Source organism: Podarcis filfolensis (assembly GCF_964270895.1).
Source record: "Podarcis filfolensis genome assembly, chromosome: 11".
Lineage (NCBI taxonomy): Eukaryota > Metazoa > Chordata > Lepidosauria > Squamata > Lacertidae > Podarcis > Podarcis filfolensis.
The window spans coordinates 51,916,845-51,978,547 of NC_139613.1; the positions used below are offsets into that span (position 1 = coordinate 51,916,845).

General features: G+C 42.8%; 2 protein-coding genes across 5 annotated transcripts; both read right to left on the bottom strand.

Annotated features, from left to right (window-relative positions):
- Window positions 1–1,813: 1,813 nt before the first annotated feature.
- Window positions 1,814–20,095, bottom strand: NXNL2 (nucleoredoxin like 2). The gene is made up of 3 exons (XM_083577232.1): window positions 19,882–20,095; window positions 10,512–11,511; window positions 1,814–2,535 (listed from the first exon to the last, which is right to left on the bottom strand). Exons 2-3 carry the CDS (start codon window positions 10,811–10,813, stop codon window positions 2,367–2,369), a joined length of 471 nt encoding a protein of 156 aa, XP_083433358.1. The 5' UTR covers window positions 10,814–11,511; window positions 19,882–20,095; the 3' UTR covers window positions 1,814–2,366.
- A 2,593-nt stretch (window positions 20,096–22,688) lies between these two features.
- On the bottom strand, window positions 22,689–55,479 carry SPIN1 (spindlin 1). 4 transcript variants are annotated; one of them, XM_083577159.1, is made up of 7 exons: window positions 55,109–55,479; window positions 37,981–38,196; window positions 35,511–35,610; window positions 31,917–31,965; window positions 28,785–29,038; window positions 27,477–27,710; window positions 22,689–26,242 (listed from the first exon to the last, which is right to left on the bottom strand). In XM_083577159.1, the coding sequence occupies exons 4-7, from the start codon at window positions 31,937–31,939 to the stop codon at window positions 26,043–26,045; spliced, it is 711 nt and encodes a 236-aa protein (XP_083433285.1). In that variant the 5' UTR covers window positions 31,940–31,965; window positions 35,511–35,610; window positions 37,981–38,196; window positions 55,109–55,479; the 3' UTR covers window positions 22,689–26,042. The 4 variants fall into 4 exon arrangements, with proteins under 4 accessions (XP_083433285.1, XP_083433282.1, XP_083433283.1 ...); XM_083577156.1 differs by lacking the exon at window positions 35,511–35,610 and having other exon boundaries at window positions 55,109–55,478; XM_083577157.1 differs by lacking the exons at window positions 35,511–35,610; window positions 55,109–55,479 and adding an exon at window positions 54,004–54,936.
- Window positions 55,480–61,703: the final 6,224 nt, after the last annotated feature.

Sequence of the window (61,703 nt, forward strand, 5' to 3'; positions counted from 1 at the left end):
TAAATTAAAACCATTTGAACAAATTAAAGATAAAGTGAATTGGTTGCAATATTATCAAATTAACGAATTATATAAGATGGATAAGAGAAATGGTTTTGCAACAGAAAAAACCAAATTGGAAACGGAGTTGTTAGATACTAATGATAAGAATATGTCTAAAATGTACAGTTTGTTGTTGGAGTGGCATACAAAGGATGAACAAGTTAAATCGGTCATGATTGATTGGGCAAGGGATGTGGGACATAATATAATGATGGAGGACTGGGAGAGGCTATGGAGGAAAGGGGTTAAGTTCACTGCATGTACGATGTTAAAGGAAAATATTATGAAGATGATGTATAGATGGTACTTGACCCCTGTGAAATTAGCAAAGATTTATCACAAAAGTGATAATCTTTGTTGGAAATGTAAAGAAAAAGAAGGTACTTTTTCCATATGTGGTGGACTTGTCCCAAGGTGAAAGACTTCTGGGAGAAGATTTATAATGAACTGAAAAAAATGTTGAAATATACATTTATTAAGAAACCAGAGGCCTTTCTCCTTGGAATAACAGGTTTAGAATTGCCCAAGAATGATGTTAAATTATTTTTGTATGCCACAACGGCCGCTCGAATATTACTTGCTAAAAATTGGAAAATACAAGAACTACCAAGAGTGGAAGATTGGCAGATGAAGATGATGGACTTTTCGGAGCTAGCTGACCTGACTGGAAGAATCCGCGACCAGAAAGAAGTGGAGTTTCAAGAGGACTGGAGGAAATTCAAGGACTATTTGAACAAATATTGTAATATAAAAAAGTTAGAAATTACTTGAAAGAAACAAATAGGCCTAGGACAAATTAAGTTATAATTAAATAAATGGGATTCAGAATGTCAAGAAAAGTGAATAAGATGACTATAACTGGAAATTGTTTTAGTTTAATAATGATATTGGAAAGCTGTTACTTTTAAATTACAAGGAAACTCAGAAGGGAGGGATTTGATGAAGTCAATCAAGATGTTTAAAAAGTTGGATTTGTGAAGAATTAAGTTTGTTATTATTGTTTATTTGTTTATTGTTCCCCCCCTTTCCCCCCTCCCTAACCCCCTTTTTTCTTTTTCTTTTTTTTTCTTTCTTCTTCTTTTTTTCCTTTCTATTTCTGTGTGGCTTTGTGGCTTTGTTATTATGGTGGAAAAAATTAATAAAAATTTATTTTTTTAAAAAAATGAAAGGCACCAAGTTGGATAACCCTGCCCTAGACCATCAGCCATGGACCATAATGAGTGCCTCTTCCCTATTCATCTCCCTGATCTCTTAGCTTGGCCAAAGTGACTCTCTCTCTTGTCCTCAGTGGATGTGAAGACTTTACAACAGGCTTCCTCAACCTCAACCCTCCAGATGTTTTTGGCCTACAACTCCCATGATCCCTAACTAGCAGGACCAGTGGTCAAGGATGATGGGAATTGTAGTCTCCAAACACCTGGAGGGCTGAGGTTGAGGAAGCCTGCTCTACAAGCACAGAGGTTGCATCTTCTTCTCTTGACAGCGTCCACACAACTGAGCAAAAATAGAGAGGTTTATTAAGCTCATGACAGGCTGCCATCCATGACTGGTGGGCTGTGATTGGCTCATTGATTCACAAGTTGTATAGCATTTGCAAGGCCAACACCTGTTAGCAGTGAAGAGACCAGGGTGGAATAAGAAGCAACCCAAAAAACTCCGGAGGGAAATATATTACTAGAGAGAAGAAAGCATGAACTAATAGCAAGAGAAGTATTAGATAACAGGCCATCGAGTTTTCGTTTTCAATTTGGTACGCAGTAAAGGAGTCAAGTAAGCTATAAATGGATTTATTAAAGCAAATGCTCTCTTATTTTAGTAATATAAATTATAAACCAATACTCCAAAAAAGTCTTCTTGCCAAGAAATATAGTTTTCCCTGTAGAGTTTTTACCTTTGTAAAAATAACAGGCTTGCATAGATTGAGGAGGGCACTCTTTCTAACTGCCAAAATCCTCTTTCCTAGATAATGCTAGCCTTTACCAAATTCTTCAGCTTTGGTTATATTCTATGTAATAAAAGCATAAATAATACAAAACAGATGGAAGAGTACATTGGACCCAGCTATGCTTAATTCTTCCAATCACACAGAATTTTAAATAAAGTTGGGTATCCAACTAAGTTGTACTCAGAGTAGAACCATTGAAAGCAATGGACCACAGTTAGTTGCGTCCATTCATTTCAATGGGTCTGCCCTGGGTATGACTTGGTTAGATACCATCCGAAGAAAAAGCCATTTCTCTGCTTGGCTTAGTTGTGAAGGTGGGAATTCCGATTACACAAAGGATTTAGCTAAGCTATCTTTGTCTGAAATTCCCACCACTGGTTCAGCTGCAGAAATTCTGAAAGATGTCTGCCCCTTCCAGCCAGTTTCGGAAGCAGTTGAGTCCCCGTTCCCTTATCTGTTTCCTTCCTTTATCGGTGATGACTTCTCCAGTTTGTTTAACAATCACAAGTTTAGGAATGGCTGTGATGTTGTATCTCTTCTTCAGCTCACTGCAAAGAAAAAGAGGGGGCAGGAAAAGAGGAACACACTGGTGTAAAGTGCAAGAGAAAATAGAGTGGATTAAGCATGATTGAATATCTATTTTTACTTAAAGTTGGTTAAAAGAATTGTAATAGGGTTGTTATTTAAAAAACAACCACACAATTTATTGTAAGTCTCTTTAAAAAGTCACCTGGTTTAAAGTGCTAATTCAAATAGCAGAAGCGCTTTCTATAACACACACAGACAATATTCTGAAAAATTTCAAGCACTCTTCAAACCAGAACGAGATGTTACATTAATAACACACTCCCATGAATACTTACTCACTTCCACTACATTTGGCAGAGCTTGTTGCCAGGTGCATAGCACTGAAACCAAAATGACTGCAGAAGCCTTAACTAAAAATTTCCATGTTTTTTGGAGCATGATCGAGCTTGTATGAGTGAGCTTGTAAGAGCATAATTTTTTTCCTTCAATTAGGGGCATTTTGGGTGTTGGGTTTTCAAGCTTAGAATAATTTAGATTCCACCCGTGCAGTTTTCCAACCCAATTACAGGAGTATGGAGTGTGAGAAATGATTTACGCATTATTGTTTTGAAAACAGCCAGACTCCTCCTCTGGGTAAACATGCGCTGCGTCATGCAAGGTCAGTCAGTAAAGTCATCTCATTGAGACTTTGGCACGTTCAAAGTGATTGGGTGGTGCAAAACAATGGACTGCATCCATCAGAGATAATGTTGCATGCTGTTTACATGCTCATTTATCTCAAGACAAAGAGTCAGACCAAAGAAGAGAGAGAGAGAGAGAGAGAGAGAGAGAGAGAGAGAGAGAGAGAATACTGCAGCGCTTATCCCGATGCTGTGGATTTGTTTAAATCTCAGGATGGACTCTGGATTATACAGACAAATTGGGGGATGAAACAAGTTCAGGAATTCTTTAATTTATTCGTTTATAAAAGTACTTATGGGACCTGGGTGGCGCTGTGGGTTAAAACACAGAGCCTAGGACCCTTCCGATCGAAAGGTCGGCGGTTCAAATCTCCGTGGCAGGGTCAGCTCCCATTGTTCGGTCTCAGCTCCTGCCTACCTAGCAGTTCGAAAGCACCCCTAAGTGCAAGTAGATAAATAGGGACCGCTTTATAGCGGGAAGGTAAACGGCGTTTCCGTGTGCTGCACTGGTGCCGGCTCGCCAGAGCAGCTTCGTCACGCTGGCCACATGACCCGGAAGTGTCTCCGGACAGTGCTGGCTCCCGGCCTCTTGAGCAAGATGAGCGCGCAACCCTAGAGTCAGACACGACTGGCCCTGATGGGCAGGCGTACCTTTACCTTTAAAAGTACTTATACACCTCTCTCCCCAAGGATGCCTGCTGAATCTCTGCTGGAAGATTGTTTCAGTGACACCAAACGCCCAATTTGTAGTTGGGACCAGTCAGATCTCTGCAACATGTAACATGAGGGCAGTGTTGGAAACCCAGATATATAAACTAGGCACCAAATGGCTCCTTAAACCAAGGTTGCAGTCACCAAAATTGAATGTCTAGCTGCCATTTTGGGGGAAGACAGCTCTAAAGTCTGAGTTTTCAAATGATTGATTCTGTGGTTGATTCTCAGTTGAACATCTGGCTAGTTCAGATGACAACCTTGAGCTAGGTTAAGAGCTGTGAGAAGTTATAGCAGAAAAGCAGAAAAGTTAGAGAAGAAAAGAAAAGAAGAAATGGACAGCCCACACATACATTCTATTCCAGCCTCTTTTTCTTAATGATGACTGCTCCTGCTCAGGCTGCAAAAAAAAGCGTTTTTGGTTCCTGAAATCTGTTCCAATCATATAGATAAAATATAGCTGATAGAATTAGTGATTGAAAACAGTCCAGATCCAATTATCCCCAGATGTATAGAATGAGAGTCAAAACATGCTGGAAATGCAAAGAATCAGACAGAGACTTTTATCATATGTGGTGGACGTGTGATAAAGTAAAAACATTTCATGAATTGATCTATAATGAACTAAAAAGATGTTTAGATATACCTTTCTCAAAAAAAACCAAACTGGAAGCAATTTTGCTAGGTTTGATGGGAGAGGAAATTGCGAAGATAGATCAAAGACTATTTATGTACGCCGCAGCAGCAGTAAGAACTTTAATGGCCCAAAAGTGGAAGTTAAAGGAAGTACCTACAATTGCAGAGTAGAAGGCGAAGATGATGGACTTTACAGAATTGGCCAGACTGACCTGTAGGTTTCGGGACTAGGACGATCAAAAATTTCAAAGGGACTGGAGTAAATTTATTGTATATTTGAATCTAATGGCAAAATCTGAAGACACGAGCAGGACTGAAATAAATCCTACAGCGTGGATAATAGAAGTGAAAGAACAAAAATGTGAGACAGGACTTGAAAGTGGAAAACCTGCTGAAGGGAAGGAGGGAAGTCGCATGCTGTGCAGAGCAGAAAGCTTAATGTTTGTTATTGCATTGTTGAAAATATTGTTTAAGGAAAAAATAATAAAAATATATTTTTTTTTTAAAAAAGAAAACAGTCCAGATCCAATTATCCCCAGATGGTGGAGATGCCAAGTACCATTGAAGACTGTATGAGGAACAACTAACATGCCTCTGTCAGATGATATCAGTGATTGAGCTGGGATATAATGGCTCCTTAAGGTATCATGGACCCAAGTTGTTTTGGGCTTTGTATATCAACACAAGAGCCTTGTGTGGCATTTGGGCAGCCAATGCCAATGTTTTAGCAGAGGTATCACATGCCATTGGCCGTCTGACCCAGTCAGGAGTCTACCTGCTGGTGCTACAGGACAAGACAACCGGCATAAAGTGTGTTGCAATTATCAGTTTTGAGGTTCCTAATCCATGGAATACAGCGGCTGGGTTATCCCCATCCAGATACGGACGTGGCTGATGTACCAGATGAAGCTGGAAAAAAGCACTCCTAACCACCAAGGTCACTTGGGTTTATAATGCACCAGGGGTATCCAGGTAAGGTAAAGGTAAAGGACCCCTGGCCAGTTAAGACCAGTCAAAGGCGACTATGGGGTTGTGGTGCTCATCTCGCTTTCAGGCCAAGGGAGCTGGTGTTTGTCCACAGACAGCTTTCTGGGTTATGTGGCCAAAATTGACTAAACTGCTTCAGATGGAAACCAGAACACGTTTACCTTCCCACCGCAGCGGTACCTATTTATCTACTTGCACTGGTGTGCTTTCAAACTGCTAGGTTGGCAGGAGCTGGGACAGAGCAACAGAAGCTCACCTTGTTGTGCGGATTCGAACCACCAACCTTCTTACTGGGAAGCCCGAAAGGCTTGGTGGTTTAGACCACAGCGCCACCTGCTTCCTGAATAAACAAGCACACAATCACTGATAGGTCCACCCACCATTGTGAGGCTCAAAGCAATGAAGATGATGCCTCCCCAGCTGTTGCCATTGGCTGTGGGTTTCTTGTGATGTCACAAAGCCCTTGGCAGCTGAGTGGATATAAAGGCAGGCCAAGGGGAAAGCCCTTTTCTATTTCCAGCAGGACACACCTGGCAATGGATGTGACATTCAGCACTGCCCAGGTTTCTGCCGCTTGGAGGAGGCAAAGTGGTGAATGGAAGGAGGCAATCCTCTGGCAGTGGGATGCTAGGGAGTGAGAATAAGGCAAGTTTGCTTGCTTGAAGGCTGCTGGTATCTGTGGTTGGAAGCTGGCGGACGTCTCATGATGGACCTAAGAGAAGCTGGCAGATGCTGGTGGATGGAAGTCAGTGGCATTTGGATTTGGAAGTTGGTGGAGGCTGCAAGGCTAAAGCAGACTGATGTTTGTGGATATCGGGTGATGGAAGTTCACCTTTGGAAGACAGTCAACAGAAGCCAGTGGATATTTGTGGATTGAAACCAGGGCACAAACGTGAAGGGATGTCATGTTTTTGGATGTCAGTGTGACGTTAACATGAGAGTGCTGGAGGTGAAACAGTTAAACAGGTTACCCAATCAGGATCCAGGGGGGTGGAGTCAGAGGGACTATAAAACCAGCTCTGGGGGGAGTTCGTTGGAGGAGTTCGTTGGGAGGTTGGTTGGAGTGGGAGTGAATTGGGCTAGAGTTGTGGGTAGGTTGAGTTAGTGTAGCGAAATAGGCTGCGTCAGGAACAGTTAGACCTTCAGGGTCCCTTCTAACTCTAAGATTCTATGATTCACCTGAAAGCAGTTTCTCTTAAAATACTTCAAGGGACTGTTGTGACAGTAAAAGGAAACAGCCCCTTGTATGCTGCTACTTCGAGGAAGGATGGCTTCAGGTGTTGCAGGGAAGCAGGCAAACCTTCTTAGACCAAATTGTGAATTCAAAATGGGAGATTTCAAAAAAGAGCAAGTTTACACACAGAGATTCAATATCTGATGACCAAGTCCAGCAAAGAGACTTCCTGGCACAGGGTAAAAGAACTGTGGCAGCTCAAAATATATCCAAGGTTAGCAGGGCATCTCATCTGGGTTACTGGGCAGTAGATCTCCAAGGTCTCAGGTGAGGATCCTCTGCAGCCCTTCTACTTGCAAATATTGTTCTTTACCAAAGTACCTTCCCTCCCCTCTATTCCAACTCAGTCCCTGCTAGTGTGGCCAGGGATGATGGGAGTTGCAGTCAAGATGAATGTATTGCCAAAAATGTTATTTTTGTTTCAATCTTTGCAAATTTTGGACAAGATGGACTGTTTCAAGAAGTGGCAGAGAGACATTTCTAGATTTGTCTGACAGGGCAAGAAGCCCAGAATAAAATTTAAAATACTAACTGACGCAAAAGAAAGAGGTGGATTTGCCCTGCCAGACCTTAAACTTTATTATGAATCGGCCGCATTCTGCTGGCTGAAAGAATGGCTGCTTCTTGAGAACACAGACATTTTGGATTTAGAAGGTTTTAATAATGTTTTTGGGTGGCATGCATATTTGTGGTATGACAAGGTTAAAGTTCATAAAGCATTCAAAAACCATATTGTCAGGAAAGCATTGTTTAATGTTTGGATAAGATACAAAGACTTACTGGAGAATAAAACCCCAAGGTGGTTGTCACCAATGGAAGCAAAGGCACTGAAAAAGTCCAATATGGAGGCCAAATGGCCGAAATATTGGGAAATATTGGAACAAGAAGGAGACAAACTGAAATTGCAGAGTTTCGAGAAATTAAAAGACAAGGTGCGAGATTGGCTTCATTATTTTCAAATAAGAGAGGCCTATAATTCGGATAAAAAAATTGGCTTCCAGGTGGAAAAATCAAAATTGGAAACTGAATTGTTAGAACCCAAATCTAAAACACTTTCAAGAATGTATAACTTGCTGCTAAAATGGAACACGCAGGATGAAACAGTTAAATCTGCTATGATTAAATGGGCACAAGATGTCGGTCATAACATTATGTTTGCTGACTGGGAACAGTTGTGGACCACAGGTATGAAATTTACGGCATGTAATGCCCTAAGAGAGAATATTATGAAAATGATATACAGGTGGTACATGACACCAGTCAAACTTGCAAAAATATATCATTTGCCCGATAATAAATGTTGGAAGTGTAAAGAAAATGAAGGTACATTCTTTCACCTCTGGTGGACGTGCCCAAAGATTAAGGCTTTCTGGGAGATGATATATAATGAAATGAAAAAGGTATTTAAATATACATTCCTTAAGAAGCCAGAGGCCTTTCTCTTGGGCATAGTCGGCGAATTGGTACCAAAGAAGGATAGAATTTTCTTTATGTACGCAACAACAGCAGCAAGAATACTTATCACAAAGTATTGGAAGACACAAGAGCTACCCACCCTGGAAGAGTGGCAGATGAAGCTGATGGACTATATGGAATTGGCGGAAATGACTGGCAGAATCCGAGACCTGGGAGAAGAGTTGGTGGAAGAAGACTGGAAGAAATTTAAAGACTATCTTCAGAAATACTGTAAAATTAATGAATGTTAAAATTATGTTTGGATTGGCAATAAGTGGTAATTAGCAACAAAAGTTAACAAGAATATGTAAAAAAATGTATTGATAAATGGATGAAAATATTGAGTTATAATATGTTATGATATAAAGTTAAGATAATTGAAAAAGGGTAAGAATTTGCTGAACTGATTATGTAAATGGGAGTACAAAGGGGGGAGGTGTGAGGAGGTCAAGGAAACAAGCATATGAACTTAAAGATATAAAAAAAAGGATTTGTTTTTTTAACTTCTTCTCTAACTATTTGTTTTTCGTATGAATTCTTGTATTTTTTGTGTTTTCTTTTTTCATTGTTTATCTTTTTTTGTGGTTTTTTTTCATTCTGTAAATCTTTACTTTTTCTGTAAAACCCCAATAAATATTTATTTAAAAAAAGGGATGATGGGAGTTGCAGTCCAGCAACATCTGGAGGGCCACAGACTTGTCCCCTCCCCATGACTGTCTCAAACCAACAGGTGCAAGTTGTTAAAAACCCTGACAAATGGGCAGAACTGATAGAAAGGCCACAGGGCACCCCTTCAAATTTGTAAGGACTTAATATTTCATTGTGGCAGCACTTAAACTTTGGAACTCCCTGCCTATTGACGCGAAAATTTTTACACATCACTTGGGAAGACAAACGAACTAATGCCAGTGTACTGGAAGAAGCAAAGATCACCAGTGTCCAAGCAATGATTCTTCAACATCAACTTCATTGGACTGGTCATGCTGTGTGGATGCCTGATGATCGTCTTCCAAAGCAACTACTCTATTCCAAACTTAAAAATGGAAAGCATCATGCTGGTGGTCAACAAAAGAGGTTCAAAGAATGTCTAAAGGCAAATCTAAAAAAAAAGTAGTATAAACACCAACAATTGGGAAACACTGGCCTGTGAACGCTCCAGTTGGAGAACAGCCTTTACCAAAGGTGTCATGGGCTTTGAAGACGCTCGAACTCAGGACAAAAGGGGAAAAACGAGCTAAGAGGAAGGCACACTTGGCAAACCCTCACCATGATCAACTCCCACCCGGAAACCTATGTCTCCACTGTGGAAGGACGTGTGGATCCAGAATTGGCCTCCACAGTCACTTGTGGACTCACTGTTAAGACAGTGTTCATGGAAGACAATCTTACTTGGATATGAGTCACCACCAAAGAAGTAGAAGAAGCCTTTGCTGTCCTCTTTTCCGCACCTGTTAAAAACATTTTTGTTCTTACAGGCCTCCCCAGATATTTAGAAAGTTGATACAATCCGTTTTTCATTTATTGCTATTTTAACTTTTTGAACGTCTTATTGTTCTTGTTAATTTTATTGTTGTAGCGTTTTGTGTGTGAGTGTGTGTGTGTGTGTAGTTTTTGCTTTCTTTTACAATAAAGCAGTGTACAAGTTTTATGACATAAAACCAGTAAAGGACCGTAGCTAAAGGGACCCCTGACCGTTAGGTCCAGTCGTGGACGACTTTGGGGTTGCAGCGCTCATCTCGATTTATTGGCCGAGGGAGCCGGCGTACAGCTTCCGGGTCATGTGGCCAGCATGACTAAGCCGCTTCTGGCGAACCAGAGCAGCACATGGAAATGCCGTTTACCTTCCCACCACAGTGGTAGCTATTTACATACTTGCACTTTGACGTGCCTTCAAACTGCTAGGTTGGCAGGAGCAGGGACCGCGGTAGCAACGGGAGCTCACCCAGTCGCTGGGATTCGAACCGCCGACCTTCTGATTGACAAGCCCTAGGCTCTGTGATAATTTTAGACCACAGCGCCACCTGACTTATAGAGGACCATTGGCACATCTATAAATGCTAAACAGAGCTTTGCCCCTACCTGGCAGCACCAGAGGATGCCCTCCCCAATTCCTGCACACACCTGGAATTAGGAGTCGGGGTTTAACCACGGAGTGGTTGGAGGGGAAGCAGATCTATACACGCGGGGGAGGGAGGGAGGTCTTCCTCTGCCTCCCACTCCTCTGCGTGGGCTTCTGCATTCCCACACACGTGTTCCACCCCCACCCCCCACGTCGCTCCCTTCTCCTACTCACTGCTTAAAGGTGTCTTGAAAAGGCACCGCCAACCATTCCCCGTGCATGTTCTGCATGTAATCCACCATCTCTTCGCGGCTGCGGTCCGACGAGACGAACACGATCTCGAAGGGCGCCGGCGAGGGCGCGTCCTCCACCAACTCGCTGTAGAAGTCGCACAGGATCGGCGTGAAATCCCGGCACAGGGAGCACCAGGCGGCCGAGAAGTACAAGCCCACGATCTTGTTCTGCAGCGCTTGCTCGGGATCCACGGCTTGGCCGTCCCGGTTCACCAGGAAATGCCCAGTGAAAATGTCCACCATTTTTTCTCACCGGCGCGACGGGGATCCAGGAGTGGTGGTTGGTTGGGGATCCTTTTTTCCCGGTTGCCGATCTCCGAAATTGAGGGGCCCCCCGGGGGGAGGGAAGCCACGTGCTAGCGGGGATCTGGATTTCTAATACGATCCGCCGCGCGCACCGTCTCTAAAGTTTGGATGGAGCGAATGTTTCTGCTTCAGAGGGAAATCAGCAGCGAGGAACCAAATGGAGAGGGGGTGGCATATACCCTACTTTCCTGAGCTCCCGAATGGGCTTTTTTTCCTCCAGAAAGCCGAAGATCCTAAGGAGGAGGAAGCGGGATGAAGGCGCAACGCGTGCTGGATCCGTCCGCTACCCCAGATGTCCGGGAGAGAAACGATTTTGCGCGTGGCTTTGGAGAGGCAGCGGCCGGCGAGAGGAGGGAGAGCTGCAGGGGGTCGGGGTAATCCAAGCCGTGGAGCGTCTTAAGGTCGATGCCTTTGTTTGCCGCGGATATAAATGGAATGAGCTCGCTAAAAATAGCCCTCCCGAGCCCGGCGAGGTTGGAAAGCTCCTGCTCTGAGCATCCCGAGATCCGATTGCGCAAGGGGGCGGGTTTCTTCGCGCAGGAGGCGAAGCAACAGGTCTGCTCAGCTGGTCCTCGCGCAGGTCGGAGAAGCGTCAAGCCGGCAGACGAGAGAAAGGAACGATCGCTCGCAGAGTCCTGCAAAAAGAAAAAGAAAAAGGAGGGGATTTGGGGAAGGAGTTATAAAATCCTGCTCTGCGGTTTACACCGACAAGCAACAGTTGCGCAATAACGCAGAGAGTCGTGGACAAGTTGTCGAGTTCATGAGAATTCTTCTTCAGGCTAGACGTTAAGCCAAAGGATGCGTTTACCTGTAAAGCACATTGAAAGTGCCTTCTTTTCTTCAAAGAAGTCTGGGCACTGTAGTTTGTGAAGGGTTAATGGGAGGGTGAGCTGCAGTGCCCAGAATCATTTTAATTCCCATTTTTGAAAGCAGTTCAAATGATTGAAGCTTACAGATGCTTTTATTTTGGTTCTCTTTAGCACAGTGCAACCTACATGATTGATAGCCAAAGGACCTACCTCAATCAGAAACTTCCAATAACCCATTTCTTTATTTCCAACCAATATTCTCTATTCTCTCCTCACTATTCAAAGCCACGGGTAACGTCCAGTGGGAATCCCAGATTGGCTGTGGTTCTGCCCTATCATTTCCGTATCCAGGTGAGCTACGGTGACACACAGGGCTGACCCATGAGGCAGACTGAGGCAGCTGTCTCAGGTGGCACAATCTAAGGGCTGCCTCCACTCAAAGGCCTCACACAACCTTCCTGAGACCCCAGTAAGTGAGACAGCACCTTCCCATTTCGCCTCAGGCAATAACACCGGATCCAAAACTCTGCTCCAGCACACTGGCTGCTACTGAAACATGAACATGTTAGAAATCAATATTTTTCAGTGTGCCTGGTCAGTTTTAGACAAACTAAATTTTGGAATCAGCGTTTGAAACTGGTTCAGATCCAGATAAAAACGGAGTCCTGGTTAACATTAACAATGACAGTCCTCGTACAATCCATTACCATAGGCACAGGCAAACTCTGGCCCTCCAGATGTTTGGGACTACAATTCCCATCATCCCTAGCTAACAGGACAGGGATCAGGGATGGTGGGAATTGTAGTCCCAAACATCTGGAAGGCCAGAGTTTGCCTATGCCTGCTTTACCTCTTTGAGGCCAGTAAGGGAAATCTAACCTCAAGAGAGGAGCTTGGGAATCCCTGGGGCCTCATGACAAATCCTGGAAGGTTAATGCAGAAGCAAATGCACAGTGTTAGATGTTTAACTCAGAATTAAGTTCTACTGTGTTCAATGAGGTTTACTCCTTTGTGAGTGTGCTTAGAATTACAGCTTCAGTTCCTAGCTGTTGGGGATTGTAGGGTCTGTACTTAATCTTAATAGTGGTAGTATTTATATGGTTTTTAATTGGTTGTTAAGCCACCTCGGGAGCCTATTAGGCTGAGAACGTTATCTTTACTTAATTACCTACTACCTGATATGCTGAAGATGTTTAATAAAAAATAACTTGTTTGGGTGGAGTAACAGATAAAGAAGGTATGTTACGAAAAAGGAGCAATGCTGCTGAGTGCTCCAGATGGCTGGAAAGCCAAACAGGATGTTGATGTTTTGGGACTGTACCGTGGGAACAAGGGACAGTCTATTATGTGCACTGAGCACCGGATGTTAGCTCAGAGTGGCACATGACCCTGTACCAGAAGTACATGGGTGGAGTTATTCGCTCTCTGCTGCTGATGTGAGAGAGTGCAGACACGTTTCTCTGCACTGCTGGAAAGACAGAAATAAAGGCATGTAAATACATTTCTGTCTGTCTCTCTCCCCTCCCTGGGGATGGGGGAGGAAAGGTGTGTTCTTCTCACGTTGGAGGAGAATCGCCGGGATCTCGCCTTGTCTTGCCGGGAGTCGCTGACGGGGAGGTCAACAAGGAATCCAAGCCGGGCACCTGGAGAGTGGCCAGATTCCTCTGATAAGGCTTGTAGATTCCAACAAGGTATTGTTTGGGAAATAACCTTGCAAATTTGCATCCTGAAGCACTGATGTATTTCAGGTGTGGAGCTCTAATGTGAAGCTCAAAGCTACAAGAGCTTCTCCCATCGACTGACTTGGAGAAGCAGATCTCCACTCATTCCTTTTGTGCAGTTGGAGCTATACCTTGGAATGAAAGGACAGCTTGCCCCCTCAAGAGCTCTGGGCATATATTGGTGTTCACATAGCCTTCTGGGTGGAGTGTAAACCTGAATGGCGTTTTACATAAGGCCATCATTACCACAGCACTTCAACTTTGAGGCATCTCTAGTCTTTGACCATCTTTCCTGTCGACACACAATGCTTTTTGGTCTCAATCAGCTTTGCAGTCAAACTTTCAAAGCAGTATCCTATATGCTAAAAAGAAGTCCGCATTACATGCGTAGTCAAAACAGCACCATCTGAATGCAAGACGGAGCAAGCTCAGAGGAACGCCAAGGTTTGCAGAAGTACAGAAGCATATTGGGGGGCGGAAACTCAGCTCAGTGAACACTGAGCATGCTCAGTAGACACGGAATGCTGGATGGCTAGCGGTGCTGAATGGAATGGCGTCTTCTGAACAGGAGCAAGACTCCATTTTGCAACTTTTTGTTTCAGATCTTCGTTCTAAATCATTATATGGCTTTTCAAACCCAGTTAAGGCTTTTCCATTAAGGACACAGTACAGTGGTACCTCAGGTTAAGTACTTAATTCATTCCGGAGGTCCGTACTTAACCTGAAACTGTTCTTAACCTGAAGCACCACTTTAGCTAATGGGGCCTCCCACTGCCGCCGCGCTGCCGGAGCACGATGGTTGTTCTCATCCTGAAACAAAGTTCTTAATCTGAAGCACTATTTCTGGGTTAGCGGAGTCTGTAACCTGAAGCGTATGTAACCTGAAGCGTATGTAACCCGAGGTACCACTGTATGGGTTTACCACTTGATGATTTTACCACAGTGCGTACTTCCTGGGATGGTAATGTGTAACAGCTACATCCAAGTTATACTTGATAAATGTTATGGCACTTCACTGTGATATAAGCAAATGCAGTGGTACCTTGGGTTGCAAACACCTTGGGTTACAAACACTTTGGGTTACAAACTCCGCTAACCCAGAAGTAGTACCTCAGGTTAAAAACTTTGTTTCAGGATGAGAACAGAAATCGTGTGACAGCGGCGCGGCGGCAGTAGGAGGCCCCATTAGCTAAAGTGGTACCGCAGGTTAAGAACGGTTTCAGGTTAAGAACAGACCTCTGAAACGAATTAAGTTTGTAACCTGAGGTACCACTGTACCAACTTTAGTGGTGCAGATTTTTGAGCAGGGGTGATGGAAGCTATAGTTCACAAATGGGCATTGCAGTAACAGAGAGAAGGCCGTATAAATGTACATTTGTAGTCAGCATTTTGCAAACTTCCCAATAGCACACTAGCTGCAGTGAAAACCTCTCTTTCTGTTGCCAGTGTTGGACCTCTGCGACTCGACCAGAAACCATGCACAATTCATAGAGAACTGCATGTGTAAACAGTTATTAAAGAGTTCATTGAGAAAATGTCAAAGAGGTTGCTACATTTTGGAGATACATCTCTTTTGGTCACAGCAACATAGCCTATGTGCATTTACTTCTTCAGATGTATTTATTTACTTGTCTGTAAGGTGCTCTGAGGTTTGTCGCCATGCCTCTATTTATACAGAGCCCCTGATCTTCTGTCAAGGGAGCAAATTAGCTTTAACTTGACACCAAGATGGCACTGTGTATTAGACAACTGATAAACATGTCTTGGCCACTACCAACCAGCAGCCTTTTCAGGCAATGAAAACACTCTCCATCTATTTATAGTGTGATTAGAGAATACCTGTGTGTCTTTCTTTGTATTTTCAACAGCGGTTGCAATCCTAGGAAAGACATTTTGCAATCCTAGGAAAGACATTAACTTGCCCATGAAGGATAAAGGAAGAGTACAGTTTTCAATAGGCATATTGTACCAAGTCAACCACTGGTCTGCCTAGCTCAGTATTGTCCGCACCAGGAATGGAGAATCTGTGCAGTTCATTCCCTACTCACACAACTATTTGTAGTTAACTTTCCGTACCTATTGGGACATGGGTGGCGCTGTGGTCTAAACCACAGAGCCTAGGGCTTGCCAATCAGAAGGTTGGTGGTTCGAATCTCCGTGACGGGGTGAGCTCCCAGTGCTCGGTCCCTGCTCCTGCCAACCTAGCAGTTCGAAAGCATGTCCAAGTGCAAGTAGATAAATAGGTACCACTCTGGCGGGAAGGTAAACGGCGTTTCCGTGCGCTGCTCTGGTTCGCCAGAAGCGGCTTAGTTATGCTGGCCACATGACCCGGAAGCTGTACGCCAGCTCCCTCATCCAGTAAAGCGAGATGAGTGCCACAACCCCAGAGTTGTTCGCGACTGGACCTAATGGTCAAGGGTCCCTTTACCTTTACCTTTCCATACCTAACATGCAAAGCAGCCACTTCCCTATGTTTGCTGCGAAAAAAGCTAACAAAAGATAGTATCAAGGTTTCTGGAAAGCTATTCCTTTCCCAGTTGCAGCAAGAGCAGAGATAACAACGTTAAGTCCTTTTTAATAGGTTTTATTCAATCTTAATAGCGAGAGACAAAAGAACGTATCCAGCCTTAACAATGGCGTTGCTCCCACCTCCCACATTCCTAACAGCAACATCTCCCAAGTGTCTGCTTGGGGCCAAAAGTCTCTGATCCCGTTATTCTTGTACCCTTAATGAACGTCGAGTTCTGGGGGAAGGGGTTGGGTCTGAAATACTCTCCAGTGACAACATGTCAACTGGCTGCCCTGTCGCAATTTCCCCCCTTCTAAAACTGCCCAACTATTTTGTTCATCCATCTCTTGAGTCGTAACCTTCCTCCACCCCCTCAGCTCCCTGCTGTAAATCAATGCTACGTTCCTCTTCTCCTGCAACATCAGAAGAAGGGGGGGGGTGTGATCACCACTCCTCCTCCGTCTCGTCCTCTTGAGTCCAATCCCTGACAGAGAGCTACTCAAACCAGATTCCCTACCCTGTCTGTTCCCACTGATCCCTTGATCTCGAGTCTCTGCAGGTAATCAAAGTGTGTAACCCCAGAACATGGTGTTGGGAGGGCGTATCATATATCTGCCTTTGCTGTGAATTTCACGAGTTCAAATCCTGCCATTTAATTCCATTTATACAGTCTCTTCTTACACCATTGGGGTATCCTGGCAAACAAGCCCTAATACCCAGACCATACCTTCCAAGAGCTGGAATGTGGCCAGGCTGCACCTCAATGTATCTGCTTATCTTTCATTAGGTCTTCTAATGAAGGCAGCCCTATACAGGGATGTTTTTAATTTTTGAGGTTTTTGAGGTTATTATTACAGTGGTATTTTGGGTTAAGTACTTAATTTGTTCCAGAGGTCCGTACTTAACCTGAAACTGTTCTTAACCTGAAGCACCACTTTAGCTAATGGGGCCTCCCGCTGCCGCCGAGCCGCCGGAGCACAATTTCTGTTCTCATCCTGAAGCAAAGTTCTTAAACTGAAGTACTATTTCTGGGTTGGTGGAGTCTGTAACCTGAAGCGTATGTAACCCGAGGTAGCACTGTACTTCCCTGTATGATCTTAGGAATAACTTCGAACGACTAATAAAATACATTTTTCATAGCACAGTTCTTTTTCGTTTCTTTTCCCTCTAAGCTTTCAGCAGTAGACCCACTTCAAGAGTTAATCCAGCAAACATTAGCTGGTTATGGCATCTGCTGCCGATAATTCAAGAAATGGTCTGTTTTGTATATATGGAATATATACTCTTGTTTTGCCTTTCCATTCTCTCAGTGACATAATCCAAAATGTTGGAGCTGCAACGTATTAACTAAGAGAAAAACTAGCTAGGGTACAACAGAATAACCCAGTTACTATGGAACTGAATTTTTATATTTATTAAATCAGCTTCCCCTTCAACATTTTCAAAATCACCCATTCCTAGCAGCATTAACGGGGCACGACATGAAAGACATTTCCAGGCTGAAGTCTGCTTTTCTGTAGATACGTGACTCTAGGGTGGAACTGGGACAGAGCAACGGGAGCTCACGATTCGAACCACCGACCTTCTGATCAGCAAGCCCAAGAGGTTCAGTGGTGTAGACTACAGAGTCACCCACATCCCTGACTCACTGAAATGCAGCACATTTGATGTTCACAGGCCAGGGAATTCATATACCATTTCTGGAAACCTGCTTTTCCCCACTGCTATTGAGGGGGGAAAGTTAGAATACCAATAGGGGACATGCAACCTGTGTTTACTTTCTACTACCGAGTGAGCATCCTCTACGAAAAGTAGCTGTACAAGTCTTGCTGTACAACTCCGGTAGGAATTGGATTCCTTCTGTATGAATATGTCGTGCATTAATGGCTCGTTTGCGCTATCATGCTTTTGTGAACCATTGTACGTTTTTTATTATGCAACACTGAGGCCTTTCCAAATTGAAAATGGCTTTAATTGCAGCTGAAAATGGCAGTAATTGTAAATTCAGTGCCAACGGCCACATATTTCCTTTGGGGAGTCCTTTAGAAAAAATGTGTCCATTGTTGACCAGGTAAGAGCAGCAATTTCAGAACATGCAATTAACATGAGGCACAATTCATCAGCCTCTTCAAAAGGGGGAGTTACATATTTCCTTTGATGGAAGAAAATAACATTTTTGTTTTTCAAAAGGCTCACACAATGTAAAGTGTGATTTTGTTAACATCCTTTGATCCCCACCTATGGGGATTTCCCTCCAGTGACATGGTACAGAAACGTCTTAGCATCCCAGGCTAGACAAAAAAAGGAAATAAATTGCAAAGAGATTCAAATGGCTGACAAAATCCATTAAATGACCAACAGCACAATCCCAGGCCTTTCTACTCAAAAGTAAGTTAGTAGAACTAATAGCATGTCCTCTAATAGCATTTACTCCCAGGTTACAGGACTACACCCGAATATATTCTTCCCAGAACCCAGAGTTCTGACTCCAAATTGTAAACTGAACTGTGATCTTTGGATGAAGGGTGGGATAGATATTTAATAAATAAAAACAAAACAAAACTTCTCTGTTTTGAGAAACTTAACTTCTATGAAGTATTCTATCAGATATACTAAATAATAACAATGTACAATTGGATCTAATATACATGCTATATGTGTAACAAAATGTTTTGGGGCAATTTGCTAGGGGAAGCTTCATAAATGCTGGATGTATAGGAAAGCATTGCCAGAAAGAAATTAAGTTTTCCTGTTGTGGTGACAACAAAAGCTCAAGGCACAATTTACTCTGGAGAATAACTTAAGCTTTAAACAGGAACACTCATACTGTACAGCAGTGCAAAACTTGTTTTTGTAAACTACTGAGAATTTTTACAAGTGATGTGATCTTTTTTATATAGCAATTACTATTTTGACTTAAGAATTGGCATACTGTTGAAATTTTTATTTAGGGTATTTTGCATTTAGTATTTAATTACCGCAAACTACACTGAGTAATATTTTTGGGAGTCAGAATATAACAGTAGCAAGTTGTGTAACAGGGCTGCCATACGTCTGGAATTTTCTAGGCATAGCTGAAATATGGCTGTCGGAAATAAGGTGTCTGGGCGAAAATCGCTAAAATGTCCAGGGAAATCTCGATGTATGGCAACCCATGTTGGAAGTCTAGATTTTGGCAAATTTCCTTAAAAATATCTCAAAAACACACAAAAAATCCCCCCTCTTAACAACTTTGCATCCCGCCCCCAAAAAGGTCTTTTTGTGTCCAGATTTTGAAATATGGCAACCCTATACCCTATGTATATGTTGCACAGGGTCTTCTATAATTGCTATTTACAAAATCTTGAAGAAAGAAAGAGTTGCATCTAATGACAATGTGACTTAAAGGCTGTTGATTTTCCTAATGGCCATTTTCATTGTTTTGAGCCAGATTTCTTTCAAAGGCCAGAACCAATACAAAAGAAGGGAGGGGAGGGCAAAGGGAAATTCTCCTTTTAGGGGGCAAGTTGAAAGCAATCAATGCAATCAACAATTCCTCTCTTGCCATTTATTTAAATGTCAGTGACTCACTGAGCTCCATAACAACATAAAGGTAAAGGGACCCCTGACCGTTAAGTCCAGTCGCGGATGACTCTGGGGTTGTGGCGCTCATCTCGCTTTACTGGCTGAGGGAGCCGGCATTTGTCCGCAGACAGTTTTTCCAGGTCATGTGGCCAGCAGGACTAAGCCGCTTCTGGCGAACCAGAGCAGCGCACGGAAATGCCGTTTACCTTCTCGGCGGAGTGGTACCTATTTATCTACTTACACTTGACGTGCTTTTGAACTGCTAGGTGGGCAGGAGCTGGGACCGAACAACGGGAGCTCACCCCGTCGTAGGGATTCGAACCGCCGACCTTCTGATCGGCAAGCCCAAGAGGCTCAGTGGTTTAGACCACAGTGCCACCCGCGTCCCCCACAACAACATACCTGATGCTTATTCAAGGCACCCCATATCCTGTGATCCTATCTGATCCCAGCACTTCTGATATGTCACTCTATCATCTTGGACAGCTGTTTTGACCTTTCCAGTTTGACTGTTGTATGTAGATGTACACACACACACACACACACACACTGGCTGCAACCTTTTAAATGTACCTGCTACCATGCTTGAAACCTTTCAGCCTTTAAGAGAAACACCCCATTGGGCAGTTTAGAATTTTAGTGTTGTGCTGGTCATGTGACTCCTATGAGCTCTTTTAATAGTTTTAAAGGGCAAACTGGTTCACACTTCTGATGTGGTTTCCATACCGCACCCAGGGAGAGACGTTAGTTTATGAAAGCCCGTGATTTTTCAAATGCGGAGCTGACCTTGTCAATGGCCAATCATCACAGGACTTGAGCACCAACAGGAGGCTTGTGCAGGAAGCAAGTGGGAGCCACACTGAGAGTGGACCCTTTCGCCTTTCAAGTTCAAAACACATAGCCTTGGTAAGACGCAGAGAGAAAAGCCCAGGTAGAACTCTTCCTTCCTTTATAAGTATTGGCAGCAGCGATGGATAACCTACCCAGATCATCCTTCCAAGGGCCCCATGCCAGCATTATTGTTATTTTGCATTTATTTCCCACCTTTTCATCTAGGGGGCATGCATAGAAGTAGGCAGGGATAGAAACAGAAGTGGTGGAGCAACCAGGCGGTTTCTTACCTTTGCAGAGATATTCTGGCTACACAATCTGAAGTTTTTGCATGCCCTACCCAACCCATCCTCATCCGTGCAAGCGAGAGGCATCATCATAGTTTAAGGACATGTGTCGGCCAGGCAAAAGCCCTCAGGAAGAGAGCAGAGCAAGGTTGGCAAGGCTATGGCCTATGGAGAAGTGTTGATTGGGTGGAGTCCCAAAGGCATGGGAAACAGTGTTTGGCTCCTAGGCCTGCAGTTATCCACCGCTGCTTTGCAGCTCAGGAAAGGGTCTCAACAGCTTCTGGAGAAGACCTGCATACTGTAAAGTTACACGTGAGACATGGGGAAAGGGCTTTTGGCAGCCGCACCCAGGGCGGATGGACACTCATGGTTTGTAACGTTAAGGGTCAAGGAATGGTTTTCGTAACACAGATGGGAGACCGAACACCCTGGTTTTAACGTTCATAATGTGTTATTAAAATGTGACACCAGAGGGCCCTGGAGAGCAACCAGCAGTAGGGGAAATAAGTGTTTTGACGGGGGAAACAAAAAATGCTTTAAATTTTCTGGTATGCCCTGTGATGTTTTAGAACGATGTATCCAATATTGTTCTAATGGCATTAAAAAGGTCAGTGTGGATTCAGCCCCAAGTACTTTGAGGGCGCTCCTAGAGAGTCATCTTACCTCTCTTGTTGTGTTAATGTATAAGGAGGTTTGTGCCTGCAGAGCGAAAAGGGCAAGAAAGGGTTTAAGTTAGGTATGCTTAATTTTGGGTGTTTTCGTCCTGCACCTGGTTAAGCATATGAGAGCGACTCTGCACAATCGAAACTACAGACACCAGTGCTTGAGGCAAACTCGCTCTTGGCCAAAGCCTAGCCTGTGTTGGGATGCTGCAAGGAGACTGTTTGCTGCTGGAAGGTCAGAATATTACAACTGTAGGTATCCTATAAGCTGTAGACCTGAACATGGTCAGCAAAGGGACTGACCTTACCTAGAACTGTTTGGTGTTTTTCTGTTCCACTGCCTTTTTCCCAGACAGGGACTTAAGACAGCTTACAGATAAAATAAGAACAGCTTAAAACATTTTTTAAAAAAATAATTAAACATTAATGGAATTAACACTTATATATGTATCTACTAAAAAGATTAAAATATATTTAGTTTCTTTTGTTACTTGCCCCCCTCCCCCAAGTTTGTCGTGATTGCCTTACGCATCACTGGTGGAAAAGGTAAGATATAAGTATTTATTTCTTAAAAAATAAAAGTGTCACATTAATGAGGGAGGGATAACATGTTTCAATGGGTAGGGAAATGTTAAGTACTGTACTGGAAGCCCATTACATGCATAATTGTCGTCTTTGGCAGAAAGAGGGAAATTTGTCATTTTTTCCAAAAGCTTTCTGAAGGAATCTAGTATGTCAACTTCTTGTGCTACCTAGAACAGTGGGACTAAATCCTAGCTTAAGTGACAGCCAAATATCAAACTCGAATTACTTGCATGTAAATTCTACTGAAATCAGCTTGTATTTAGGATTCTTTACAGATACTTTGCCTTACCCCTGCCACTCAAGAAATCTGTCAGTTTTAAAAGGCAAAATTGGATATATTTTGAATGTTGATGTTTTTGAAGGACCATGATTGATACATGGAAGTTGTATGCTATCAGTCATCACCATATTCAACAGTTTTCATATCAACACTTTTATCAGGCACTCAAAGCAAATATTGTAATATCTGATTTTGTTTTCAAGGCCACTACTTCTATATTCCAGATAAAGTGTATATACAGGGGACAATATACCAAAATATTTTGGGGGCTGCTTCACCTACTTACCTTACTTCCTTAGGTGTTGTCTTTTTGGGGGTTTTGGGTTGAAAGTACAATAAAGCTGTTTCAATGCCAAAGAATTCTATCCATTTTAAATGGATGATTTTAAAGTTACAATTCTTGGCCAAAAGTATTGCCCAGTAAGCACAGCTGCTTAGGCAAGTATATATCAGCATAAATGCTCATTGTTAAAATAATTTTAATTATAAAAATGGAAAAAATCCTATTCAGTTTTAAACACATCACTACATTTGCCTTATGAGAACAAGATTTACAGTCGTAAGTTGCACATAAAGGGTTTATTTTAAATGTTTTAAGGATAGAGTTACATCATAATTATAAAAATTACTTACAGAATTAAGTAACAGATTTAAAGTGTTTATACTTCTAAATGCAGAGAACAGGGAACTGTCTACATTGTTAAAAAATAAAAAAATGAAACCAAGCTCTAGAGATGAAGTCATTTACCTAATTTTAAAATGTGAACACGAAGACCTTTGAACTATACACATACCAAGAACCATCCAAATTGCACTAATGATGTAAAATACAAAAAAGCACAGCATTTCCAAGGAACCACAAATCATCGAAGCTTTTTCTCTTTTTTTGGGTTCTCTGAAATGGTTGCAATTAATGTATCTCTGGAGAAGCCTTTATTTTTCAAATGTACCAATTTAAGAAGGCTAAGCAATTTATTCAGTGAAAAAAAGGCATTTTCCATCATTGTTTGGGGAGGGGAGTGTCGTAATATGATTCTACTTCAACTTAATTTAGGATTTGGCACAAAAAAGCATACTGTTGAATTTTACTGGTTTTTTATTTCATTTTGAGCAAAGTACATGGTCCCTTCAAACGCTGCATGACACATACAACTGGAAAGTTACCTCCTGTTGGCACTATGTTTGCCTCACCAGTGCATTTATCCTACTAACCACCATTAAAAACAGCACAATAAGCAAATTCACAAAGAACACAAAATTTAAAAAAACCCAAAACTAAAAACCTAAACATTTTTTTAAACATGCAACTTTTAAGTTTGTTACATTGAACATTCTACCTTCTAAGCATGCAAAAAAGGGATGGTCTGCATTTTAAGTTTGTCTTTTTAAAATTGTACAGGGCAGCCTGACATCACGCGAAACACACAATATACAATACTACAGCAGGTAAATGGAGAGAAAGGCCAGTAACTTTTTATACACAGATCCATAGCTTGTGCCACCACAAGCCCCGTGATAACTCGGAAAATCATGTTGAACCCCTAAGAAAAGGAACCAACATTTAGTTACCAGGGTAACAAGCACTGCATGCAGATCTGAAACGTGAGCCTAAAACAAAGCCCAAAGCATATTGGCAGGGAGTAGAATCAAGTCTCAAGCCTCAAAAAAAAGAAAAAAGAGGTGGTTTAAGCTATCAAAAAAGCAGACAATGTGGACACTTTAAAAACCATAAAATTTACACAGAATATAGATCACTCTCAACTGGCAGAATGTGGTGTATTGCAGAAAACCTCCAATTGGAAGCTCTTTGAATGCAACATTTTCGGTCTACCTAATCCTCAGCATCCTCGAGGAACACCTTGGGTTCACCGTTAATGTAGCCCGCAATTCAAAGTACTATGTTTCGTGTATCTTGTGTGTGGGTTCAATACACTCACTCATTCTTGTGCCACAAATATCAACTTGGGCTCATGGAGCCAGGCTCAGCTTTTGAGATTTACATGCAGGACTCTAAAGAGTCAATAGAAAACATACAGATCTGCAGAATGAAGGAGGAAACAAAACAAAACAAAAACCACTGGGTTGCAAATCTGCTCACTTGGTTCAAGAACACAGGAACATTTATGACTCAGGTACTTAGGGCTTAAGGACTGCATTTGAGAAGCTCTTCATGGAAAAGACTACAGCCTGCCTTGGGGTTGCCCATGATGAAATACTGTACACAATGCAACAGCAGCAATGGGACAGGAAAAGTTTAAGATACTGTATTTATACGGTATTTATTACCATTAAAGAGCATTAATGAGGCACAAGCCTTAAGGCTACAATATGAAATCAGGCAAAATTAAAAAAAGGAAGTTTAAACCACATGGAGTTTAATATGTATACCCACACCAGAGGTAATTTGGACCTCAGAAGGCTGATCAGCAACACTCGTTTTTTTTTACCTTCTAGCTATATATAAACAATGGTGCTTGCTTCTCATTTACATGTGCAGACTGCAATGTCCTGCTTCAGCTTTGCTGCTGTTTGATATTTTTCCACTGATTACTTTAAAAAGCTGCCACACCAATCTACTACCTTACAAATTAAAAAAAGAAAAAAAAAGAAAGAATGGGGGGAGAGAGAGAGAGGAGAAGAAGAAGAAGAAGCAAATTTTGTGGCTGTGGGCTGCTTATTTACATCCACAATCTGCTGCAGATGACTGGACCATGGAGACCGCCTAGCTTTTGTCAGGCAGTACCCCACTAGTATGCAGAACCCCAGTGTCCTTTTAACGAAGTTCACGTTAAAACAGCATACTTCAAGCAAAATACAACGTACAGCACGAAAGGCGACAACAGGTTTGAGTCTGTATAATGTCTTGTCTGGGTAAACCCCAAGAAGAAAGGCCAGAAAGAGGGGTGAGGGGTGGGGAAGGTAGGTGCCTTCTTGAACAAAACACAGTAAAATGAGAAGGAATGCAGCAGATCAAAGTAGAAGGCAACAAATGATTCTCCTTCTCTGTAACACAAGCCTTTAATGTACGAGGACTCTTCTCTTGTGAGGTTTGTCTTTACACGTAACAGATTTAAGTCCACACACAAGAATCTAGGTTGCTAGTTTTGAAACTGAGACACCCAGTAGTTGCTGCGGAGAATTTAACATTAACATGGAGTTCTAGACTGCTAGGGCACCAAGCGCCTGGATTCTGCTAAAAGTTAACCAAAAAAAACCCCCTACGACATTGAGAACTGAAGGCATCCTTGCTTTGAATGTTTTGACCAGGTCCTACAGTTGCAAATATGGGCTCTTACTCTGCATTCAGCTGCATTACATGTATGCCACGTTCTATTTCCCTGCAACTAAAATGTACAAAATTCTCATGTGATAGTAGCTCAACAGTTAACCTGAACACAGTACACCGATGTTAAATTGGGTTAGGCACTCCTTAACACTGCTTTAAACATATTATAGTCGTCTTTGCCCAAACCCTGTGAAAACAAGGACTGCCAGACAAGAAAACTTAATACATACATGAAAGTAATAATATCAAGCTAGACTTGCATGTGGCAGTTGAATAGTTATGTGAGACGGTGAGGGAAAGTTATATTTGGGGGGTGGGGGGAAATCAGATTAATGATTATGTTGCTAGATCCACTTTACACAGCTTGAATTTGCAGCTGCCGATTTCTCTAACTTCATCCACATACCCACCAGAAGACTTCCTCCAAGAAAAGGAGTTCCCTTACACAAAATGTGTCATGTTCACATAAAAGTCTATTTGTATAGTTCACAATGGAATAGTTTTCCTGGCAGAGATTGTGGGCTCGCAGGGACATTTAAGCTTTCAAATAAACTGGAAAGCACTTAAGTCTTTGTGTCTACAAATTTTACATTGAAGTTCCACAAGTTTGGCAAAAGTTTGCATGGTGGTGTCTAAGATGTCTTCACCAAATCATAGACATAAATATGGAAATCATCGTCAAACTTGATGAAATAGACCGAGGGTTTGGCTTCCACCTGATGAATGACCATGCCAGTCCTTTTTGAGCCATCTTCTTTGGCATATTCCACTTGTTTCCCCACTAGGCTGTCCACAACTTCGCCAGGCTCCCGTTCTGCTGGAGGTGAATCATCTGTGAACACAGCGTTTGAGTTAAAATGCAGCAGGATTTTATAGAACAGATGCTCATAGTCAGCTCAACGAGTAATAGTTTACTAAGTGCTTCAGCAATTAAATGTTCATGGCAACGTATTTCTGATCACAATGGTTTTGTCTTCTAACCCAGGGAAAATAAACAACTGGATATACATAGATGATATTCCTCTTATCCAATTTGTCTCCATTTCACAGTAACCATCCTAAATACAGATTATGGTAAGGACAGACTGAATGATTGTTGCATAACCTAATTCCTGGAGGTTTATCAGCTGTTGGCTATACTGCTGATTTGACAACGTATCAACCTGTTCAGCTGAGTAGTTAAGCTGTACATTCAACCTGAATTAAAAGTTGGAATGTGAAAGCCATGCTGAAGTTTCTTTGCCTGTTCATTTATATTCGCTCTACAAAATGTTCCAAGTATCAGAATCCACAAAGTATTTTTTTAAAAAACGTTGTGGTTGGTGCTGTTAAGCATTACGGTATCAGTTAGAGTAACTCCCTAAGAATCTTATCTTCCTAGACTCCAAATAGTCAATTAAGGGAAAAAGTTAGTATGGTAAGCCTAGCATTTCTGGGCTCTCCTCCAAACCTCAATTACCTCAAATAGTACTTCTTTTGGCCTTACGCTCCTCAACAAAGGAGATCACTTTATAAATAACCCTTTAAAAGCGAGAAGAGGGAAGGGTGCCTTTTCCATCACCTCTTCCAAGTCGGACAAATTAGGCACCACAAAATACTCCTCTGAAGCCTGCAGAAAACCACTTCAGACATACTGTATATGCCAGTGGCTCCACAGAATTGAGGGTCAAACCCAACAGCTCACGATCAAATCCTGAACCATTTGTAAGAAATCATGAGAGGTGAGTGACCAGATTCTCATGTTGCGCCAAGCCAAACCATGACTTGGTGCAAACCTTCATCTTCCACAACGGATGATCCCACCTGTAGCATTCTTCCACCAATTCTGCTGCTATGCTCCCTGGGGCTAAGCCATGGTTTGGTTTAGTGTTAAAGCCAAACCATGGCTCATAGTTTGTCTCACTGCAAACTTCATTGTAGCTGAAGTTTTTTCTTGGTTTGTCTCACTTCAAACAACAAGTAGTAAACAGTGCTCCAATTCTTCTAAAAACTCTCAATGCTCAATGTCAGACATTTTAAACGTATTTTCTTTCTTTACATAGAGGATAAAATACTGGCCAACTTACTGGAATCAGGCATAATACGGAGATCACCTTCTTTATAGTCATCTAAGAGCTGGTACATGTACAAGACAGGATCCTTCTCATAGGTAATATAAAACCATGTGTTCATAATTGGTGCCCGAGCCAAGACCATTCCCCTCCACTCATCTTTTGAACCATCTTCGGTTTCAAACATATGCTCCACTGCTTTGCCAATCATTGTGTCTGCCAGGTGGGCATCACTGATTCGAGATGAAGCTGGAAGAGAAACATCAATATCTGATTAACATTCTGGTAGAAGCATGGCTACTACATCTTAAAGGAGGCCAGGAAAATAGTGTGCCTAATTGCAAGACTAAAGGTATTGCCCTGAATTCAAAGCTACATCATTCTTCTGGTTTAATCCACACTGTGGTATAGGTTTTTTTTCTATCCATGACTACATACTGAACAATTTCTAACCATGGCATCCATATGTCCCCCTATTTCAGCCATTATCCTTTGGAAGCTAAATTCTAATTAGACACACCAAAGTTAACTCAGGCACCATGCACTGAATAAGCCTGTTTTTCATGCTTTTTATGAAGTGGTCTCTAGTCATGATAAAATTGATAATCTTTAAGGTGTCCTAATGATCTCTGTTGTTGTTTTTAAGAGATAACGAGAGATTGGCCAAAGTCCCTTTACTGAATTTTTAACATTATGGGAAACATGGATACCATTGTTCTAGTTCTAAGATACTTACTGCTAACTAAGAGAGGCAAATGTTAGAAATGTGACAACATGGTATTTTATTAAAATGGAAAATACATGCATAAGCCCTAGGGAGCACTGACAGTGGCTCACTGGAATTTATTTATTTGCAAAGTAGGTTAGGCTTAGAGGTCGTGACTGGCCCAAGGTCACCCAGTGAGCTTCATGGCCAAGTGGGGATTTTAACCCTGGTTCCCCGGGTCCTATCTCTAACCACACCACCGCACTGAATCCTGGTCCCAGTACTCATTATTTTAAAAGGTTGAATAAATATTATATTAACTGAGATCATTAGACAGAAATAGCCATTACTGGTGGTGAAGGGGGAAAAAGAGCACATCACTTCTAACCATCTTCTGGATATTAGTCAAAACCTTCCTTTTAGGTTGTAGCTTGTATTGGCTTTAATCCACTGATGTAATGCTGTTCTCCATGGTTCTTTTGGGGTTTTAAAATATTTTTGAATTTGATTAATTTTAAATTCATTGTGAGCTATCTTGAGTTTTTTTATTGGAATGAAAGTTGGGGTATATGGGACTTAAATAACACACACAAATTCAGCCCCATCGAGACACTTACCAACTCTATCTGGAAGCACTTCGAGTGCTGAAACCCTTTCGTCTTTGTGCAGTTCAAGTCCATAGACACAATCAAATCCATCATATTTGATAAGGTAGAGGGAGGGATTTACAGGAACCTGGTCTAGGACAGTGCCTTTCCATTGTGTCACGGGTCCACTCCCTTCTTTCCATCCATGCTGTATTCTGCAGCCTACAATATTTCTTCTAGGTTGCGACATTGGTTTGCTTGGTCCCACGTTGTTTCGATGCTTTCTGTGTTTATAGATACACAAACATAACTATTAAAGCATTAAATAGTTTATAAAACGAAGCACCTCAAAATAGAGTACATTTTAAGCCATATGCAAGCTTATTTTCAGGACGTGCCCAGGCATGCTTGACCTCCCCTTCAGAATTGTGGCATCCTAAGTGAATGATATTGCTGCCCCCTCTCCTACCTGATGTTTCCAGACACAGCCATGTTTCGTATTTCCAAAATTGGTCCAGAACCCACAGCAGCAACAGCGGATCTGGGTGCAGTCCATGAATACTTCCGTTCTAACTAAGAGCTATAGTTTAGCCAAAGAAACCAGGGCAATGGCGCCACAAATGTGGAATTTGATTGCCACTCCTCAATACTTTTAAGACCCATCTTTTCACTGAGACCTGTAGAAGTTAACTGTGACCTGGATTGTAGAACTGGAACTGTAATCGTTAGCATTTTGCTGGCTACTACATTGTTTATGTTAGCTTTTGATAAATGTTTTGAAGGAAATTTATGTTTAAGTGCTTTAATAATATAGTTTGATATGTACATGCTGATATAGTGTTTATAAATCACTTTGGAGACATATTTTGCCTGAAAAGTAGTCTAAGTCAAACACATATATGGCAGCTTATTTCTTAACATGCACTCATTTTCAAATTGTGTTTTTGCTCACCAGTGCCTACACAGCTGCAAATGCTCAAAACTTTGTCGTAGGCCTTACCAATTAATGAATGTGTACATATCTGTCTGTATATTCTCTGAAACCTTTCAGAAAGGTTTTTCCTATTTTGATTTGCTGTTTTGTAGTTTATGAAAATGTTTATTTTTGTACTGGTAGTCTTAAACTGCTAATAAGTTATGTGAGAAAGTATTCTCTTTCTAGTAGAGTCTGTACTCTTCGCTATCCCAAAAGCTGTAGCACAGATCTTTCCAAACTGTGTGTCGCGACACATTAGTGTGTTGGCTGCAGTGTGTAGGTGTGTCGGGTGAATGCTCCCCGCGCTCCTCCCAGGGCTAGAAAGGGGCTAATTTAACCTCCGGTTTGCTAGTAAAACTGAACTGATGTCGTGAAACGATCCATGTCTAAAGAGTGTGTTACCAACATGAAAAGTTTGGAAAGCTCTGCTGTAGCATAACCCTTCTTTTACCCACCTGGTGACAAGGTGGTGTGACCCAAGGTGGCATAGAGCTGCTTTGCCTCATGCAAGTGAGCTTCTCCCTCCCCAGTTTTTGGCAGCATCTCCCAAAAGATTTCTCCCTTACACTGGGGAACCATCTGGAGCAGCCGTTATGCTTGTGTGGCAGCAGCCAGGGGTATTGAAGGAATTGGCCACCCTAGTGTGCCTGAATGGAGGTCCTTTCTACAAGCATATGGGACTTGAGATCCAAGCCACAGAGAAACAAAGAGCTACTAAAGGCAAGTTTCATTGTGAAATGCTTGATAACCGACGAAGCCCTAACTAATCAGACAAGTCCTAAGGCCAAGTTTATACGGGAGTATGGAAAATTTCGATCATGCTGCTTCTTTTTAGTTCTACTAAATTCCAAAATATTTCTACTGCACTTCATGGGATTTTATATTGTATTTCAAACGTGAACTAATTGTTTATTTATTTAATTAACACGCCACCCTTCATTCAAGGATCACAGGGAAGTTTACAATACAAAAACACAAAAATACATTAACATAGTAACAAACAAAAACAGTACCACCACCAACCCCGGTTTAAAAGGCTATGGAGAAGAGTAACGTTTTTCACCTGGCGCCTAAAGATCTGCATTGAAGGCATGAGGTGAACCTCCCTGTGGAAAGCATTACACAAACGGGGAGCCACCGAAGGCCCGTCATCATGTTGCTGCCCAGCACATCTCTTGTGGAAGGGCACATGAAGAAGGGCCTCAGCTAATGATCGCAGGGTCCATGTCAGTCCATATGAGAGGTGGTCCTTGAAGTACTGCAGTCTTGAGCCGTTTACGACTTTAGAGCTCAAAACCAGCACTTTGAATTGGGCCCAGAAACTAATCTGCAACCAGTGCAGGACTGGGTGAGGATTGGTGTTATACGCTTAAACCAGCTTTTCTCAACCTTGGGTCCCCAGATGTTCTTGGCCTACAACTCCCATCATCCCTGACCACTGGTCCTGTGAGCTAGGGACCCATCTGGGGACCCAAGGTTGAGAACCACTGGCTTAAACTGTCTTGCCCTGGTAAGCATCCTGATTGACAAATTCTGTACCAGCTGAAGTTTCCGAACCATCGTCAGAGACAGCCCCACATATAATACTTTGCAGTAAACTAACCTAGAGGTTACCAAAGCATAGACAACAGAAGCTGTAAATTAGAATTAACAGGGCCCTCTATCTCTGTCTCTTTCTCGACAGAACTCATCATGCAGGGTGACCAAAGCAGTTTCTGGGCCAAAACCCAGACTGAAATGGATCTAGAAAATGGGTTTCCTCCAGCAGCACCTGGATCTGGTCTAGGACCACCCGCTCTCACTGGTGTGTATTTTCACAAGTGAAACAAACTGCAGCTTACAGAGTCTAGATTTGAATGGCAACATCTCATTTGAGTGAGGACTCTGCAAGCTCAAGCTGATACACTGTTATCAGTTGGTATCAGATAATTTTTTTGTTCTGGAGCCCAAGGAAAGTTCTACAGGTGTCCTTGGTTTCTGAAATTCCATTTGTTACTTTCAAGACCTCTGACTTTGTACAGAAACAGTTACTGAGTGCTGCAACCCCATTGACCTTCACTGGAACTTCTGGAACAGAAAATCCACACAGCTGATGTAACAAAATGCCTTTGTAAAGTGGACACAAAAATACAGTCCTCACAGAAAGCTGCCAGGCGTGGGATTTTAAGAATTACCAAGCTACTTACTTGTGGGAAGCTCTCTTCTTCATCACGCTGGCAGACACACCTGCATGCCCTACAAGGAAGATGTCAACAGTGACTAAGTCACCAGGAACAGGTTTTAACCTCACAGGCTTAATTGTTATTTCATGCAGCATTTGTTTACTGTATTGACATTCACTTTAACACAGCACATGGACCAAATCTACTAAAAACGCTAACAGAAATGAATTGCACCCACACTGTTCATGCCACAGATGGGAAGCCTCCAGGGCAAATTAGACCTGCCATGCCTCTTAAATCTGGCCCAGAAGCCCATTTCCCCCGATAAAGCCCACCTTATTTTTAGGATTGCAAATTGTTCTAAACTATTTTTAACGCTTTATTTTAATTTTGCATCCCAATCTGGGACCTTAGGATGAAGAGGGGTGGGGTTTGTCAATAAACAAGTCCAATAACTAATGACAACAACCTGTTGCTCATCTGATGTGGTGACATCAGGTATGGGACAGGTGAAAGCCACAGCCGCAAAGGAAGAATCAGGAGCCTTATTGTATGCTACTGTATGGTTACTTTGTGAGCACAGCTCGCATTCAGTGCTGTGCAAATTTGGCAGAGAAGGCAAGCAAGCTGCACTTATATCCACTCAAAAGCTCCTGAGTGGATATGACCCTGGCAGAAAGCAGTGCGACCAGCATTTGGTGCCAAATTTAAATAGCCCTGAATGCACACTGTGCTTGCAAACCACAACGCATCCTTTGCAAGCACTACTTATATTTGGCATCAAATGCAAGCTGTGCTGCTTTTCTGCCAGGGCTTTTTGTCCACTTGAGACTTGCTGAGTAGATCCAAGCGCAGCTTGCATTTGGTGCCAAATTTAAGCAGCAGTGCTTCAGCTGGGATTGGATTCACGTGACAGCATGGGAGGTCAGCTGATGGGCCGGTGTGCAGCCCTCCAGCCAAAATTGCTGCTCTGCCCACTTTATGTCGTCATAGGTAAGTGCTTAATGTCACCAAAACCAAGCTCAGTCACCTTAGGTCGGGGTAGTCAACTTTTTTATACCTACCACCCACTAATGCATCTTCCTTGATGGTAAAATTTCCTTACCATCCACCAGTGCTTGATGGAAGGATTCAGCTTGTGCCATAGAACCCCCTAGTGCTCACCTAGAATCCTGAAACACCCATTAATGGGTGGTAGGGACCAATTTGACAACCCCTGCCTTAGGTGTTCAATTACTGAGTTAGGCTGGCCTGGGGTACAGAAGCAGAAGAGAGATGCTGAGTGTGGTACAGACCATTCTTATCAGATTTATTACCCATCAGCAGGTCCCAGGGTAGGTTACAACAACATAAAAATCAAAATTAAAAACAGTTAGAATGCACCATTTCTTTCATACATTGCACGATATAGAGAAAAATGCCAAACCTTGTTTATCACAGTTTCACATTCATCTGGCCACTGAGATAAGAACCGAAAACCCTCAGATATAGATCATATGTCACCCAATTATTAGTGTGCAAAGAAAGTGTGCATCAGGCCTTGCTTCTGTACAATTTATTGAGACCATCAATATGCTTTGGAACTTCAAGCATACTTAGAACTAATACACTAGGAGACTCTTGACAAGGTGCCTTTCTTGCGCAGTAGCTTTTCCACCATTTCCCAGTTTTGTTAAGCATATTGCCCAAAGCCTGGCTATCAAAGGCAACACACACAGATGTCTTGAGTTGCCCCGAGGTCAACAGTGTGAAATCAATAAGGGAATACTGACTTTCTGCCTAGTATCTTAGGGTTTTGGGGGGAACTGGCACACAGCCTGTCAGTGAAAATTTTCTAATTTTGGCTTCTTTTCTATACAGTGGTACCTTGTGTTACAGATGGGATCCGTTCCAGAGGCCCGTCTGTAACGTGAAACGCCCACAACTCGAAGTGATGCGTCTGTGCAGGTGTGCAGCGCAATTTCGCGCTTCTGCACATGTGCAAAGCGTGTTATAGTGCGTCTGCGCATGTGTGAGCACCGAAACCTGGAAGTAACCCATTCTAGTACTTCCGGGTTGCCGCGGGATGCAAGACGAAAACACGCAACCTGAAGCGGACGTAACATGAGGTATGACTGTAACTGCTACTTGTTGATCCTTGTCTGTTTTGTTTTTTTGAGCGAGGGAAATCCTCATACGCTGAACTATTGCAGTTCTGAGAGATGATATGCATATGTTTTGATATGCAAGTAGTCTTTATTATATCAACTTCCCAACTTTCTGCACACAGCTCCCAAGGATAGTAAGAATATTTTTTTTTAAAAAAGTCATTCTCTAATATTCAGAAATCTAAAAACTGCAGATAAAGCCAATCATGAGCACCTGAAGGCATTAATAAATAAATGATGAATGATAATATTAAGATGAACCCAGAAAATAAATAAACTTGAAGGCTTTGTGAGAGTGGGAGGGTAACAGACCTGCACTCTGGGTACACTGTGCTAAGACCTTTACCCAAAAGTTATTCTTACTTGAGAGTAGAAATAATGCCCTGCAGGGATATAGCGGCATCAAAACTTATTTGTGGTAAAACCCAGAGGAAGATTATTTTAGTTAAAAACTGAAGATCCTATTACAAAGAGGGTGATCACAAATCTTCATCTGAACAAGTTACCATATTTTTCGTCCCACAGGACACTCTGTCCCATAGGACGCACCTAGTTTTTTTGGGGGGAAATAAAGGGAAAAAAAATTCCCTTTATTTCCCCCCCAAAAGCAGGTCGGGGAAACCAAACCAGGTCGAGGAACAGCGGGATGGCGGCGCTGCGCTTCCCTGCTGTCCCCTGAGCTTGTGGGGCTGGCCGATGTCTGCCCGGCGCGAGGGGTGCTCTGCTTCAGGGTGCCCCGCCCGCTGGGCGGCCGGCTGCTATCCGCAGCATGGGGAGCCCTGCGGGGAACTCCCGCAGGGCTGCCTAGGCTGCGGATGTGTTCCCGAAGCACCGGGCGCTCTGCTTTCAGGGTGCCCGACGCTCCGGGAAGCAGGCTGCTATCCACAGCCTAGACATCCCTGCAGGATCTCCCGCAGGGCTGCCTAGGCTGCGGATGCGTTCCCGAAGCGCCGGGTGCTCTGCTTTAAGCGCGCCCGGCACTCCAGGAAGCAGGCTACTATCCGCAGCCTAGACAGCCCTGCGGGAACTCCCGCAGGGCTGCCTAGGCTGCGGATGTCTTCCTGAAGCCTGGAGAGCGAGAGGGGTCGGTGCGCACGGACCCCTCTCGCTCTCCACGCTTCAGCGAAAGCCTGCATTCGCCCCATAGGACGCACCCAGATTTCCCCTTCATTTTTGGAGGGGGAAAAGTGCGTCCTATAGGGCGAAAAATACGGCAATTAGTTCAGTGCTCCAGATGGAGCAGAAATCTTAGGTATTATCTCTGACTTGTAATAGTTTTTCAGTATTAACGAAGCATACAACAGCATCAAGGCTAGTGTTGTGACGGACCCAGAACTTCTAGAAAAGTGCTGATGACGCTCATGATCTGTGCAAACAGATGCCTTGACATTAAATTCTCACAGTATTCTTTTCAACACAAGACACTTATCTATGCTTTACGGATGGCAAAGTTTCAGACTACAGCGCTCACCCTAGGTTGTGGAGTAGGAGTGGATATCAACTCAGATTTCCAACCTTGAGAATCAGCAAGCTGTTTTTCCTGTTGACTTATTAGAACTGAAGACTAGCAGCTGAATTAATGCACAAGATAGCAAGATGTTAAATTACATACAGATGAGGAAATCTTATTCATGTAGGAGGAATTTCCACTGTTGCAATTAAATTTGTTTGGCAACACAGGGGCTTCTCTTCACTATGTTTTGAAAGGGTCCAAATAATTGGGACATACCCCAATATAAACCGAGGGAACCAAATTAATGCAATGTTCATCCTCACATATACCTAGGCCTATTTCAGTTCTACTTTGATAGAAGCTTTAGCAGAAGCATTTTCATATTAAGTACCGTATTTTTTCGCTCCATAAGACACACTTTTTTCCTCCTAAAAAGTAAGGGGAAATGTGTGTGCGTCTTATGGAGCGAGTGCCGCTGCGCAGAGAGGGAGAGCTGTGTAGTGCCCCTTCAGCGAGGCAGGAAGAGAAACGGAGCCCCTTCAATTTCTCCTCCCGCTTCGCTGGAGAGGTCCTGCGCAGCGCCCCTTCAGCGAAGCAGGAGGAGAAATGGAAGGGGCTCCGTTCCTCCTCCCGCTTCGCTGGAGAGGTGCTGCGCAGAGATGGAGAGTTTTTTTTTCTTGTTTTCCTCCTCTAAAAACTAGGTGTGTCTTATGGCCGGGTGCATCTTATAGAGCGAAAAATACGGTAGTTTCTGGAAAATTAGAATACACAAGCATACATTCACTCCTCCCAGTTCACAACCCACCCACCCCAAAGCACCCACTTTAAATGCCAGCACATCACTAAAAGCTCCTTTGGTATATATGCTTACCATGTGTGCAACTTCCCCAACTTAAATTTGGTATGTAAAGGCGAAGCAATATTGTATATTTGCCTTAACTTAACAAATATAGTAAATTTTAGAATTACTACTTTAATTCTGCATAAAGCAGTACTCTGATTCAGTTATTAGGAATGTTTTATGTCAGCTACAACCAAAACAGCAGATGAACTGCCAAAGCACTCTAGTTAGCCTAAATTAATGCTGGACCAGTTTTTTTGATAGATGAAGTAGCTAGTCTGGTAAGTTCCACCACCAGGGTGGATTTGATTTAAATCAAATCGATTTAAATCACTAGTCAGTAAGACTTGATTTAAATCATTTTTTACAGAAAGACTCATTCTTGCTGGTATCATCTTATTATTGACAACCAGAGGGCGGTTTCATTTTTGGAATAATAAATTTTCAGAGTAGTTTTTACAGTTATATCAAAAATTGCTGATTTGGTTATACTATTAGAAATACATAGACAGATAATTATGAAATTATGGTGAGGTTTAATAAGTTAACTGTTTATAGTTGGACAGCTTTTCTGCTGTACTTTATTGGAAGGAGAAGAATAATCATTTCCTTAATAACAATTTATTTAACTAAAACAATAACATATGCAATAATGTATCCATGTTTGTTAACTGATGTGGTTAAACATTTTCTTAAAAATAAAACAAAACACCAGACTGAGTTTTAGCACACCTGAAAAACTTAAAATCCTTATTTCCTGATGAATAACCTTTGTACTATAGCGTAACTTAAATACAAAATCTTACTAGTAAGATTTTTCCTCCAAAAACATTTTATTTTAAAAATCCAATTTAAATTTAAAAAATTCAATTTTTTAAATATTTTTTTTTAATCATTGCTTTTTATACACCTTGTCCACTACTAATGCAAATATGCAGCTTTTACAGAGTTTAGAATACTGGGCAGAATCTAATGTTGTGAAAGCAGTAACAGACTTTGCTTCCTCAACTTCCCCCCTGTGACACTGCACATGTCCCAAAAACCTGCTCCAGAGGCTCCTTCAACCTTCTGGAGCAATTCTGAGGGCACACAGAGGGGAGAAGAGGAAACTGGAGTCCTGTTGCATGAGCAAAGTCCACTCTGCTCATGCACAGGCAGCACTGAATACAACAAAGTATATTTTTTATTTATTTTTACCTAGACCACTGTGGGCAAGCCCCGTCATGCTCTCATCTATGAAAACCACATTTGAGGCTCTGTATAATAAATATCAGACTTGCCATACCAGAGTAGTTCAGTTTGGAGAGTAGCAAACACATTGAAAACAGGTGTATGCTAGTATTACAGAAATAATATTACCTATGCCTGGTGGTTAAGTGGACTTGCAATTGCAATTCCATCAACTGACCCCCATCCCAATCAGAATGCCCAACATCCACAAGCTGGATGGCACAAGCACATAATGGCCTGGTGTCTGTAGACCAAATATATGAATGTGCCAATCCTGTGCAGGTTGGCTTCTATGCACATGGACTTCCAAAAGAGGTGTGTCTGATATGCCAAAGGACTGGGATTTTTTTAAAAAAGGGATCTGCAGTCACCAAGATTTCTTATCCACCTGTGGGATGTGTTAGAGACATTACTTACCTGGATCAGCTCTGGACCGCTGACCTGGTGCCTTTCCAAATGGGGTCTTCATTCATCTGTATTTAAGTGAGCAGCAAAGCTGCTGAACTAGGGTGAAAATCCAGTTCTGAGTGGTGTTGTGAAGTCCTCCTCCGTCTTGAAACAGTAACTATAATAATCCAAATATGAAGTATATTTTCCCACAAGTGTAACAGATGCTCCTTCAATTATAATACTCTGCAAGAGAAAAAGATAGCAAGATTTTAAGGACTGCTAATGAGCAATGTAAACAACAATGTCCAGAAACTCTATGCACCCAGTTTTGCCAGTGAAGAGCTTCTTCCGAGCGTGCATTTTCTCTCCTTACCATGACATCCTCCCACCCACTTCTTTTCCTCCCATGTCCCAATTCTAGCATTACTGTCATATTGTTGCCTCATTTCCCCACTTCTGTTTGGGCTGAAGAGTTACATTACCATCTCTTACATACTTACCTGGAGAAAAAGGAGGTACCTCTCCTCTTTCTTGGTATCCAAGTCAACAACAGAATATTTTCATTTCCTCATTTGGCTGGGTGCCTCCAAGGCACAAAATCCCCTCTCAGATAAATACGCTTAAAAACAGAGTAATTCTTAAATCAACTGGGTGATCTATGAGTGAGGAGTGGCTATTATTGTCCACAAGGATACATTTCTTCTGTCCAAATATCCCACTCAGAAGTCTCTCAGTTTCACAGGTGAATAAAGAATGGATTGTATTTAAAGAGTATTTGAAAAATTATTGTGATAGCAAAAACCTCCTGGCAGACCTTGATTGACTCTTGTAACATTTAGGTCACAAATAATAGAATTTTTTGAAAAGAACTGGGAAAATAAATAATATTTATGCTGTGCATAACAAAATGAGATGTAGCACAATGAGAACAATTATGTTGTTTTCATCCTTTATCTTTTAACTTTTATCTTCTCCCTTCTCCTTCTTTGTAAAGAATGTCTATGTAGTTTGTACAATTTTTAATACGGTGTATTGTTGTGTAAGTCCACGTTGTATGTTCAATAAAGATTATTTTTTAAAAAAACACAGAAGTCTCTCAGTTTCAAAACTGTATCTGGTACTGGGCTCTTGAGACCTAATTGGGATTCTGTTAATGCACCATTCACACCACTGCCTAACAGTCTCTCTGCATGATCAGGCTGAGATGGTCTTAGGGTGGTCCCGAGATCTTCAACGTTGATCATCTTCAAATACCTCCATACTGAAGCCTTTCTGCCTGGGACTGCTCAGGAATTCATGGCCTCCATGGAAACCAGGGGCCTGTTGCCACTGATATCTAGTACAAAACATGTGGCAATACATGCAATCGGCAAATTTTCTGTTCTGATCAGGAAGGCCAAGGGGAGGAGTGGGGGAAAGAAGGTACTTATAAATAAGGTTTGAGGGCTTTATGACTCCACTGTCATGGACAGATCACTATCTACAGTCCCTACTGTAAATGTCTAGTCCATTGACAGGTACCAAAGTCTTTTCAGTGGTGTCTCATACTTGAATTCCCTTCTGACAACTCTGACAAGCCCCACTGCCTCTTCTGGTCTTTAAGCAGTTCCTAAATACTTTCTATTTTAAAAAAATGCTCAGAAACTTTCTATTGATCTTATACGCTTAATCTTATTGTGTTTGTTCCAATTGTTTCATTTTTAACAGCTTTGATGTATTGATTTGTATTAAGTATAGTAACATACAAAGTTCTGACTAGTACCTGAATACCACTTTTGGTGAATGTTGCTGAACTCTCAAGTTAGTAGTAGTAAGTGTTAAAATTCTATGAACATGGAAATCAGCTAACGGATGGTGCATGATTTTGGTAGTTGGAACCGATTTAAAGTTTCCTCAAAAGGATTAGTATAAATCATAGGTTTTACACACCGCAAGTATGCTTGATGCAGCTAGTACCTTTAGGAAATAAGCACTGTAACACCCTCTTGTGGCAGACTCTACAGATATCCTAACTTAACCATTTTAGTCCTTCCAGTCACTTCACCTTCCTGCATGGTGACCTTTCCTTACCACCTTTGACAAGCGTTCTCTGAGCTAGCCATTCCTCTCCAAGGCTCTTTACACTTTTGTTGTGGCTGGGAGGAAGCAGATTGTTACCTAAAAGTTCACATTTTCACATGTGTGCTCCATTCTACTTCTATTCGCTTTCTTAACTTGTTCAAGAGATACCACTGAGCTGCACAAGAGCCCCTAGTATACCTCTTTTAAGCCACAATTTACCTGTATTTCTCATGTAGCTGTTCTATGTTCAAGCACCAATGCAGTCAGACCTTCTTGATACTGTTCTGCACAAGCAACTTTGAATTCCCTGTGGCCCTTTCTAGTGGTCCCCATTCAGCACCATAAAGCTATTTTTTAAATAAAAAAAACCCTCTCCAAAATCTTGTGGGTCATTAATTTCAAATCACCTCCCCCTCACCAAAAGAAAACCCCATATACTTTCCTTTTATGAAGAAATAACTCTTCTCAGGTTATGCAATTGATTACTGTCAAGTCCAGTTCCCCAAACCCAGAATCCAGATCTTGGTGATTCAGACACTTGGTCCTGCAACATCAACCCTGCAACTTACAGTGCTACCACTCCTTCTGTCCAAACAGCCTGTGTCAAGAGACTCTCAGACATTACTCGACACCAGTAGGATTCCAGAGAAACAAGAGCCAAAAATAAGGCTATCTGCTCCCCGAGTAACAGGGTTGCAAACTTACTTAGTAGCAAGTGAGCAAGCAAGTTAGGAACTGGATTTAGTACCAAGTAGAGAGACACCTACTAAATAATAAATAATATTTTTAAACGAGATAAATAGCAAAACTAAAGATAGCAGCACAAAATGGGACCCAACATAAAAACTACCGTTAGAAAATCAAATTCACAAAGTGGTTAGAAAGTATAAACCCAAATAAAATAACAATGCTAATTTCTCCCAACCCTATACAAATTGCAGGGCACTGACATCTACCAGTTATAATCCGTATCAGGAAAGGTAAGATCTCACAGGTGATGCGGAGAGACAACGTAATAAAAGGAGACCAAACAGAAAAGGAGTAAGCTTAGCTTTATCATAAAAGGGATAGTAAGTAGGGTTACTCCCCAGAACCAATTAGAAGGTTTTGAAGTAAGAACTTTCTGGTACTTTGGCTCTGCACTTCCCCACAGCTGAAGCTACTTACTTCCCAATTAGCACACCGCCTCCCTGATCTTAAAGCACAATAAACCTAGATAACACAGGCACCTTAACCCAATGACATCATATCCAACTGCTAAGAAGTAGCCCATATCTAAAGGCCAGCTTTCAAGTTAATTGAAGGAAACATTTTCTTCACAATTACAAAAAAGGAGCAGCTTTTGCTTCATGGTTTCTCATGCACATCTGCCAGTTAACCACAGTGGCACAGCCGTTTCTTGGGCCACAGTGAAAGTAGGCCAAATACATTTCACAATGAACAAATCTGTGAAGCTCTTTTTAGTGACAGCAGCTGTATCTACTTGTATGACTTTCCAGCCATAACCATTCCATACAGGGCTGGCCTGCCCATGGGGCAAGGTGAGGTGGCTTTGATTCCCACTTCAGCCATCTGATGGGGTTGATTTGATCCCCCCCATCTTGTTCCTGATGTGGATCTTCACTCATTCCTTCTTCCCTGGTGTAGGTGTCGGGGGGAGCGCCATTGTGTGGTTTGCCCCAGGTGCCAAAATGTCTTCAGCTGACCCCAACAACACAAAGACCTGTGTATGAGAATGTCGATAGCCTGTGCAAGAGCTTCATGCGAACCAGCTTTTTTCCATACCATTACAAATACATATAACCGACTCCAAGCTGAAGCTGAAAGTCCACCTAGGCAAGTCTACACTCCACCCCAGACCTTCTGAATCATACCTTAAGCGTAATGGAAGGAAGAACAGTTAAGATCTGGACTCTTTTAATCTACATCCAAATGTCAGAGTGAGGTAGAAATAGAACCTCTCCTAGGATGGAAAAACTTCATGGATTGACAATTGCCATGGATAATAAGAACATAAAAAGAGCTCTGCTGGATCAGACCAAAAGCTCATCTAGTCCTGCATTCCATTCCACCACCCCCAGGACCAGATGCCTATGGGAAGCCTACAAGCAAGACATGAAGGGATTAGCCCTCTCCAGCTGTTGTTCCTCAGCAACTGATATTCAAAGACACATGCCTCTGATCCTGCAAGGAGTATATAACATCAAGATTTGATTGCTTTATCCCCCAGGAATCAATCTAACTTCTTTTTAAAGTCATGAATGAATTCTGTAGTTTAACTATGCACTATGTGAAGCAGCACTTCCTTTTTTCCTCTACTGAATCTCCCATGTTTCAGCTTCACTGGATAACCCTAAGTTCTAGCATAATATGAGAGGGCAAAGGCCTATCTCTATCCACTTCTGCTTCGTAAAATGTACATTTTAGACACCTCTAATGCAGTGTTAGAAACTATTTGCCCAAAGGCTCCTGGAACCTGGGTCGTGGGTGCCAAAACAAAATGCCCTCCAACTTCAGCAGATCATTCCTATGATTTTAGATCTAGTAACATCCTGGGTCATGCTGGGGGCATGAGACTCCTCTTTCCTCCCTCTTAACCAGGCATCCCCAAACTCGGCCCTCCAGATGCTTTGGGACTACAATTCCCATCACCCCTGACCACTGGTCCTGTTAGCTAGGGATGATGGGAGTTGTAGTCCCAAAACATATGGAGGGCCGAGTTTGGGGATGCCTGCTCTTAACTATAATCTCCACTTTTGCCCCAGATGAGGTTGACAAGGAAGTCTCTTTCCAATCCTTTCAACACACTGTACTACTGAGGTGTGGAACAGATGGTTTGAGAAATTAGCCTCCACACCCTCAACCTTAATCCCATTTCCCTGTATAGCACAAGTTCAGGCCCAATATAAATCTGTTATATCTATTATTCTTTATAAAGTGGGAATTCGCCACTTGCAAGTCTGTTATTTAAAAAATGTGCCACTTACAGAATTACAAGCCTTGGAAAGTTTGATTCCGGCTTAGACTGCCTTCACATCCACAAGATTAACATCATATTGAAAGATCCTGTGGTGCATTGTCCAGCCACAAAACAATGTTATGAACATCTGGATGTAGCAAGTGGTCCAAAAAGCAGGGTCTCTTATTGATATACAGTACCGGTTACTGTTACAATCCTAGTTCTCTCTGCATGCTACTTGGAAATCAATGTGGGAGATGGACCCTACAGGCGAACTGAAAGATTCTCAATGGCTTAAGATCTGGTCCACTCACCCACTTTAGGTCCATGTCTGCTAACATTCAGGAGGATATTTTGAAGGTGGTCCACCACTGGTCATACTGTAAGATCTGGTGTTCCCCCTGATACTGGCAGGGTTGTAAGATATGAGGAACATGCTTATGTAGTGGGGACATAACATGAATTCTGAAAGCGGGCTGCAACAGAAATTAGTATTATTATTGGCAAACAGGTCACTTTGGATGCTAAGTTATGTGTTTTATCCATTTTTGATGGTGCTAATACTGATATTATTTGTCAACAACGAATTTTATATCTGCTGGTCAGTGCTTGTTTAGTTATCTGTCAAGCATAGAAGGAGTCATCTTGTTACTCTTTGGTCTTATGGCTTTAAAGAGACATGTTTACTGCCATCTCTGGAAAACTGACCCATATGATATGTGCCACGGGGGGGGGGTTGCAGACCCCTCAGACTTGTAATATGGGGGTGGTTTGTTATTTATACAACCAAACCATATCATGGTTGTCACATTCCTACTAAAATATTATTATATCTGGCAAATGTCTACTGTGTATAAATATGAACCTTGCATCCCACCATGGACTATATCTGATGGTGCTCTTTTATGACTGTTAGTATGAAGTATTTCTGTTCGATTTATTTACTGCATTTGGAAATTTTGTTTTATAATATCATCATCTTGAAGTGGTAATCCTAAATATTACTATTACTACTTCCAATTTCCTACGTGCTGGCACAGCAACAACATATACTTGTTCACTCAGCAACTACCGGTATCTATCACTGGTGCTGATCCTATGATGTCCGGGAGATAAAGGCAAGTGAACAGCATACAAATTTAGTTATACACACCAAAGTCTAGCCTGCAGGGACATTTAGCACCTTTAGCAAACAGAGAAGATGAGATTTTATCTTTTGTTTCACAAACAAGGCAGGAACACATTTTTGTGAGAGTAAAATGGCTCATGCTGCTCACTAAGGGTGCCAGAAGTGACCCAGGTGCCAGATCTTAGTAGGGTGCGTTTCCGTCTAGCATGTAGTTACTAATTATTTTCCAATTCTGAACACAGGCTACTTAAATCTCCTTTAGGGCAATGGAATGTAAGCAGCCTGTGTACAGCCTAGGAAGTTATTTATAGATTCAAGTTATGATATCACACTCTACCATGGCTGTTGAAGATCTCATAATCTAAAGCAAGTTTGCTGCTTCTAGGAAGGATAGAGGGGGAAACCTGGATATATCTAATAAAGGGTAGAGCTGATGATAGGACGATCTAGATCTATTTTTAAAAAACCTTGAGGCAACACTACCAGAAGAACTGTACTTCACAAGCTTGGATAGCCCTGCAAGAATCAGAATAACCATTTTCCATCTCAAATTATAGAAGCTGTAGACTTTAGTATCTTGAGCTCAAGAAAGAGAGCGGTTTTGGACTAGAAATGTCAAGGAGGGGGCCGCTTTCCTGAGTCCTCCCTCCAAGCTGCTAATCAAATCACATGAAGGAACCGAATGGGTTACCAGGCTTTATTGGGTTACTTTCTGGCACCAGCTACAGAACATCAAACAGCAAGTCTAAAACACGGCAGGTTCTCTCTCTTCCCCGGCAGGTTAAAGCGAATATTTATAGGGGTTGGGGAATGCTGGCAACCAGCCAGCCCCATCACATGCTCCCACTTTGGGGACTAATTGTTACCACCTGCCCGAGGGGCCCCACCCAGTGATACTCGCTCACAGGATCACTACTTCATAACAAGTAATGTGATATATTTGTCTACCTGCAAGATACAATGGGGGGAAATCATCGTTCTGTACACTTAAGACCAGATTCAACGAATTAACCCCACTAGTATAAGCCTATGGAAAGACTTTTACCAGTGCCACAGTGTTACCTCCCCATATGCTCCCACAACTGGTTCCCACGGTCGGGGGGGGGCAGGAGAACCCCCAGAACAGTACACAAGGAAGAACATTCCATCAGGCAAGCTGAACTGCTTGCACTGATGTAACTTTCACAGTAGTGCAATTCCTCCCATAGGATTTACAACGCAATTCCGTCTGACTCTATGATCTGCCTATTCTAGTAGCACACACACAGAGGGGCTTGAAAATGCTTATTTGCCTAAATCATTTTAGATTGGCAACTGTTTTCAAAACGTGCTATAATTTCATTATTTATGAAATAAATAAAAAAATCCCTCTCCATCTGAGAAATGCCCCACTTACGAATTCCATCCTGGAAATGTAAAGTCCTGCTCATCGAGCCAAATGATTTGTTTTTGCACAATCTACCACTAAGTAATGGCTACTTCACTGACCTATCAGAAGTAGCCAACTTGGCTCACCTTATTATGCATGATCAGGCATGGCAAATGTTCTTGTCAGTAAACATCTTTAGCCTGTATCCAAATCATCAAGTTTGGGTAAAAAAAAAAAAATCTGAGGTTTTGCACTCACAACATCCAGGAGACACACAGGTTTCTTTATAACTATAGGTAAAGTAACAAGCTATTTCTGAAGAGAGTCCCAATACTATTTTTGTACAGACTGATTAAAAAACCCACAGGGCAAAGTCAGCTACTCTAGAGAAAATGACCCAAAGCTCTCTGCGTTGCACCTTCATAGAAATGAAGAAAGTGCTAAAGTTTCAAGTTAGTCAGTACTGCAAGAATTAAATTTTTGCAATACAGAGTGGCGCTACAATTCTGTGAAAAAATTGACTGGGATTATCCAGTTGCCTCAACCCGCATACTGGTTTAGGAGTTTCACTATGACCAAAGGAGTGTTGAGCTTGCCAATTTACTGTAGTTCAGCACAATTTCCAATGTAAGTCGTTAATATGAAATAGAAACATTCTGAAGAGCTTGGGAAGAAATGACAAAGTCAATACTACTAAACAATATGAAACACTGTCCAACACTGATGTACATACAACTAGAAGGTTACTAAGAGGGGTTGGTTTAGATGACCACTATACAACAGGCTCTGTGTCAGTGTTTCTTGAACTTGGGTCTAAGCTACTGTTGGACTAAAACTCCCATCATTCTTAGCTAGCAGGACCAGTGGTTGTTGGGGACTCAAGTTTGAGAAACACGGCTTTATGCATTCAAGTAAGAGAGAGGACTTGGTACCATACAAAATTGTTTCGGGTTTGTTTTCTAAATTCAGGAGTGCACATGAAAGTCCCTGGATAAATGAATGAATAGTCGTAGTAGTTGTTGTTGTTATTTATTCAATTCATATACTGCCCTATACCCGGAGGTCTTGGGGCGGTTCACAGAAAAGATCACAATGTATAAAATAAAAATAATAACCCAATACCATTTTTTATGATATCTTATGCAGACGGCAGAGAAATTGAACTACGGTTAATTGATGGTATTGGAAATCAGCCACTCAGACAGGCAGAACTCCCTGTGAAAACTCAGGCTCACATTTCCAGATCCAGTTTTCATCCTGGGTTCTTGGGGAGCAGCTGTTGCCAAGAATGCTTTTGCACAGTTTCAGTCGGTGTGCCAGCTCCATCCATTCCTAGAGAGATCATATCTGGCCAAGATAACATGCCTTAATTACCACCTAGAGGGAATTACTGCAATGCCGTCTCCATAGAGCTGCGTCTAAAATGTCCAGGAACTTCAGCTGGTCTAGAATGCAGCAACTTGAGTATTGACTGGAATAATTTCTTGGGAGTATGCGATTACAACAGCTACACTGGCTTCTGGCCTGTTTATGGGGACAATTAAAACAACAACAACCTGTTTTTTGCCTTTAAAGCCCTGAGTCTTCTTATTCATAAAATCTAGCAGAGGGGCTTTTCTCTGCATTCCATCAGTAGTTGAAGTGTCTAGTGGGGACAAGGGAAAGCCACTTTGTGGTAGTTCCTAGGCTATGCAATGGCCTACCTAGAGCGGTTTGAGTTGCACAAACCTTTGCTAGCCAATACTTTTGCTTGCAAACTTTTGCTTGTCAAGCTAAAGCTATAGTGCCAGTTACCTGAAGAATGATTTTTAAAATTATTTTTATCTGCTGTCTTGCCATTTTTTTAAAATAAATGCTGAAATTCAAAAAGAATATACTGTAAGTTGTCTTTAGTGTTATTAAACATGGCAAAATGGGCTATAAGCATGTTATAATAACCCTATTACTAATTTCTCAGGCTAGAGAATGTACTTAGAAAGGTAAAGGACCCCTGGGTGGTTAAGTCCAGTCAAATTCAACTGTGGGGTGCGGCACTCAACCCTGCTTTCAGGCCAAGGGAGCTGGCGTTTGTCCACAGACAGCTTTCCGGGTCATGTGGCCAGCATGACTAAACTGCCTCTGGCGCACAGTACACCGTGACAGAAACCAGAGCGCATGGAAACGCCGTTTACCTTCCCACCACAGCAGTACCTATTTATCTACTCATGCTGGTATGCTTTCAAACTTGTAGGTTGGCAGGAGCTCAACAAAGCAATGGGAGCTCACCCTGTCACGCGGATTTGAACTGCTGACCTGACGATCAGCAAGCCCAAGAGGCTCGGTGGTTTAGACCACAGTGCCTCCCGCGTCCTTAGAACATAAGCTATAGGCTCGAGTAATCTACTCACCATGCAACTCTGATCATGTGTTGGTAAGTCTAACATGAACAAGTATTATTATTTAACAATTATAAAGCAAATAAATATTTCCTAGTATTGTACTAAAGCGATTTCTGCATAAGGCACGAAATATTGTAATTATGAATCTAAAAGCACATCAGAATATAAGGGCCCTTTCATGGGTTATAATGAGCAGCCAAAAAACCAGGTGTGAGGCTTAATTCATATTTCTGCTTTCCCCCTGCATACTCTCTACTCAAGAACCCTGTAAAAGAGCCCTAAGCCAAAAATGGACAGGGTTCGAAGGAAGAGTAGCAGCACATATTTGACCCAAGGCACTTCTAAGCCACACAATTCCTCAGGAAATTTCTCTGGATGACATGTGTGTAGGCATATATGGTCAGAATGAAAAGTGGAAGAAACTAATTGTAAGAATGAAACAGGAGATGGGTAGCTACTTGCAAACATGCTATAATGAGACAAAGGCATGCATTTATAGAGTCTCTTTCTTCCCTTCCAAATTAGAGCATATCCCCGTTTTCTAGCTTTCCAACACCAGGATAGTGTATTATTAAAATGCAGTATGAGTTTGTATGTTTGTTTCCTTGACTCATCTGTCACCCTTGCCCATATGACTTAAGACTGGTCCGAATACAAAGATTTATCTGGACCCTTCCACTTCACAAGATTAAGGCAGTTTGATGCCTCACCAATCTCACATAATACATTGAACAGTGAAATGAGTTTTCTGTTTGTTCCAAAGCACGAAAGCTATCTGACATTCATTCTAATTGTTTTCTATCATAAAAATATCATTTACACCTCTGCTGTTGATTTAAGTGTCTTTGGCCTCGTCACTAGGATCAAGTAGACATCCCAAACATTCAATTTGTTCCTTTCCTCACTACACTACATTATTGGCCCACAGAGTACCAAAAATTAGTCCTCTTGAATCAGGTTAGAGTTTTAACAAACTTTACTGATATTTTGAATAACATCAATAAAAATTACAACTAAGCGGGAGGGGGGGGGTGTTTCCAGCAAATGATAATTTACAGAAGTTGACAAGTCACAAATGAAGGTAGAGTACAGTGGTACCTCGGGTTAAGAACTTAATTTGTTCTGGAGGTCCGTTCTTAACTTGAAACTGTTCTTAACCTGAGGTACCACTTTAGCTAATGGGGCCTCCCACTGCTGCTGCGCCGCCGCACGATTTCTGTTCTCATCCTGAAGCAGTTCTTAACCCGAGGTATTATTTCTGGGTTAGCGGAGTCTGTAACCCGAAGCGTCTGTAACCTGAAGCATCTGTAAACCAAGGCACTACTGTATAACGCTTAACAACCAAGGCAAGAAAAATGTAGATAATGGGTTGATAAGAATAGAGAAGATGGAAGATATACTTGGGAGAACAAGGAAAAGGATGTCATAGGAAAATATCAAAGAACAGATTATTATTTTTTATCAACTGGTCAGACTGAGATAGCCTTACAGGCTCCCCCATTAGATAAATAGCCAACCTTTGTTAGTCCATTCAGAATTTTCAGTGAGTGTCCTGGGTACTATTAACTTGGGTTGTTCCTCTCTCCAGGCTGGAATCTCACTAGACAGAAAGCATGTGCACACACTTTCCATGGAACCTGGGTAAAAGTCAGTTCCAACAGACATAAAACAGATTCTTTTGCGTATGAAAGGTTTTTAAAAAACAAACCCACTATCAAATGAAAGTATGAAACTGCACAATAAAAAATATGTAAATCTGGAATTTGCCAGCACAACAAAAACACTGATCCAAGGCAGCAATCCTCCTCATAGGACAAAAAACAAATAACATCAGTGTACACAAAGCTAGCCTTTTATGGTTTGATAGCAGTTTTGAGATGATCCCTTGTAAAACTTATGATACATAAGGATCCCTTCCTTAGATCCATGATTATGCACCTGGGCAGTGCTAAAGCACACTGAAACCATGATTTTTATTATTCAGTCAATGGAGACAGAAATGATCTGCAAATTGATGTTGATTTGGGGGAGAGGGAAGCTGTGAAAAAAATCATGCATTTTGAATAGCATTCATTTCACAGGATCTAGTGTGCATGTGCAAACACATGCAAGCCTTCTCTGTATCTGGTACTTCATTCTCTCCTGACTCCTCTAGCACGCCATCTCCTTCCCTGCCGACCAATGGGGTGACAGATGTCGCAGCCAGATCGCCCTTACATCCTTCTCCCTGCACCCCAACAACTACATTTTCATCCCTCTAACTACCCAGAACTCCTTTCTCCCCCCCATCTCTCTTATTTGTTCTCTGGGAGAAAAAGGAACCCCACCTCTTTGTCATCACTGCAACAGAGTGCACCTTGTGAGCACCAAATTTAGATCCCAAGGGGTGCCACTGTACCTAACAAGTGCCACAATGGCCACCTCAGGTCTGGGGAATTGCTCTGCAGAAGGGCTATCCAGCCACTGTTCTTTCTGCTCCTCCTATTTACTGATAACCAGAAATATCCTGGGAAATTACTTGGCTAAGTTTTGTGAAATAAACCTACCAAGTGACAAGGATTAACTTGAGAATGGTCTTGAGCTTGTGTCTGATTGAAATATGCTAACTAGATACTACTTTTTAGTTCTGATTTAGAATACAGCTAGAGGTGCAAACCTGACATATACAACATACAAAACCTTTCCATTAGTTAAAGTTCTAGCAGCTATGGAAGCTGTCAAGTGAACATGACCCAACCACCTCTGCCTTCCTTATTCAGGTCTAAACAGCAAAGTCATTGGAATTATCAACTATCAACATTTCCAATCCCTCTAAATCAGCCTTCCGCAACATGGCACACTTCAGATGTTGTTGGACTGCAACTCCTTAGTATCCCTAACCGTGATCAACTCTCGCCCAGAAACCAATGTCCCCACTGTGGAAGGATGTGTGGATCCAGAATTGGCCTCCACAGTCACTTACGGACTCACTGTTAAAACCATATTTATGGAAGACAATCTTACTCGGCTACGAGTGATCGCCAAAGAAGAAGAGTATCTCTGACCACCAGCCGTGCTGGCGCTGATGGGAGTTGTAGTCCAAAATACTTGCAGGGCAAAAAGTTGAGGAACCCTGCTCTAAATGAATGACTGCTTGCCTGAGGTATGACTTAACTGAAGCATGCTGAGGCTACAGCAAAAACTGAGAACCCTGCACATCTGTGCCTCAATACTGTGGCACAGTGCATAATAAGTTGGGTGGGTGCACAGCAAGATAATTTCAGGTTACACTAAGGTACAGTAGTGAAGGAAGAATGTAGCATAAAGAAGACATATGTCCACTGTATGAGTTCCAATGGGAAGTCTTAGAGGTCGCTTGCGTTGTTCCAAAGTACAGTGGTACCTTGGGTTACATACGCTTCAGGTTACAGACTCTGCTAACCCAGAAATAGTACCTCGGGTTAAGAACTTTGCTTCAGGATGAGAACAGAAATCGTGTGGTGGTGGCGGCGGCAGCAGGAGGCCCCATTAGCTAAAGTGGTACCTCAGGTTAAGAACAGTTTCAGGTTAAGAACAGACCTCCAGAATGAATTAAGTTCTTAACCCGAGGTACCACTGTACAGATTCAAATTGTTTCAGATGGAATAAACAGCACCAGGTTAACCAAAGGTCTCACTGGTTCAACATAAAGTTTGACTTGGACTGGCAAAGGGAATTTCAATTTGCAAAAAGCCTCATCTATATGCCTAATCACCTACAGCATACCAACTGCATATACATAACTATCCTGAAGCCCCACCTCTCTGTTACTCCTACCCCTTACAAACAGCAAAGCAATAGCCATTAAGCACAGTTCAGCTTTCTGCTTAAGCCCTTCCCTATGGAACTAAACAACCCTGGCTGGCCAGAGAACCAGTACCTTCCTGCCGAAACTTGCTCTGTTTATTTTCTGTTCATACTTCTACTCCCTCCCCTGGAAAGCCAACTTACAATTAATCACTATCAACATATAATCAAGTTAGAAGACACAGATTCCTCAAACTGCCACAATGTAGAAAGCAGTCTCTATAAGAGGATGATCCTAAAGGCCTTAACTTAGCTCCCTCACATGTGTTTGAGCTCATAACCTCACAACCCACTCCAGAACCCTTTGAATTTCCATTATTCTTTGTCTGTAGGGGTTGATAAGGTTCCTACATCAGAATGTTCATTTAAATGTCTTTGTTTATCCTGTGTTTTAAGCTTTGAGGTCAGTCTTTTCTCTAATGTCCTAAAGAGTTAGGTTCTACAGTCTTCTCATGAACTCCTTTGACTCTTGCTTCCTCTGCATCTAGACCTAGCAAAGTTTAGTAAAACAAGTCAATACAAATACAGTATGGCTAAATATTTATATACTTTCACTCTGTAGTGGTGTGCCGCCATGGAGACTGCCCTATTAACTGCTCTGAGAACAGGATGCAGGGCATCATTTGCTGATCAACAAGTCAACTGTAACAAGAATGCTGCATGCAAAGCCCAACAAAAACTTAACAAAAGGTTCCCAATTGTAAAACCTGGTCTGCAACCGATTTTCCTTGGTCCCATTGGTGGGCAGGGACTACTCAAAGCTTCATTTCAGTACAGGTGCAATTCTTCATTCCGGAATACTGAACATATTTGATAATGTATACATAATATGCAATATGTTAGTTTTGTGCTTTATGACTGTATTCATTCTTGTAAGCCACTTAGAATTATTTTCAGTTATACAATCTATATCCGTACCACTTAACATAAATATTTCAAACAAAGGCTCCCAACTATGCATTTATATAATTTTGTAATGTGGCAGCTAATCCAAGAGTTCCAATTTCCAAAGCTTGACAAATATTCCATTATTCTACCCATCTGCTCTGCAATTTCAAAATCAATTTTACCAATCACCACCAAGCATTTAAGTTCCAATTGGTTACATTATGTATTTTTGAAAGATACTACTAACTTTGCTGGTGATAAATTATGCAAAGGCCACAAAAGTATTGTGTGGACAAAGGAATAGTAACACAAAGCCAACATTCTAAACATTAGTAACATCCTCAGAAGTAAAAATGCACAATGGGGGGGATCTCTCTTGTAGCAACCAGTCACCCACAGGCAGCACAGAACTGAAGAAAACTCTTGTGCATGATCCTCCTTTAAAGAAAAGCATACAATTATACCCAAGGTCATTTTACATGAGAAGAAACTGCAAAGGGCCTTGTCAACTAAAGATGTGTGTGTGCAGTTCAAAACTGTTTTATGAAGTTTTGTCGAAGCCAGAAGGAGGTGCTGGTAGCTGGCCAAGATCTTTGGGGTTGTTTTTTTTTAAAGTATTGGATGCTTTCAATGAGCAACACGGGATAGTGAGGAATCTTAGATCTGTGTAGTCACTGAAACCGTAAAAAATGAGGTGCAGCCCTTCCTTGTATGCACTTATCTTGTCGTTATGAAGAAAAGTTATTGTATAAAACTGAACTAACATCAACATATGCATGTTTTAACTCTCACAGCTCAACAATTACTTCAGATTCTGGAACGGCAGAAGCACTAAAAAAAGGATGAATCAGACTGGGGGGGTGGGGAATTGCCACCCTGTGTTCAGAGCTAACATACTGTATGATGCCAGGTAATGAGGCATATCCCAAAATAAAAGGAATGGCCCTGAGCATCCTGCTAACGTAACACCTATTTAATAACCTTAATCACCGTCAACATTTTTTTGGTGCATCAGCCTCCCTTCCCCCCATGCCTAGGAAGACAGATACGCACATTCCAGTCAAGCCTCTCAGCAGAGGTCGCACCACTCACCCCCTCCCCCTCCCCGAGGCCTCCCTAAGCTTGCAAGAATCTTTTGGACTTTTCCTCTACCATACTGTACAAAAAAGAAAAGAAAAGAAAGCTCCAGAGCAAAGACCCTTCCCTTTATATCCCATCAAAGTCTCTCTCTCTCCCCCTCCCTCTCACACACACACACTGCAGTTTCCTTCCTTTTTGGGTGGGTTGGGGGGAAGGGGAAATAAAAGAGGGGGAGGCAAAGCACAAGTGGATGAAAGACCAAGAAGCAGAGAGAAAATGAGCCCTAGGGGGGGGGGAGCAGAGCGTCAGCCATGTTTTGCTTGTGTGTGTGTGTGTGAATGTGAGTCCAGTATTTACAAACCTGCAGCTGCAGCAGCTCTTGGAGTCTGTGAAGGAAGAGGGGAGGGAGGGAGGGAGAGGGAAAGGCAAGAGGAAAAAGAAAAAAAAAGGAGGGGGAGGAGGGAGAGAGGGCGAGGAGAAGGAGAAGGGGAGAAAAGCAGAAAGAAAGGAGAGAAGGGAGGAGAGACAGGCAGCAACAGCAGACAAAGGAACCCAGCAAAGCCTGACAAGACACACACACACAGAGCTGCTATGGCAGCTTTGTGTGCCTCTCTCTTTGGCCATTACCTTGTGGGAAGTTTCTGGAGGGTGTGTGTGTGTGTGTGTAAGAGAATCTGTGAGTGTGTGATTGAGAGTGTCTGTGAGTGCGTGAGATTGTGTGTGCCTGTGTGAGTGTGTTTGTCAGAGACTGTGTGATTGAGTGTGTGTCTGTGTGAGTGTGCAAGAGCCTGTGTGTGAGAAAGACCAGGCTTGCCACATTCTCATGGGCACCACTAGCAACAACAGATCCATCACACCCCCCCATTCACCAACACACACACAAACACACACTCTCCCCCCTCACCTACCCCCGCCCCTCACTCCCTCGTGGCTCTCTTGTTTCCGATAATGGGATTTTATTTTATTTTTGCAGGATTACAAAAGGCCCCAGGCTCCCCCCCCCCCGCCCCACAAAACAGAGGGGAGGGAAGCAATGTGTGTATAAGGAAGATTTTTTTGGGGGGGGGGTTGAAGACCACGAGCGTCCCCCTCTCGCTCCTTCCACTCCACAGGAGGAGAAAAGGGTCCCCCGCCGGGCTGCCCCCCTCCCCGTTTCTTCCTAGCAACAGCTTCCGGGGGGGAAAGAGAGGGAGAAGAGAAGAAGGGGGGGAGCCTGGCGCGAGCGAGTTGGGGGGGAGGAGGAGGAGGAGGATCGCGCGCCCTCCTCGGATGAATAATAAATAACGCCAGCCCCGAGGGACGCGGGGCGGGAGGGGCCAGGCCAAGGGAGCGGCTCCCCCACAGCGACTCCCACCGGCGGTGGCCGGTACTGCCCGGCCGGGCCAAGGGCGGCGCGGCGGCGGCGGCTCCTTTTCCCGCTCCCTTTCCCCTCCCCCCCCCCGCTCCCCTCACCGCCGTTACCTCACCTGCTGCCGCTGCCCGAGCCTCCTTGTCCGCCCTCTCCGCCGCCTCCGCCTGCACCCGGGCGGGCGCGCGGTGCCCGGCGGGGGTGCGGCGTCGGCGGGGGTGCCAGTGCTGCAGAGGCTCCGCCAACCCCCCGCTCGCCCGGCCAGGCCGCTCAGCTCCTCGGCGGCGGCGGTTGCTGCTGCGGCGGCTCCCCTTGTCTCGCTCGGCCCCCTCCTCCTCCTCCGCCGCCGCCGCCGCCGCTGCTCAGCCCTCCTCCTCCTCCTCCTCTCCCTTGCCACATTGGGAGCCTCCCCCTCAGCCTTGCGCGGCCGCCGCTGCCAGGAGAGAGGCCTCCGCGCCTTCCTGCCAAATAGTGAGCCGCTCCGAAACGCGCGGCCCCGCCTCCCGCCGGCCTGCTGCGGCGGCCGCGCAGGCGCACTGCCACCGCTGAACTGCGACAGGAGAGCCGGGGCCTCGGCCGTCTGTCTGGCCCGGCGCGAGAGCGCGCTCGCCTCCCTCCCTCCGGGAAGGCGGAGTGCGCATGCGCCGGCTCACTTGCCCGTGGATTGAGCGGGGGAACAGGGGCTTCGCTTTCTCTCTGCTGCTGCTGCTGCTGCTGCTCTTCCTCCAAAATCTTCCTGTGTTTTTTTAAAGCAACAATACGCTCTCAGTTTTTATGGGGTGAAGAAGCTCTGCTGTTTTCTGCATGCAGCCCCCTGAGGCGTATCTTACCTGCGGAAACAAATTTACACGTTTTTGACATGTGAAAGTTTATTATTATTATTATTATTATTATTTGTTTATTTGGTTTTCAGATCGAAGTTTTACAATCACATATTCAACATAAAAACAAGATTCCAAAGAATCTCCTGGACTTCCCTCCTCCCCTTTGTTGTTCCTATTGTTAATCATTTCCTCCTGCATCTTTTATGATGATCCAAATCTTTTACATCTCCATTATGTCCAAAATTCACCATTAAACTACAAGTGTTATTCCAGTCCTACTAATGGTTTTAGGCGTTTACAATGGTCTTTAAGATAAATTAAAAATTTTCCCCATTCCTTATTAAAATTTTGGTCTTCCTGATTTCTTAATTCTTCCGGTCATTTTTGCTAATTTGGCATAATCCATCGATTTAATCTGCCATTCTTCTCTGGTCGGGACTTTATCTTCTTTCCATCTCTGGGCTAATAACATCCGCACAGCTGTGGTCGCTACATAAATCATCTTTTCTGCTCGCTTGAGATTTTGACACCTAGGATTCCTAAAAGAAAAGCTTCAGTGTTTTTAGGCAAAGTTATTTTAAACATTTTTTCAACTCATTATAAATCATTTCCCAAAATTCTTTTACTACTTTACATATCCACCACATACGATAAAAGGTGCCTTCTGACATGTGAAAGTTAACTTGCAAAGCTGGCACATGTATTTCTCTCTTCTTTTTCGGTTACTTTACTTTTTTATAATTTTTATTATATTTTCTGTTTTACAATTTAGAATATTCATTTAAACAACTGTAAAATAACAAAAACTTCCCTTCTTCCCTTCCATGGTTCATTTTGCATAGCATAAATCCCTGCATATTTTATATAAACAAAACCATTCAGTATTCCATTATTACATCCATCAAACACGTATTTCTCCATGCATGCCGAAGCATAGATACCCATGCATGGATTTCATTTGAACATTCGCACCTGGCCTTTCAACGGAACCATTTGGCAATGGGTCTCAATAATGGGTTGTTGTTTTTATTTTGATTATATATAAATTGTGGGTTTTTTACATCAATCTTTTCTGTGAACCACCCTGAGACCTCCGGGTATAGGGCGGTATATAAATTCAATAGATAATAAAACCATATCCGGCCAGAAGTGCTGCAACATGGTCCGTTCATGATAGCCGCAGCCATGCCATCTATATAAGAATCTGAACAATTATGCAATAATAATAATTGAGGATGTATTGCAGCAATCAAGGCAGATCTCGTGTTGCAGAGCTATTTTCTGTACGTGTGCATGAGCAAAGGAGTTGGAGTGCTCAAACTTCTTTAAGAGTGACTTAAGTTGGGTGTTCCTTGAAGTTCCACTTGCACGTAATTCCCTTGAAACCAAAGCAGCTTGTGTTTTCAGTGTCCCTAAATGCTTAGCTTTGGCGCATAGTACATCATTCTCCAGGGACACGGGTGGCGCTGTGGATTAAACCACAGAGCCTAGGACTTGCTGATCAGAAGGTCAGTGGTTCGAATCCCCGCAACGGGGTGAGCTCCCGTTGCTCGGTCCCTGCTCCTGCCAACCTAGCAGTTCGAAAGCATGTCAAAGTGCAAGTAGATAAATAGTTACCGCTCCGGTGGGAAGGTAAACAGCATATCTGTGTGCTGCTCTGGTTCGCCAGAAGCAGCTTAGTCATGCTGGCCACATGACCTGGAAGCTGTACGCCGGCTCCCTCGGCCAGTAAAGTGAGATGAGCGCCACAATCCCAGAGTTGTCCGCAACTGGACCTAATGGTCAGGGGTCCCTTTACATCTTTCTCCAGAGTGACTCTAGCAGCCAGTTCTCTGTGGCTGACTCATCTCCAGTCAACCCAAAGGGTGAGAAGACTTCTCAGTGGCAAAGAAGATCCATGTTCGACATGCTGATAGGGCGGCTCAAGGACCTTGGAGATGGGAATCCTGCTGCAGAAAGAGTAACAGGTCTTCCACCCTGGAGAACTCCACCTCTGGATGGGCCCAAGCAAGCTTCTCTTCTGTCCTGCTTCCCAATTGTCCCTCCCCTCCCTTCAGATGTCAAGGAGATAAAGACCTATGCAACAAAGAGCCAGTGTGGTGTAGTGGTTAAGAGCAGTGGACTCGTAATCTGGTGAACCGGGTTCGATTCCCCACTCTTCCACATGCAACTGCTGGGTGATCTTGATCTAGTCACACTTCTCTCTGAGGTCTCTCAGCCTCACCTCAGAGTGTTTGTTGTAGGGGAGGAAGGGAAAAGGAGATTGTTAGCCGCTTTGAGACTCCTTAGGGTAGTGATAAAGCGGGATATCAAATCCAAACTCAAACTTTTAGAAGACATCTGAAGGCAGCCCTGTACAGTGGTACCTCGGGTTACAGACGCTTCAGGTTACAGACTTCGCTAACCCAGAAATAGTACTTTGGGTTAAGAACTTTGCTTCAGGATGAGAACAGAAATTGTGTGGTGGCGGCACAGCGGCAGCAGGAGGCCCCATTAGCTAAAGTGGTACCTCAGGTTAAGAACAGTTTCAGGTTAAGAACGGATCTCAATTTGTTGTGGAGGTCTGTAACCTGTAGCGTCTGTAACTTGAGGTACCACTGTACTGGGAAGTTTTTAATGTCTGATGTTTTACTATGTTTTTATATGTGCTGTAAGCTACCCAGAGTGGCTGGGGAAACCCAGCCAGATGGGCGGAGTATAAATAATAAAATGATGATGATGATGATGGTGAACAGAGTATCCTCGAAACCATAGGGAGAACAGCTTCCCTGCCATGCTGCTCCTTTTTGATGGAGCCAGTCTGGTCTTCCCCTGCCATGATGTTCTTCCTGGGAGTCAGAGGGGGCAGCAGCCCGTTGGACCATAGGGTGGGAGAGGCTGTGGGTTGCTGCCTATGCAGTGCATCTACAGTAAATGTCACATTGTCGACAGGCAAAGATGCTCCTTTTTGTCCAGGCTTTTGAGGGGGTGTGAGGGGCACTGAGCATTTTAATTTATGTCACTGCTTTTATTAATAACAGTTCTGTATTTCGTTTTAAGCTGTTCTTATGCTGTTGTTTAATATTTGTGACTATATATGTGCTGGGCCCAGGGGTAACGCATGAAACGTGGTCCAGGACCGGTCCAGAATCCGAAAGTTCTGCTAGGAGTCAGTCCGACAGGGCCAAGGCAGGACACAAGGCAGGAAACCAGGCAAGGACAGGTACAGGATCTCAGGCAGGATCTAGCATACAACAAGGTTGCTCCCGCAACCTGGGACGGGGTCCGACAGCCTTTTATCTTTGTCGGGGTAGCGGCCGGTCCTGATCCCCTGCCGACTCACCTCCCTGTTTCGCCCAAAGGCAAGCACTCCTCCTGCGAGTACTCAGGTATCTCCTTCTCTCATACCTTAGACTCTGCAGCTCGGGAGATGTCGGTGGGTTACTAGATCCAGGGGCCGCCTCAGCCTCCCCTGACCTAACCGGTAGTGAAGCAGCTGTAAGTGATGGCCCAGCTGAAGGCAATGATGTATTCCCCGCATCTGATAATAATAATAATAATTTCATTATGATATGGTTTATCTCTATAGGTTATGGCATAAGTATGGGATTAACATAATGTTACACAAGGCCCTCTGTGATTAACTCTAGTAACCATGAAACCAGCCTGATTCTAGCCTCCTGCTGAAAAGCATTCAGGAATATCCTGAATTCACACACATCTTACTTAAAGGTTAACACATGCAAAAGTAGTCGTCAAGGATATTCAACTCCTCAGTGTGAGATCCATCCCCACAATGATATGGTGATTTGAAGGCAGATCACAGACCTGAAATGGCCAGGTGCAGATAAGACCTACTATCAAAAGTCTTTTGTGGATACCATCCCTTTGCCATGGCCTTCTGCTGTCAGGGGAAGGTTTTCAAATGTGGTCAAGGGCCTAGTGGTGACTGATTTTACTGCTGGATTGTTTTAATGTATTTTTTTAATGTATTTTTAATCTTTTGTTGGAAGCCATCCAGAGTGGCTGGGGAAACCCAGCCAGATGCGTGGGGTATAAATGATAAATTATTATTATTAGGCATGTAATTGGTCCAAAATCCCACAAACTGCTTTGATGCAATCAAAGAACAATGGGAGCAGGACATAAGCTATGAAATTAACCCCACCCAAGTTACTAGAATGTGGTCTAAACCTCCCTTTAAATCCATCTTTGCCAAAAGAAGGGAACTCACTCTGAAACTCACCTGCAGGTGGTACTTAACACCACAGAAACTGGTGCTGATATGCCCAGGAAGCTCACCAAAATGTTGGAGAGGTTGCACCTCCACAGGCACATACCTCCACATGTGGTGGGAATGTCCCAAAATCCAACCCTTCTGGTGTTGTAAACAAAATCTGCCCTTTTCCCCTTATGGGGTATCCAAGAGCCCGTATAGAGTCCTTATGTGGGTTCCCTATTGGTAGGAGAAAATAACAGAGGCCAACCAGAGAATATTGAGAAGCAAAGCAGCTATTAAGCCTGGTCTTTATTAAAGCTGTTGCAACAGGGTGCTCCCCTCACATGCAGGAAAGGAGGAGGACCCCGAACCCAGGTGTGCCTGCCCTTATATAGACATTTTAAATTCCCTGCCCTGGAGCTCAAGACCACCCCTCCATATATCACACATATATCACAGAAGGTGTGTAACCCAAGACCACCCCCCACAAACATACCTACATCACAGAAAAGGTGGTCTACAACCGAAATTTGAATGTTGTTGTTTTTTCTGTCTGCCAGGTTATCTGATAATGCCTTATCTGATTGCCTTTCCTGGTAGTCTGTCACCCCCACCTTTGAGATGATAATTACTAAATTCCTGTAACAAGGAAGGTTTTTTCACCTCCTCCCTCCTTGCAGAGAAACATTTGGTCAACTTGAGAGTCAAAATGGTTTCAGGACTGTCTTCCTGTGCTGCTTCAGACATGTGGTTTATATATTTATGTGCGTGCTTGCTTGGTACATTTATGAACATTTATTATACAGTGGTACCTCGGGTTAAGTATTTAATTTGTTCCGGAGGTCCGTTCTTAACCTGAAACTGTTCTTAACCTGAAGCACCGCTTTAGCTAATGGGGCCTTCTGCTTCTGCCGCAACGCGATTTCTGTTCTCATCCTGAAGCTCTTAACCCGAGGTACCATTTCTGGGTTAGCGGAGTCTGTAACCTGAAGCGTCTGTAACCAGAAGCGTATGTAACCCGAGGTACCACTATATATCGAAAACCTTAAAATTCTTATTACACTGGATAGCAGTCCTACAAGAGATATGCAAAATAACTAAACAGGTATTAGAAGTCACCCCAGAACTGGCCCTTTTGAACATCTTCCAAGATCATAATGACCACTCACATTATACAGGGCTTATAACCCACCTACTTTCAGCAGCCAGAAGCCTCATAGCCAGACACTGGAGAGACCTAGCAGGAGTGAACATGGGCCAGTGGTACCAAATTGTATGGGAAACCCCATTGCAGTCAACCATGGACAACCAACCACACCCTGCGCCCCCAACCTCTCTCGCTACTGAGGAAATGTAACAAGCGAATAGAAAAAGAACCAATCTAGTTGACGCTGACACAAAACCCCACAAGTACACTGTAAAACAATATACCGTAATCTTAGTAGCAAGAAATTGGAAAAATACAGCAATTACCTAACACAGCGGATTGGCAGATCCTAATGGTAGAATACCTGCAGCTAGCAAAGACGACAGGAAGGATAAGAGGCCAAACAAAACAAATAGTCTATAAGGATTGGAGAATTTTTAAAGAATACTTAAAAAATTATGGTATAAAAGGAAACTTCTTGGCAGAATTAGACTGAACCTTGCATTGTATAAATATAAGTTTGTAGGGAAGTTGATAGAAACTA

Bases quoted from the DNA above. Each gene is read 5' to 3' on its own strand.
- SPIN1 (XM_083577156.1), bottom strand. From the start codon at position 38,032: ATGAAGACCCCATTTGGAAAGGCACCAGGTCAGCGGTCCAGAGCTGAT. The intron at 31,966-37,980 runs GTAAGTAATGTC...TCTTCCTTGTAG, and splicing joins GCGGTCCAGAGCTGATCCAG to GGCATGCAGGTGTGTCTGCC. The intron at 29,039-31,916 runs GTAAGTAGCTTG...CTATAAACACAG, and splicing joins AAGAAGAGAGCTTCCCACAA to AAAGCATCGAAACAACGTGG.
- NXNL2 (XM_083577232.1), bottom strand. From the start codon at position 10,813: ATGGTGGACATTTTCACTGGGCATTTCCTGGTGAACCGGGACGGCCAA. The intron at 2,536-10,511 runs GTGAGTAGGAGA...TTTTCTTTGCAG, and splicing joins TTTCAAGACACCTTTAAGCA to TGAGCTGAAGAAGAGATACA.